Here is a 72089-nt window from a genome sequence, read left to right as displayed (position 1 = left end):
TATCTCCCATATTATATTTATAATGCACATTTTAATGCCTGCATGCAATGCTTTACACTTTTCTCTGTCAAATGTCATATGCCATGTGTCTGCCCAGTTCTGAATGAGTTCTAGATCATTTTGAATGACCTTTGCTGCTGCAACAGTGTTTGCCACGCCTCCTATTTTTGTGTCGTCTGCAAATTTAACAAGTTTGCTTACTATACAAGAATCTAAATCATTAATGTAGATTAGGAATAGCAGAGGACCTAATACTGATCCCTGTGGTACACCACTGGTTACCTCGCTCCATTTTGAGGTTTCTCCTCTAATCAGTACTTTCTGTTTTCTACATGTTAACCACTCTCTAATCCATGTGCATGCATTTCCTTGAATCCCTACTGCGTTCAGTTTGAGAATTAATCTTTTATGCGGGACTTTGTCAAAAGCATTCTTGAAATCTAAATAAACCATGTTATTATTATTATTTATTTCTTAGCAGACGCCCTTATCCAGGGCAACTTACAAGATATCACATTATTTTTACATACAATTGCCCATTTATACAGTTGGGTTTTTATTGGAGCAATCGAGGTAAAGTACCTTGCTCAAGGGTACAGCAGAAGTGTCCCCCACTGGGGATTGAACCCACAACCCACCGGTCAAGAGTCCAGAGCCCTAATCACTACTCCACACTGCTGCCCTTAAGTTTCAAGTACTCTTTCTGTGTGCTCTGTAAAGTGCCTTTTTTCTCAATATTTTTTTTTAATTGACCTACTAAACCATTTTGGCAATTTTGTTTTAGATTTAGATTGGTCTACTTTTGGGATGTAATTGTTTTGCGCCTTTAGTACTACATTTTTAATAAACAGCCATCCTTTTTCCGTGGATGTTTTCTCTATTTTACTCCAATCTACTTCTGTTAGTCTCTGTTTCATACCTTCATAGTTTGCCTTTCTAAAATTGTAAACCTTAGCTTTATTCATTTTCTTTGGGGGTTTTAAAAAGCACTTCAAAGGAAACCATGCTGTGGTCTGAGTTTGCCAATGGTTCTCTGACCTTTGTTTTAGTTATTCTGTCTTCATTATTTGAAAAGACTAAATCAAGGCATGCCTCCCCTCTAGTCGGTGCTTTGACAAATTGTGTTCCGAAGCAGCAATTTCCACCATTTCAATTTCATCTGTTGTGCTCCCCACCGGGTTTTCCCAGTTTAAATCCCCCATTAATATGGCTTCTCCTTTGCTGCGTGCATTTCTAATGTCATTGTATAACAGATTTTTTTGCTCAGTGCTTGAATTTGGTGGTCTACAGCATGCCCCTATTATGCCTTTTAATTTATTGTCTATTATTCTGACCCATATTGATTCTGTGTTTATTTTTTCTTCCAGATTTAACACCTGGGCATCAGGACTATTTCTTATGTGTAGCGCTACCACTCCACCTCTTCTGTCCTGCCTGTCTTTCCTATTCAATGTACACCCACTGATATTATATTTGTCTCCCTCACTCTCAGATAATGAAGTTTCTGTAACACCTATCACATCGTAGTTACTTTAGTGCAGTAGATTCAAGTTCTAATATTTTGTTTTTGAGACTTCTAGCATTTAGATAAATACATTTAATGGCTGTCTTACCTGAGTTGTTGCCCCTCTTTTGATGTGGTCTCCCTTCTGTTTTTTGTTGATTTCTCCCCCCTTCCTTTCTAGTTTAAATACCAAGCTGTGACAGGATGGACACAGTGGTGACGTCAGGTCAGAGTGCAGGAAAAAAAACACTAAACAGGTAGGTACTGCAGGCGAAAGGCGCAGCGCACGCCATTTATTTTCAACAAAAATAAAATAAATATTTAAACACAAAAACACTGCTCACGGAGCAAAATAAATAGTTAAACCAAAACAAAATCATGAACACAAAACAACTAAACAATCCAGGTCAGACTGGGCAATCGCTTTCACTGAACCTGTTTTTTTTTTGTTTGATTTTCTTAAACTGCTCTCGCTTTCGCTCTGTTCTCTCCTCTGAACACCCACCCCGAGTGCAGAGAGCTGCAGGCTTATATGCAGGTGACCATCTCCTGATTTAGCAACAAATTAATCACTTAATTCGCAAGATGGCCACCTTCTGCACAAGGTTTTTAATTATTCCTGGCAGAGGATGAGCTGCCGACCTCGCCTCTGCCAGACCACGTTTAACAAAACAACGCACAGCTACGCCATCATAACTACAATAAATAAATCATAATACAAACAAATACAAAATAATAATAATACAACACAACAAATGCAAAACAATAAACTGCACAGGGGCAGAGGGGTAGACCCTGTTCTAAAAATAAATAAGCAATATAAATGTACAGGGCTCCTCGCCCTGTTACACAAGTCTTTAAAAAATCTTACCAAGGGAAAAGCCTCTGGTTCATAGGTGAGACCCAGCCTAGTTTTATGTACATATGACAATGGTGTGTCAAAGGGGAACACTCTACAAAAAATGTGCCACATGTATTGTATAGTACAATTAGACAACTCTCCTCTAATGCTCCTGAGTCAACCTAATAGGTCAGACTTAGAATTATTGTTGGAGATACAAACTTCAAAGAGTGCATGCATGACCAAATTGAAATGTTTTTTTAAGTTAATGCCCCCTCTGCCAGCATATGGGAGACCTTTAAAGCTAATGTTTGTAGCTTGTGCTTGTCATATATGCCTCTGTTAAAAATTAATTTGTTAATAAATTAGATGCTTTGGAAAAGAAAGTCTCTGCCCTGCAGAAAGAGCACTCTCACTCCGATGAGCAGGGCCGGCCTTAAGTCAAGGCAAGCGAGGCGACCGTCTAGGGTCCCCACCCTTTAGGGGGCCCCGCGCTCAAACGGACTGCCATGAGATTTAATGTGTTCAGTTCTCAGGGGTGCAGGTTTGGCGCTATGGTGCTGATTCTAGTGCTAGGGTTCCTTATATAGCACCACAACATTAAATTCTAGCAGCACTAGACATGTTTACATTTTTTTAATTGTTTTTTTTAATTGTTTTTATTGATTGGCAGCCATAGAGTACGATAGTTTCTCATTGGGTTTGGGCTACTCACGTGACCCATGCACACTCATACACACACACAGGAGAGAAGGTTTGTATCGTATGGGGAAAGTGATAGCAAACATGTCACAGCGCCGTTTTAGGTTTCTTAATGTAGCAATTTTGGTGTTAAGAGAAAATATACACTTGTAGTCGGGCATTACAATATTTTTCAATATTTTTTCAATAGGCCTACTGAGGCATGGTCATTTCAGAAAACATTAATATGTGATATGTTTGAAGTAGACTGGAATTCTGAGTGCTTTGAAGTAGTGAATTATATAAAATGACAGTCAAACAAACTAAAATGAGTATTTATTAACATTTTAATATTATTAATATTATTTACCATATCTTAACGTTGGCATGTGTAGGTGCATGTGATTACATGATGCACCTCTATACTAACTTTAAGATGCGTTTGCTACTGTAGCATTAATTTGATGTTCTGAACCCTGCACTTAGTCATCACCGTCTAGGAACCAGCACAGCATACAGCCAGCCCCACCATCTTAAATACACAGCATGCCACCAACTCTCTATGTGGAACCAGGCACACATTCTACGAATCCATCAGAATTGTTATAAGACCTTTGAAAACAATTAGCCCCACATCTTTTGGAACTTTTAAACGTTGCCTTTGGCACAGGAAGGCTGTCTGATTCTTTTCAATGTAGCTTGTTTCACTGTACTTCTTGAGGAAAGACAAAGATCAGCTGCCAGACTCTCCGTCTGTGTTAAGCTGCCAGCTGGGTTTTGTTTACAGGGGAACATAGCTGAAGCTTGGTCATCTTGGATTCTTAAACAGCTGCTGGCCATGTGATAAGCACACTTGAGGGACACTTCTATTTTAACTTTGTACCACTGCATATTCAACCCAGGTCAGACTTTGTTAATTATTTATATAAGAAAGGACAGGGATTTGTGCAGGGATTTTAACCATTTGAATTTTGAGCTCTTTTTCCCCAGTGTTTTCTTTTTGTATTTCTCATTACACAGATGTGTGTGTTACCCCGTAGCCTACCATCACTGGTAGTGTCAGGTGATTTCTTTTTGTGCACTGCCGAGAATAAAACTGGGCACCTGAATGGTGTTTGCAAAACCAACCTGACTGTATCAGCCCTGTCTTTTAGCGGTTGTACCCACACCCCCTATCACACCATTATTCCTACTTTATATGACTCTCCTTATGCTCAAAGTTTTAAGAACAATATCCTCTCTAAGCCATTTAGACTAGCATGAGGGACTAGACAGGGTTTTCCTTTACCACTGAGCCCCTGGACGAACTGTTTTTTGGTCTGCTGTTATGTAAATTGTCAGACTGTATCACAGTGCTTTGTTTTGCAATAATTGACAGCGATTTTCTTTATATAATATACATGCAGTACCATACTTGGGTGTTTTAGACAGACTGGAAGAGGCAGTCAGAGCCAATGCAGGGATTCAGTGTATTCAGGTGGGATGCATAGATAGTAAGAACATAAGAAAGTTTGCAAACGAGAGGAGGCCATTCAGCCCATCTTGCTCGTTTGGTTGTTAGTAGCTTATTGATCCCAGAATCTCATCAAGCAGCTTCTTAAAGGATCCCAGGGTGTCAGCTTCAACAACATTACTGGGGAGTTGGTTCCAGACCCTCACGATTCTCTGTGTAAAAAGTGCTTCCTATTTTCTGTTCTGAATGCCCCTTTATCTAATCTCCATTTGTGACCCCTGGTCCTTGTTTCTTTTTTCAGGTCGAAAAAGTCCCCTGGGTCGACATTGTCAATAACTTTTGGAATTTTGAATGCTTGAATCAGATCGCCGCATAGTCTTCTTTGTTCAAGACTGAATAGATTCAATTCTTTAAGCCTGTCTGCATATGACATGCCATTTAAACAAAGAATAATTCTGGTCGCTCTTCTTTGCACTCTATCTAGAGCAGCAATATCCTTTTTGTAGTGAGATGACGAGAACTAAACACAATATTCTAGATGAGCTTGATTTAAATTCAACACTTTTCAGAACTGGGCAGACACATGGCAAATTACATTTAATAGAGAAAAGTTTATAGTATTGCATGCAGGCAATAAAAATGTGCATTATAAATATCATATGGGAGATAGTGAAATTGAAGAAGGGAACTATGAAAAAGACTTAGGAGTTTATGTTGACTCAGAAATGTATTCATCAAGACAATGTGGGGAAGCTATAAAAAAGGCCAACAAGATGCTTGGATATATTGTGAGAAGTGTTGAATTTAAATCAAGGGAAGTAATGTTAAAACTTTACAATGCATTAGTAAGACCTCACCTAGAATATTGTGTTCTGTTCTGGTCACCTCGTTACAAAAAGGATATTGCTGCTCTAGAAAGAGTGCAAAGAAGAGCGACCAGAATTATCCCCGGTTTAAAAGGCATGTCGTATGCAGACAGGCTAAAATAATTGAATCTATTCAGTCTTGAACAAAGAAGACTATGCAGTGATTTGATTCAAGCATTCAAAATTCTAAAAGGTATAGACAATGTCGACCCAGGGGACTTTTTCGACCTGAAAAAAACAAGGACCAGGGATCACAAATGGAGATTAGATAAAGGGGCATTCAGAACAGAAAATAGGAGGCACGTTTTTACACAGAGAATTGTGAGGGTCTGGAACCAACCCTGTAATGTTGTTGAAGCTGACACCCTGGGATCCTTCAAGAAGCTGCTTGATGAGATTCTGGGATCAATAAGCTACTAACAACCAAATGAGCAAGATGGGCTGAATGGCCTCCTCTCGTTTGTAAACTTTCTTATGTTCTTATGTTAACTGCAGCAACTGCTTGTTTTGTTTAATAAAACCTGTATGCCTGATCAACATCAAACCCTCTGTGTGTCTCTTTCTCTTCTCTCAGTGGTTACCCACAGTAACAGAACACTCCTGTTACAGACACATCAATATATGAATAATTTAGTATACATGGACAGCAGTGTGGAGTAGTGGTTAGGGCTCTGGACTCTTGACCGGAGGGTCGTGGGTTCAATCCCAGGTGGGGGACACTGCTGCTGTACCCTTGAGCAAGGTACTTTACCTAGATTGCTCCAGTAAAAACCCAACTGCATAAATGAGTAATTGTATGTAAACATAATGTGGTATCTTGTAACAATTGTAAGTCACCCTGGATAAGGGCATCTGCTAATAAATAAATAATAATATATATTTAATATTAATATAATGCAAATTAATGTGCTTCCTGTAATTATTAGTTTCAGGTACTACTCATTTCTGTCTCTAACACAAAATTAATACATTGGTATAATAATTGTGTAAAAAGTTCTAGAATGTATTTCGTTTTTGTTGATGTCTGTACAAAGGCACAAAGGTCATTTTGCTTGTTTTAAGTTTACTGTTTCAATTTAGAATGAAAAGTTGAACTGTAAGTAGACAGAAACCTCAGTGTGATAACATTATTAAATAATACAAGCTATGGTGAATTACAAACTTAAACCATTTTCCTGTCTTTTGGATACAGCAATGTAGTGCATCATCCTCTTCCTCCTCCTCCTCGATCTGTGATTTAATACTGTATACAAATTTGTCAGCCAGGGTCTTTTAAATTACTTGCCATGTATGTTCACTTCACATTGGCCAGTTTTCCAGGTTTGGATCAACATTACGGATCAGTGGAGCCTTTTCTATATAGTCTATTATTTGTTTGCGACTGTAAGTCGCCCTGGATAAGGGCGTCTGCTAAGAAATAAATAATAATAATAATAATAATAACAGTCTACGTGCAGACACACTGACGTATCTGACATTGTTAATTTATAATGCCCCGACGTTAATAAAGCAACTACAATGTAATATAACAACTCCCATTGAGATATGATATTTCCACATGTCTGATGGACCCGTGAACATATTGCATCGGATATGACAAGCTCTACTGTATGAAATATGTTGACTTGTGCTTTAAGTCAGCCTAATTATAAAGCTTACACCTGGGTTGCACAATGCTGATTTATCTCAAATTGGTCCTTTCCTCATGACCGCCACCCTGGGCTTCTTTGGAGGAAAATATTTTCAAAATATATTTAATAATAAACAAATAAAAATAGTAACTTACGTGTCAACCAAACAGTCCTTAAGCATCTAGAGCAGGGGTGGCCACCCTGGTCCTGGAGAGCCACAATCCAGCAGGTGTTACAGGTAATCTTAAAGCATGCATTTCTTAAGAATGCAAGTTGTTGATCAATTTAGCAAGTTCATTTGTTCATTTAAACCAGGAGTGGTCAGCTCTGTTCCAGAAGAGCTGCAGGGGGTTCAGGTTTGCATTCCAAATTATCTCTAAATTACTTAATTGAACAAATCTTTAGAAATTGATGATTAAGGGTTACTTATAAACCCTGCTGGATTGTGGCTCACCAGGACCAGGGTTGGCCACCTCTGATCTAGAACACAGTACACAGACATGGGGGAGAGCCCAGTCATATCCCCACTTGGGATAATCATGGTATAAAACATTACCAGGGTGTTTTAAACAAAGACAATTTAATGCAGAATGAATGTGTCTTTTTGTTTTTAGATTTAGCTATTTTGTTTGGACTATGCAGGGTGGTAAACTAAAACAAATAACCCTAACAGAAATGCGGTTACTTCTCCTGGAATAACTACTATTTCTGGAGTATATTACATACCAGCAATAATACTTTCTCCAGTGATTTGAGTCAGAGATGGGTCTCTGATTTAGAATTTCACAAGGAAATTAAATATGGAGAATTGGAGACGGATATTTGATGTTAATCTGGTGGTCTAATCACGGCTGTAATTTTTTCACAGTAAAAATAGCTTATTTAACTGCATTTCACAGTGTAAAAATAGGTATTTCAAGATATTTCATGATTCAAAGTAATGTTTATTAAAGCAGAATAAAGCATTGTCACATTAAAAACTGATCATTTTCTGAGTATTTTGTTTATGTCCTCCTCTTAAGATGTTATTTTTTCACCATCAGTGATTTACCAAACAAAATAAAACATAAATAAATGTAAAAATAGCAAGACACATGAAATGGATAGAGCAGTCTTTAGCAGAAACATATTTCCAATCTTTGATACAGCCGGTGTCTTTAAAGAAATTGTGCAGGTCTATACAGTGTATGTTCAATCATTTACAGGAAAGAAGCAAACCAAACCAGCTGCCAGGTTCCTAAATGCAGTGTAACAGGGAGTGCCTCAATAAGGCACACATTTGCTGTATTTATTTTGAAGAGATAAAAAAAAACATGCATATTTACACTATACTTCCAGAAATGTGAATTTTCAGAGGGAACTACATATGACATGGAAATAGGTGCATTTCACAGAAATCATGAAATCCATGATTACTGTGAGAAAAATACAGCCTTAAGTATAATTCATCCCAAGCTCTCCTAATCCATTTTAAATCATATCTCCTTTTCTGGATCATTTGAGGAGCCTCTATCCACAATTGTATTGTCTAACTTGTGCCCTTCGCATCGCCATACTTGACCAGCTCCGGTATTTTCAGATTAGGTAGTACACATATGAATATATACTGAGCTGATGCTGTTGTACATATGTATCGTACAAGCAGGGTGGACAGTGCTGTTGAATTACTGTAGATGGAAATTGATTTCAACACCTTGATCAGCACACCCTTTAAAATCTTTAAACCAGGACATTTTGAGCCTCGCTGTGCACTTGCTCATTTTGTGCCTCGCTGTGCACTTGCTCATTTTGATCCTCGCTGTGCACTTGCTCATTTTGAGCCTCGCTGTGCACTTGCTCATTTTGAGCCTCCGCTGTGCACTTGCTCATTTTGAGCCTCGCTGTGCACTTGCTCATTTTGAGCCTCGCTGTGCACTTGCTCATTTTGATCCTCGCTGTGCACTTGCTCATTTTGATCCTCGCTGTGCACTTGCTCATTTTGAGCCTCGCTGTGCACTTGCTCATTTTGAGCCTCGCTGTGCACTTGCTCATTTTGAGCCTCGCTGTGCACTTGCTCATTTTGATCCTCGCTGTGCACTTGCTCATTTTGAGCCTCGCTGTGCACTTGCTCATTTTGAGCCTCGCTGTGCACTTGCTCATTTTGATCCTCGCTGTGCACTTGCTCATTTTGAGCCTCGCTGTGCACCTGCTCATTTTGATCCAGGCTGTGCACTTGCTCATTTTGATCCTCGCTGTGCACTTGCTCATTTTGATCCTCGCTGTGCACTTGCTCATTTTGATCCAGGCTGTGCACTTGCTCATTTTGAGCCTCGCTGTGCACTTGCTCATTTTTATCCTCGCTGTGCACTTGCTCATTTTGAGCCTCGCTGTGCACTTGCTCATTTTGAGCCTCGCTGTGCACTTGCTCATTTTGAGCCTCACTGTGCACTTGCTCATTTTGAGCCTCGCTGTGCACTTGCTCATTTTGAGCCTCGCTGTGCACTTGCTCATTTTGATCCTCGCTGTGCACTTGCTCATTTTGAGCCTCGCTGTGCACTTGCTCATTTTGAGCCTCACTGTGCACTTGCTCATTTTGATCCAGGCTGTGCACTTGCTCATTTTGAGCCTCGCTGTGCACTTGCTCATTTTGAGCCTCGCTGTGCACTTGCTCATTTTGATCCAGGCTGTGCACTTGCTCATTTTGAGCCTCGCTGTGCACTTGCTCATTTTGATCCTCGCTGTGCACTTGCTCATTTTGATCCAGGCTGTGCACTTGCTCATTTTGAGCCTCGCTGTGCACTTGCTCATTTTGAGCCTCGCTGTGCACTTGCTCATTTTGAGCCTCACTGTGCACTTGCTCATTTTGAGCCTCGCTGTGCACTTGCTCATTTTGAGCCTCGCTGTGCACTTGCTCATTTTGATCCTCGCTGTGCACTTGCTCATTTTGAGCCTCGCTGTGCACTTGCTCATTTTGAGCCTCACTGTGCACTTGCTCATTTTGATCCAGGCTGTGCACTTGCTCATTTTGAGCCTCGCTGTGCACTTGCTCATTTTGAGCCTCGCTGTGCACTTGCTCATCTTGCTTGGAGGGCTTTGCTAGTTATTCTCAGCTCTGAGATGGGAATGGAGCAGCAGGGATAGGAGGACAGTGATTGCAGTTGTACAGTCAGTGATCTGTGCACTGGACCAGTCCATGAAACAGTGCAGAGAGTGTAAATGTCCTTCAGTGATCCCACCTGATCATGTCTAACCATGGAACCAATTTAAAAGTCCTGTTTGATAACTGTATGGAAATTATATGATATTTGTAGTGCGTACACTACAAAATAAAAGAATAATGTATATAAGGAAACACATTTCTAGGAATTTTGACAGATCAATGTGTATATAAAAATAAGTTATGTTAAGTTGTGGTTGAATGAATGAGTGTTTACAGCCTGCCCTTGTGAATACTAGTGCCTTTGCACTGAGAAACAGCAGTAATTATACAAACATCAACTTGCAATACCAGTTTTTTCCTTTCCAGAAAAAATATATAAATGCTGCATTAACGTAAATAAAAGTAAAGTAAATAACTTTGGAATGTTTCCAAAAACACATTTTGAAAATGTATTCAACTGCAATATTTCTTTTTAGTCAACAGATTAGTCTCTGAAGCCAAAGTTAAATGTACTATTTTTCACTTCGGTGTGGGGTGCTATCCCAGCACAACACTCTCCATGTCAGGCTTTATTGCTTAATTATAATGATAGTAGGACTGCCTGCTCTACTTACTTCTGTAAGGATTCTTCTAAGTACACATTCGGTAAGTGCAGTGATAGACCCAACATGCATTTTTGTATTTTTAAAATCCACTAAAACTTAATTTTAGATATACGATTCGTAGTTTTAGAAGAAATAAAATTAGATAATGCACAATACAGAAGAATAAAGGAAAATAAATGATGCCTGAAGGTTTAAATACAAATAAGTGAATAGTTACCATGACAGCAAAAGCCTATACATACCTCTACTGTTTGTTTTCAAACACACTTTCCCTTGACAAGGGAATGTTTAACAATACCGAAACATTGGGAAGTTGGCTCTTTTGAGCAAAACCTTCTTTGTGTGAACATTTATCACGAAAGCATTTTAATTTAATAAAACTGTTCAGAATTTGAAAAGGATGCATGTACAACACTATTAAAGTTAAACTATGATACTGGCTCTTTAAAGAAACACATTTGGATGGTGTCAGCTAACTCCTCTTAAATTCTTCTTCTACCGCTGCAAGTTTAATGATATTATAAATCATGAACATCCACAGACCAGACTAGCTAAACAAGGGTCTTTATCCAGTGTCAATGCTATTTCCATTTCTTTTTTTTAATGGGTGGGGGATCAGTAATTAGTCATGGCAGTAATTGCTTAGGGTACAGACCAAATGTAGAAATGTTATTTTGTCTCATAACTACAGCTGTTGTTTTGATTTGTTGTGCAGCAATATCCTTTTTGTAACGAGGTGACCAGAATGGAACACAATATTCTAGGTGAGGTCTTACTAATGCATTGTAAAGTTTTAACATTACTTCCCTTGATTTAAATTCAACACTTCTCACAATATATCCCAGCATCTTGTTGGTCTTTTTTTATAGCTTCCCCACGTTGTCTAGATGAATACATTTCTGAGTCAGCATAAACTCCTAGGTCTTTTTCATAGTTCCCTTCTTCAATTTCAGTATCTCCCATATGATATTTATAATGCACATTTTTATTGCCTGCGTGCATTATTATTATTATTATTTATTTCTTAGCAGACACCCTTATCCAGGGCGACTTACAATCGTAAGCAAATACATTTCAAGTGTTACAATACAAGTAATACAATAAGAGCAAGAAATACAATAACTTTTGTTCAAGCAAAGTACAAGTGTGACAAACCACAATTCAATAATACAGCAGATAATAGTGATAGTTACATCAGGATATGATTAAATAGTGATAGTTACATCAGGATATGATTAAATACAAAGTACTACAGGTTAAACACTTGGCAGATTACAGTATTCTGAAGTACAGGATTAAATGCAGTAAAATAGGGGCAGATAAGAGCAAAATAAAGCACATTTACATGAAGGGTGATAGTGTCCCAGGATACAAACAGAGGAGTTCTACAGGTGCTGTTTGAAGAGGTGAGTCTTAAGGAGGTGCCGGAATGTGGTCAGGGACTGGGCAGTCCTGACATCTGTAGGAAGGTCATTCCACCACTGCGGAGCAAGGGTGGAGAAGGAGCGGGCTCTGGAGGCAGGGGAGCGTAGAGGAGGTAGAGCCAGTCTAGTGCAGGCGGAGCGGAGAGGTCGAGTGGGGGTGTAGGGAGAGATGAGGGTCTGGAGGTAGCTGGGTGCAGTCTGGTCAAGGCATCTGTAGGCTAGTACAAGAGTCTTGAACTGGATGCGAGCGGTGATCGGGAGCCAGTGGAGCGAGCGGAGTAGTGGAGTAGCGTGGGCGAAGCGAGGCAGAGAGAGCGGGCAGCAGAGTTCTGGATGAGCTGGAGCGGACGGGTGGCGGACGCAGGGAGGCCAGCCAGGAGGGAGTTGCAGTAGTCTAGGCGGGAGAGTACCAGGGCCTGGACCAGGAGCTGGGTAGCATAGTTGGTGAGGAAGGGTTGGATTCTTCGGATGTTGCTCAGGAAGAATCGGCAAGTGCGTGCCAGAGTGGAGATGTGCTGGGAATAAGAGAGGCAGGGGTCCAGGGTGACTCCAAGGTTCTTAGCTGAGGAAGAGGGAGAGAGTGTGGTAGATTCCAGAGGAACAGAGATAGAGAGATCAGAGGAGGGGGAGGAGGAGGGAAAGAAAAGGAGGTCAGATTTAGAGTGGTTGAGTTTGAGGTGATGCGAGTGCATCCAGGAGGAAATAGCAGACAGACAGGTAGAGATACGGGAGGAGATGGTGGAGTCAGAGGTGGGGAAGGAGAGGAAAATCTGAGCATCATCAGTATAGAAATGGTATGAGAAACCATAGGATGCGATGAGGGGGCCCAGGGAGCGGGTGTAGAGAGAGAACAGGAGAGGACCCAAGACTGACCCTTGGGGGACTCCAGTTAAGAGAGGGTGAGGTGTGGAGGTTGCTCCATGCCAGGTTACCTGGTAAGTGCGGTTGGAGAGGTAGGAGGAGAACCAGGCCATAGCAGTGCCAGAGATCCCCAGGTCAGCAAGAGATGATAGTAGAATAGAGTGATCAACAGTGTCAAAGGCAGCAGAGAGGTCGAGGAGAATTAGGACAGAGGAGAGAGAGGCAGCTCGGGCACACTTAAGTGAGTTGGTGACAGACAGGAGGGCGGTTTCAGTGGAGTGGGCATGTGTCTGCCCAGTTCTGAATGCTGTCTAGATCATTTTAAATGACCTTTGCTGATGCAACAGTGTTTGCCACTCCTCCTATTTTTGTGTCATCTGCAAATTTAAGGAGTTTGCTTACTATACCAGAATCTAAATCATTAATGTAGATTAGGAATAGCAGAGGACCTAATACTGATCCCTGTGGTACACCACTGGTTACCTCGCTCCATTTTGAGGTTCCTCCTCTAATCAGTACTTTCTGTTTTCTACATGTTAACCACTCCCTAATCCATGTGCATGCATTTCCTTGAATCCCACCTGCGTTCAGTTTCAGAATTAATCTTTTGTGCAGGATTTTGTCAAAAGCTTTCTGGAAATCTAAATAAACCATGTAGTATGCTTTGCAATTATCCATTGTCGATGTTGCATCCACAAAAAAATCAAGCAGGTTAGTTAGACACAGTCTTCTTTTCCTAAAACCATGCTGACTGTCTCCAAGGAAATTGTTACCATATAGGCCATTTTCTATTTTTGATCTTATTATAGTTTCCATAAGTTTACATATAATAGAAGTCAGGCTTATTGGTCTGTAGTTACTGGTTTGGTTTTGTCTCCCTTTTTGTGGATCGGTATTACGTTTGCAATTTTCCAGTCTGTCGGTACAACCCCTGTGTTAAGAGACTGTTGCATGATCTTGGTTAGCGGTTTGTAAAGAGCTTCTTTCATTTCTTTGAGTACGTTTGGGAGGATCTCATCCGGCCCAGGGGATTTGTTTATTTTAAGGGCTCCTAGTCCCTTTAACACTTCTGCCTCTGTTATGCTAAAGTTATTTAAAACTGGATAGGAACAGGACGACATGTGGGACATGTTGTCCGTATCCTCCTTTGTAAAAACTTGTGAAAAGTAATCATTTAATATATTTGCTTTTTTTTCTTCATCTATTATTTTGCCATTTGTGTCTCTTAGACATTTAACCTCCTCTTTGAATGTTCTCTTGCTGTTATAATTTTGGAAAAGCATTTTGGAATTGGTTTTAGCTCCCTTAGCAATGTTGACTTCTATCTCTCTCTTGGCCTTTCTAAATTTCTTTCTGACTTGCGTTTGCAGTTCCAAGTACCTCTTTCTATGTACTTTGTTTTTAATCCCTTTTAAACCCTCTGTAAAGTGTCTTTTGTCGCTGAATATTTATTTTAATTGATCTATTAAACCATTTTTGCCATTTTGTTTTGATTTAGATTTGTCTACTTTTGGGATGTAATTGTTTTGCGACTCTAGTACTACATTTTAAAACAACAGCCATCCTTTTTCTGTGATTTCACTTTTTCTCTATCTCACTCCAATCTACTTCTGTTAGCCTCTATTTCATACCTTCATAGTTTGCTTTTCTAAAATTGTAAACCTTAGCTTTAGTCATTACTTTTTGGGTTTTAAAAATCACTTCAAATGAGACCATGTTGTGGTCTGAGTTTGCCAATGGCTCTCTGACCTCTGTTTTAGTTATTCATTATTTGAAAAGACTAAATCAAGGCATGTCTCCCCTCTAGTCGGTGCCTTGACAAATTGTGTCATTGGTCATTTCCACCATTTCAGTTTCGTCCGTCGTGCTCCCCACCGGGTTCTCCCATTTTATATGGGGGAAGTTGAAATCCCCCATTAGTATGGCTTCTCCTTTGCTACATGCATTTCTAATGTCATTGTATAACAGATTATTTTGCTCGGCGTCTGAATTAGGCGGTCTATAGCATGCTGCTATTATTATGCCCTTTGAATTTTTGTCCATTATTCTGACCCATAATAGTTTTCTTTGTCCAGATTTAACACCTGGGCTTCAAGACTATTTCTTATGTATAGCGCTACCCCTCCGCCTCTTCTGTCCTGCCTGTCTTTCCTATACAGTGTATACCCACTAATATTATATTCGTCTCCATCACTCTCAGACAACCACGTTTCTGTAACACCTATCACATCGTAGTTACTTGTTAGTGCAGTAGCTTCAAGTTCTAACATTTTGTTTCTGAGACTTCTAGCATTTAGATAAATACATTTTAATGGCTGTCTTACCTGAGTGATTGCCCATCCCCCTAGAACCGCCAAAGCAGTCATTTTGACTGCCTACAATACATGTTTTTATTTAAGCTAGCCACAGCACTCCGGCAGAAACATTTAGATCAGAAAAATCCAAAGCAGCAGGCTGATGCAGCTCAGCCTGGATTCTGTGCTGCACTGAGTGACACACACAAGAGAAAACATATGTTACTTTCGTTTTAAATTAAAAAAAATAATTTCGTTTTTACAGTTTTGTATGTATATATATATATATATATATATATATATATATCTGTTTACACACTAGTTTCTTTTGAAATGTTTATTTTATTTTTTCATTTCTGAAGTAATGCTTTATATGTTGCAAGTTAAAAATAAACCCTTTTATGTTTAATTGTTCATTTAAATACAGTGTTTCGGCTGTGCAGATGTTTGATGTAACGCTTGAATAAAACTTTAGAATTGTAGCCGATAGTTTGTCTTACATTTTAATACTGATGTTGTTTCAAATGTAACCGTCATAATGACTGCTGGTGGCGGTTTTAGGTATGAGTATAACCGCGGTGGTTCTAGTGTTGATGGGATGAACCATATACACCGTATATTAAAAATATATTGAAAATATATATTTTTTCCATATGGGAGACTTCTTGATCCAAACTTTGTCTTTGAAAATATTTAATATCCTCAATTGCAGATGAACCCCTTTGCAGCCGCCATCAGCCATTTTGCGCTTACGTCCCTTCTTAGCTGTGTAACGGCAGCATTCAATCATTAAACTAAACCATTAAGTTCATATAGAGAGAGTGGAGCCCTTGTGAACCTGCCAGACTTGCCTCTGTTTACTTACACAGCTTGATTGATAGGCTGTTCGCTTTGAAGGGGTGAGGTGACATCTATGACAAAAAAAGCTTGCCTGTAAAGGGGTTAATGTAAAGAAAGATAGTACTATATAGTATGAGGTAATTAAGATTATTCACAAAAAAAGGATTAGTAACATTTGATCCTAGTACCTCAGTGATAACTGGCCAGTTAAATGTTACAACAATAAAGGACTCGTGTCTGTATGTTATTTCTAATTAAATCTGACTGTTTTTACCTAATGCACTTTGTAAGATGAGGTGAATACGATTGCGACCTTAGTTGTTAATTTCACAACAGTAATATGTCCTGTCTTAAAAGGATCTGCTTCTGAGGCAGTAAATAGAACACACAGTATGAAATAATAACTTAACTGGAACTGTTTCAACAAGTACTGGATTATCATCATAGTCTTTAGCCAACTGCTGGTGACATGTGACAATTGATATCTTTAGTGATTTCATAGGAAAATTCATAACCTTATACAGCAGCCAGTTTTGCTGGGCTGCCAAAATGTTCTTTATAAAAGTAGACGCAGTGAGCCTTCACCATCACTGATAGGCTTGTCAAGCAGTGGTAAGTTGCTTTGTTTGTATTATGTTCAAGTTGTTCTACTTTGATGTCAGTCTTAGAATAAGAAGCATAACTAAGAAGGATGTATTTGTGTGTGTGTGTGTGTGTGTGTGTGTGTGTGTGTGTGTCACTGTGTCATTTAGAATGCTAAATGGTTTAGACAAGAAAGCTAAGCATTTACATACAGGTTCAATACTCAGTAAAACATGTCCTTGGTGTTTCAGAAACCCAAGGTAAAACATGTTTACAAAAGTATTATTTTTTAGAATGCACACAATAAATGGTAGAATCATGATTAATATATTTACAAATGATTACACATCATTATAATATTAATAATAAAAGGTAGTCCATGTTGAAATTACCCTTACAGTGGGATAAATAGCAAACTGAAGTATTTTATATTTGTGAAGCAATGGTAGAGATTGAAGAAACTCACAAAAGATGAGGTAAGTAATGAAACTTTGTTACATATTTGCAAGAAATCTGTTAATTAAATCTGTTGCATATTAAGAGAAAAGTAAGCCTAAAATGCAGTTGCTCTGGTTTGAAACTGGTCTATATGAATCTGAAACAGTACTGTACGATAATTAGAGATGCAACAATTACTCAACGCATTACCGATCATCAGTCCTTAAACTTCCCGAGCTTCAAGTACATATTGGTAATCAATGCATCAAATTCCGGTCCGGTTTGAAGTCTCCTGTTGCCAGTTTGCATTAAAACAGTGATAATGTAGTTATATGCCAGTGTGGTACGTAGCCATCATCCGGGCATTGCTGAACTCTCTGCCTCTGGATTTGCATTGGACAAGTCACCAGGTAAAATATTTTATTTACATTTCCCTGATTTTAAAATAAAAGCTAAACCATTTAAAAAAATGAAAGAATCTGACAAGACGCTTGGTAATTTGGGGGGCTAAGGAAAAGGAGAATTGAAAAGCGAAGTTTAGCAACCTATTGGATGGTAAATGCTTTTGACATAAAATGTTAACAGCAATGTTAATTACATAGCATATTTCAAATCGAAATGACTTCTGTTAAAAATAATTATTAATGTGTGCAAGGGACATATGGCGAGGAAGTATGCACATTATTTCCAGTTTTTAATTGAATTCAAGTATAGCAGAGCCTCAGCGTTGGTGGTTGGAGGTTGTTTGCAGGGGTGGAAAGTAACAAAGTAGAAATACTTTGTTACACTACTTAAGTGTAAGTTTACTTAGGTACTTTATTTTTGGGATACTTGTGCTTTTACTCAAGTACGTTTGTTTAGAAAATAGTGTACTTTTTACTGCACTACATTTCCCAGAAGCACCTTGTTACTCGTTCTTTCAGCACACTGACTCGTGCGCTGGCCAGGATTCTGATTGGGTAAAGCAGAGCCGCATGCGCAGTGTTTGCTCGCTTTGATGAAGACATTGTATGTTGATGCCCAACCAGAAACCATTTTGATTTTTAAAATAACCACTCAACAAACACAACGTTAGCTGCGGAGGATGCATTGGTAATTTAGAAGAGTAATAGGAATCTACAAGCAGTTTCAAAACAGGATTTCACATTTTTAACATTTGATGCTAGAATTGTTTCATGAATAGTGTTTTATTTATGGATACAGGTTGTGACTAAAATTTTAATTCCTGATTTGAGATTTAAATTAAGCATTTGAGCCCAAAGGAGCAGGCTTAATCGTGTGGTAATGCCCGCTTCGTGCAGTTACATGCCCGAGCCAAAGGCGAGAAGACTTCTGAGGTCTCAAATTAAAACATGTTAAACAAAAGAATATGTTAAAAAATAAATAAATAAATAAATACGTTTTTCTAATAGTTTTATCCTGATTTTATGAAGAACTAGTTTGTGTTGCTAAGAGTTGCTATGAGTAATGCAGTTTTCTCAGAAACATCAGTGGTCTGTTCAGGCTCTTTAGTTTAATGCAAGCGGTGGACCCTGTAGACTACTTCCAGTTGCAGTGAGAATAACTATTTAATACAGCACCGTATTTAATTAAAATATTCTACTTACATGCAGCTGTTCGTACTTGTGAAGCTATAAAAAAGGCTAACAAGATGCTTGGATATATTGTGAGAATATATCATATATTGTGAGAAGTGTTGAATTTAAATCAAGGGAAGTAATGTTAAAACGCTACAATGCATTAGTAAGACCTCACCTAGAATATTGTGTTCAGTTCTGGTCACCTCGTTACAAAAAGGATATTGCTGCTCTAGAAAGAGTGCAAAGAAGAGCAACCAGAATTATCCCGGGTTTAAAAGGCATGTCGTATGCAGACAGGCTAAAAGAATTGAATCTATTCAGTCTTGAACAAAGAAGACTACGCGGTGATCTGATTCAAACATTCAAAATCCTGAAAGGTATAGACAATGTCAACCCGGGGGACTTCTTTGACTTGAAAAAAGAAAAAAGGAGCAGGGGTCATAAATGGAGATTAGATAAAGGGGCATTCAGAACAGAAAATAGGAGGCACTTTTTTACACAGAGAATTGTGAGGGTCTGGAACCAACTCCCCAGTAATGTTGTTGAAGCTGACACCCTGGGATCCTTCAAGAAGCTGCTTGATGAGATTCTGGGATCAATAAGCTACTAACAACCAAACGAGCAAGATGGGCTGAATGGCCTCCTCTCGTTTTGTAAACTTTCTTATGTTCTTTCTTATGTTCCTATGTTCTTATGATTTGAGTGAATATTTGTACAGCCAACTAAATATTAATATTTACTGTTAGGCTACTTTTTAAAAATGTGTTATTGGTTATTGAAGTTCATTCAAAGTGCTGTCAGAAAACAGTGTTGCTGGTGATCCGTTGAAATAAAGTTATTGAATGTCAGTCGGCATCCATTTGTTTTACAACTTGTGAATAAAAACAGAGTAGTAATATTAACACTATTTTCAATTGAGTTAAAAAAAGAAAAAAAAAACTATTTGCTATTGTAAATTTAATTAGATACAGTGAAGACAGCTGGGAAGTAGACATTGACAGACTGCGTTCAGGGTGTGTGTACAATAAGAACGGAGATGTTCCTCCATCAAGCAGGAAAATGCAAATAATATCAGAAGTGAACACACACTGCAGGTCTGCAGGACGGGGTTTTTTTCAGGTGGATTTCCACGGGTAGAATTTAAGGGCGGACACTTTTTACTTCTGATACTTGAGTACTTTTAAGATACTTTCATACTTTTACTCAAGCAGTTTTCTAGAAGGATACTTTGACTTTTACTTAATTACACCCCCCCCCCCCCAAGTAACACGTTTGAATACTTTTTCCACCCCATGATTGTTTGCAAGTCTGAAATGTCCTTAACTCAGCTTTTTTAGTTATTGGATCTTCTGTTTGTTCTTGATTTTGAAACAATGAAATGTTGATAAATGTGCATGTAATAATGGATTCAGAAATTAGGTTACCAATTGCACCACTAAAGATATTACAGACAAGCTAAATATGTAGGATCCATGTTAAATCTTTGATGCATGGGACCACTAAGCACTTAAAAACTGTTTAAAAACTGTAGGCAAAAAATAAATGTACTTAAGTGTAAGGCTCCACAGCTAAACGTGTAAATGCCTCTGTATCGTTTACAGTAATAAATGTTTAGAAAACCCATAAACTATAAGCTAACATTCAGCAGCTGACAAGTCTGTGTTACTATCACTACTATATTTTTGTATTATGTTACTGCTGCTAGCAACAACTCTAGATGTTTTGGCTCTAGATGTTTTGTTTTTTATAATACTTGCATGCCAGCACCGGTATTAGGTTCCTGTTTATAAATCTAAAGCAGTTTTATTGCCAAAATAAGATTATTTTTATTCTTGGTTTGCTTGTGTAAGTTACCTGTAGATTTGCAGAATGATTGATAAAAAGGGAAACTTAACTGGCAGTTAGTGTGAGCTTAAGATCTGGCTTTATGTTTGATGGCCATTTGAAAGGCATTGCTTTATTAATTTAATATAGTGGTATTTTAAGAGGTCTGGCCCATCGTTTAAACAGCGTCCTAAAGAACCCAGATCTCTCCAAACACAATCCCAGCTATCAATAAAACCCAGATTCTCGGAGGCACACCAATCTGCTAGCCAGTTATTGAGATAAAGCAGTTGACTAAAAGCTTCACATCCCCTCCGGACGACAGGTAGAGGTCCTGAAACAATAACATTCTTGCCTAATTGTTTTATTTTATGACAAAGTAATTTAAAATGGATCTTGAGAGTCAGATTCTCTGAGTCTAATGTCATTAGTGCCTACATGGACAATTACAGTGGACGCTTGTTTATGGTTTTCAACAACATTTTCCATGTGGGCAGAAATATCAAGAACTCTAGCACCTTGGAAACACTGAACAGATTTTTTCTGATTGTATTTAAATACTGTGCTAACATTTCTAACAATAGAGTAGCCAACTAAGAGCACTTTGTCAGTGGTATCATGTTTGTTTTGATGAATGAGAGCATTCAGTCTATTTGTAATAGCATGTTTCGGAGACAGAGACGAAGGTACCCTGGCCTTAGCTCCCCTTCTGACAACTATCCAGCGATCTCCACCAGCTGGGGGTGAGGAGCAGACACCTTGTTCAGGTCCCCCCCTGGGTGTAGATGGGCAAACAAGCGGTGAAATAGGTGCCCCTAAATCCATCACACTGTCTGCAGAAGCAGAGACCCCTCCTGCCTCCGCTAGTGCCATTAGCAGGCCCTGTTGTTGTAATACTGTTAAAGCTGTAATCCATCATTTGCTCAGACTCATTAATGTCTCTAAGGGCAGACATGTGTTTTTCCAGTGAGAATATTTTATCTCTCAACTCTTGATTTACCAAATAAAAACCCACTCACAAACTCAATACAGCTAATGACTATGAACATATTGCATGATATACATTGCATAGCTTTCATGCCCTTATCAACAGAGGCCATAGTTGATACTTAGAGCAATATTTAAATGTCACTGTGACAGGGGATGGATATGGACTGGCCGTCAGGTGCATGTGGGAGCTTGTAGGGGGTCCGTACACCGGTGTATTCCCACGCTGTCAGGCAATGTCTTATTGACAGGAGTCAGCTGTGAACGAATCGGTTGACGCTCTGTCATTGGCTGGGGTATGGGACTATACGGGGTGAATGTCTAAATAAAAGGGCACTGTTTTGTATCGTCTCTGGCTCATACAAGAAGTATAGTGGAGCGTAACTTCACGGCAGAATCCTGATACTTTGAAGCGAAACTGGAAACTCAAGTCGGGGAGACAGTGCGGCAACTCCAGTGTGAGACACACAGACCCGGTGGTGCAAGCAAGCCACGCACCGGTTATTTCATTTTCACTATCTTAGATAGTGAGCTTAGTGGGACTGAGCTGTCCCACAGTGTGTAAGAGAAGGTATAGAGCAGTGCCTGTTTCTTGGGGCTTCCACTGATAGAGGGAGCAACGAGCCGCGGTTAAAAACCTGCACACTTTATTTGGTAGTTTTTCCTTAAAGTGTTTTGTTTTCCTTTTGTTGTACTTTTTTGGTTTACACACCTGCGTTTTACACACCTGTGTGTGTGATTTATGAAGGGGTACAAAGTCCTGCATAAAAGATTAATTCTCAAACTGAACGCAGTAGGGATTCAAGGAAATGCACACACATGGATTAGGGAGTGGTTAACAGGTAGAAAACAGGAAGTAGTGATTAGAGGAGAAACCTCAAAATGGAGCGAGGTAACCAGTGGTGTACCACAGGGATCAGTATTAGGTCCTCTGCTATTCCTAATCTACATTAATGATTTAGATTCTTGTATAGTAAGCAAACTCATTAAATTTGCAGACGACACAAAAATAGGAGGAGTGGCAAACACTGTTGCAGCAGCAAAGGTCATTCAAAATGATCTAGACAGCATTCAGAACTGGGCAGACACATGGCAAATGACATTTAATAGAGAAAAGTGTATAGTATTGCATGCGGGCAATAAAAATGTGCATTATAAATATCATATGGGAGATAGTGAAATTGAAGAAGGGAACTATGAAAAAGACCTAGGAGTTTATGTTGACTCAGAAATGTCTTCATCTAGACAATGTGGGGAAGCTATAAAAAAGGCCAACAAGATGCTTGGATATATTGTGAGAAGTGTTGAATTTAAATCAAGGGAAGTAATGTTAAAACTTTACAATGCATTAGTAAGACCTTATCTAGAATATTGTGTTCAGTTCTGGTCACCTCGTTACAAAAAGGATATTGCTGCTCTAGAAAGAGTGCAAAGAAGAGCAACCAGAATTATCCTGGGTTTAAAAGGCATGTCGTATGCAGATAGGCTAAAAGAATTGAATCAATTCAGTCTTGAACAAAGAAGACTACGTGGTGATCTGATTCAAACATTCAAAATCCTAAAGGTATAGATAATGTCGACCCAGAGGACTTCTTTGACCTGAAAAAAGAAACAAGGACCAGGGGTCACAAATGGAGATTAGATAAAGGGGCATTCAGAACAGAAAATAGGAGGCACTTTTTTTACACAGAGAATTGTGAGGGTCTGAGATAAGCTGCTTGATGAGTAACCTTTCTTATGTTCTTATGTTCTCATTGCTGGTAGAGTGCCACCGAACTGTCACAGAAGCACCTGCCAACTGAGCGAGGAATAATAAATCTGTTTCATATTCAAACTTTGTGTCTGCGTTGTGTTTTCCCGCACCCTTCCAGTCACCAATATCCTTAAAATAAATAAATACAAATTAAAAATAAATAAATAAATAACAAGTCAATAGTGTGATAAGAAACATGCTGGAGAGCAGGCCTCAGATAAGTATAGAGCCTCTGTTGGTGAGGAAACTTGCTGCCGTGAGTGGATTGCTGGCCTCTGTAAACACAGAGCCTCCTGCTGGTCTGGGGTCTGTTGCTGCAGTGCGTGGATGGCAGGCCTCTGAAACACAGAGCCTCCTGCTGGTCTGGAGTCTGTTGCTGCAGTGAGTGGATTGCAGGCCTCTGAAACACAGAGCCTCCTGCTGGTCTGGAGTCTGTTGCTGCAGTGAGTGGATTGCTGGCCTCTGTAAACACAGAGCCTCCTGCTGGTCTGGAATCTGTTGCTGCAGTGAGTGGATTGCAGGCCTCCGTAAACACAGAGCCTCCTGCTGGTCTGGGGTCTGTTGCTGCAGTGCGTGGATGGCAGGCCTCTGAAACACAGAGCCTCCTGCTGGTCTGGAGTCTGTTGCTGCAGTGAGTGGATTGCAGGCCTCCGTAAACACAGAGCCTCCTGCTGGTCTGGAATCTGTTGCTGCAGTGAGTGGATTGCAGGCCTCTGTAAACACAGCCTCCTGCTGGTCTGGGGTCTGTGGCTGCAGTGCGTGGATGGCAGGCCTCTGAAACACAGAGCCTCCTGCTGGTCTGGAATCTGTTGCTGCAGTGAGTGGATTGCAGGCCTCCGTAAACACAGAGCCTCCTGCTGGTCTGGAATCTGTTGCTGTCGTGAGTGGATTGCAGGCCTCTGTAAACACAGAGCCTCCTGCTGGTCTGGGGTCTGTTGCTGCAGTGAGTGGATTGCTGGCCTCTGTAAACACAGAGCCTCCTGCTGGTCTGGAATCTGTTGCTGTCGTGAGTGGATTGCAGGCCTCCGTAAACACAGAGCCTCCTGCTGGTCTGGAATCTGTTGCTGTCGTGAGTGGATTGCAGGCCTCTGTAAACACAGAGCCTCCTGCTGTTCTAGAATGGCCCAAATAACTATGTAAACAGAAATTACAAATCATTCCACTCAACTAACAGTTTCAGATGTTCTATTTTAAATCACAGCAGGATCTTTTGTTAAAGACGTTTAAAAAAAAAAAAAAAAAAAGGGTATGAGCAGGGTTAACTTTCACCAAAATACCCCTCTAATATAGTTTGCAATAGTGTTGACAACCACCCTGTTGGTTCTTAACTGGCAGATAATGACCCTGAGAGCCCCGTCTGCCAGTCATGGACCTCCACGTCAGTCACTAACGCTTAAGCACAGGCCAATCAGTCACTGCCTCAAATTAAGCATGGCTCTCACTGTTAAACTCAGAACGGTTTAGTAATCCTTTACCCGGACAGGTGAATTGAACTGAATCAACTCAAGATAAAAAATAATAATAATAAGTTGACTTTTTCTTTTTTTTTTCTTACAGTGCTGTGGACAATTAAAACCACCATCTTCCTGCACTTGTTGTCAAGGGAGGTAAGGATTATTTGTAACAGCGAGAGAAGTTCATTTTGTATCTGATGATAGGAATTGAAGAATTACAGTTTTCATGAAGCCCTAGCGATGGGCGAATTGATACCAAAAAAAGGGTGGGGTTTTCTGCACCTGCCCTTTTGTGTTTCCAGGGCATGAGTACACAATTCCACTCACAGGAATCGTCTCATGACTTGACTTGGATCTACACATGTAACTGCATGTAAGCTAGGCAGGGATCTGTGAGCAAGCAAGCGTCTTAACCACACTGTGAAAGAGCCAAGCTCATTTTTTATTTGTGGTTATAGAGTTTTAACCTCATCTCACCTCACGGCAGGGGACAGGATCCATAACTTCAGTGCATCACATATCAACACCCATGAACACACATTGCTAGCTCATTCCATTATGCTGACAGCTGGGTCCCGTCAGCATAATGGAATGTTTTAGAGGGAGCAGTTCAGGCTCTATACCGATGCTATAGTTGGCCTCTCTTTTTATTATTATTATTATTATTTATTTATTTCTTAGCAGACACCCTTATCCAGGGCGACTTACAATTGTTACAAGATATCACATTATTTTTACATACAATTTCATTATTTTTTACATACAATTACCCATTTATACAGTTGGGTTTTTACTGGAGCAATCTAGGTAAAGTACCTTGCTCAAGGGTACAGCAGCAGTGTCCCCCACCTGGGATTGAACCCACAACCCTCCGGTCAAGAGTCCAGAGCCTTCACCACTACTCCACACTACTTTAATCTGCAGAGATGCCCAGGGCTAATTTTCTGAATTGTGTTGTCATGCTGAGATCAAGTTGGGAGCACCACATCATTATCTAGAATTATAAGTCCAGTGAAAACCATTACTGTCAATGTTAGACCAAAGTTTTTAACCAAGATTATTTCAATTTATTTCTATATAGCGCCTTTTGCAACAGGTTGCCATAGAGTGCTTTACAAAGGCAAAAACAATACATATTACTGAACAACAGTAAGCATTTAAAAGAAAGAACAGAATCAAAGCAAAACAGAATATATAAGCTGTATTATAAAAATATGATTTTAATCTAGATAAATAATAATAATAATAATAAAATAAAAAAACAGTGGGAACAATATTTTATTTATTTATTTCTTAGCAGACGCCCTTATCCAGGGCGACTTACAATTGTTACAAGATATCACATTATACATTATTTCACATTATACAGATGTCACATTATTTTACATACAATTACCCATTTATACAGTTGGGTTTTTACTGGAGCAATCTAGGTAAAGTACCTTGCTCAAGGGTACAGCAGCAGTGTCCCCCACTGGGGATTGAACCCACAACCCTCTGGTCAAGTGTCCAGAGCCCTAACCACTATTCCACACTGCTGCCCATGAGGGCAAGAGGATATCGGCTCATCTGGATGAAAATGCCAGGCTCTAGAAATGGGTCTTTAGTCTAGACTTGAACACATTGACTGAAGGGGCATCTCTAATTGTGATGGGCAAGGTTCCATAAATTAAAGTTGTTCCATAAATTAGCATGACTGCCACTGAATGTACTAGGTACGTCCTCTTTGAGTAATGCCAAACGAAAGGATTTTCTACTCTATTTTAAATGCAATTATTTCCCTTCAATGAATGTTGATTGTTTTATTTAACTTGCAGAGGGACTGGTAATTGTTCAGGGGATTCACCCATATGCTCCACTCAATTCAATTACAATCATTCTCTCCTGTCAGTTAACTAGCATTGCACTGCTTGCTTCTGCGGGGGCGGGGAAAATGGTTTTGAGGGATTAAAAATCATATGTAACATAATGCCACCATCAAGCAGAGTAAATAACATTATGTGTATTATTTCTATAATTGTTTATTTTGTGAATTCCTGTTCAGTCACTGGTTTCGCCTGCTTTTTTACAGTTTGTATTGGTTGAACTGGCTGCCAGTGCTGTGTCTACCAAATTAGATTCACAAATTACTTTACCAATCAAAATAAACAATGAGAGTAAAAGTAAGAATAATCAGGAATGTAGTTACTTCTTTTAAAAAGGAAAAATAAGTTCAAATAAAACACATTTTAATTCAACACAGTAAGGGATTTTTAGCCATAATACTACTACTATAATACTGACTTTGCTTTGTTTACATAGACAAATTCAGGGAGCAATAGCCTGAATGGACAGGAGATAATGACAGTGACTAACTTCATGAAATTGTGTACACAGGTGAATCACTTTCACAATTATAGTCACTTTGTATGATAATAAAGAGAAACCAATTGGCTTTTAGACCTTAAAGGACACAATTATATATTGGGAGGCAGACAAGGGGTTAACTTATTACACCATGTAGCTGCTGTTCTCTGGGTTTTCATATTACATTTATATATCCAGATATAATAATGACCAACATGTTCAGTTAACTGTCTTCATTATTTATTCCCACAGTAAACCGTCATCATGAGTTCGGACGCAGAGATGGAGATATATGGGAAGGCGGCCATCTACCTCCGGAAGCCCGAGAAGGAAAGAATTGAGGCGCAAAGCAAACCCTTTGATGCAAAAACTGCCTGCTACGTAGTAGAACCCAAAGAGCTCTACGTAAAAGGTGTTATCCAGAGTAAAGAAGGTGGCAAAGTCACTGTAAAAACTGATGAAGGACAAGTAAGTCACATTACAGTAAAAACAGCATCTTCTATGGCTTACATTTCTGTTATTTCCTGCTGCATTGTATATAAAAGGGTAACCTGCTCTTTCCCATTACTTGGGTATCCTGATGTGAAACACATTTAAATGGTTTAACATTGTAAGAACCATCTGTTCACCTGCACTTTCCCTCCTTACATAGACAGTTACACCAATTGCAGTGTTAATATGTACCATGTATTAAACCCTTTCCTTTCAAAAAATGCAGGAAAAGTCATGTTTGTCAGATTTTTTAAGTTTGTCCTTTTTTGCTTTTCAGACCGTCACTGTTAAGGATGACCAAGTCTTCCCTATGAACCCTCCCAAGTATGATAAAATTGAGGACATGGCCATGATGACCCACCTCAGTGAACCAACTGTGCTGTATAACCTCAAAGAGCGTTATGCTGCATGGATGATCTACGTAAGAGTGTTCATACAAAATAAATAAATACAATCAAAAGACTATTTACTTATGAATGAACTGTATGTAATATTCCATTGTACAATTTCAGACTTACTCTGGGCTGTTTTGCGCTACTGTGAATCCATACAAGTGGCTTCCAGTGTACGACCAGTCCGTAGTTGTTGCATACAGAGGCAAGAAGCGTATGGAGGCTCCACCACACATCTTCTCTGTCTCTGACAATGCCTATCAGTTCATGCTTACTGGTAAGTATTTAAAAAATTAGCTATGTGTTCCTTCCACCTATTCTCATATCTCATTCCTCTCCCACATATCCAACAACTGATTTCTCACCTTGATTACTTCTGTACACAAGCTGCACTACAAGTAAAGGGTTGCCCTGCTGACTATGCCAAATACTGTAGCCAGAAGTCACATTTAATTTAATTTCCCATGTTTTCAAAATCCCTTTGGATTTCATGTACCACTGCATACATGACAATCCCTCCCCCCAGCTATGTCATCTCATACAATTCTTCCATCTTCTGTGGGTCATGAATATAGATTAGAATAACTAGAGGTCATAATTTTGTATTATTTCTTGTTTTTGTCAATTCACAATAGCAACCACATTTGCTTGGCACCGTTTCTCCAGTCTGCTTCCCTACATTCTTAAGCCCTTGTATTGGAGTCGAAAGTAAATTCTCTATTTTAATCATAATCCAAAAATGTAGCTGGCTTCTGAGGCCTCTTCCCCTGTCAATTATATATTTTGGGGGGCGGAGGGGTAGGATATTCTGAAAATGTGTACCCTTTTTATTGTTAAGGTGAAAAAGCTTAAAGTTGAATTAAACCTGAAGGAGGGGTATTACACTGGGGTGGTTCAGCTGAGCAGCAGCCTCTCCCAAGCGTCAAATGGAAATCAGTTGCTTAAGCAATAGTGCCCGTTGATGAAGACTCTACCATGTGGTCGTTGACTGTGACTGGAGTTATGGTGGTACTGAATGTTTTCTAATATAAGTAAAACTATGTAATAATGTAAACTAATATTTAAATGTAAAATTCATTATCTTTACAGATCATGAAAACCAGTCAATCCTGATCACGTAAGTATGGATACAATTACAAACATTATACAAAAATAAACCTCTAAAGAAATATCAGCTCAACACATTTTTCTCTTGTATTCAGTGGAGAATCTGGTGCAGGAAAGACTGTGAACACCAAACGTGTCATCCAGTACTTTGCGACAATCGCAGTAGCTGGTGATAAGAAGAAAGAGGCGGCTCCTGGAAAAATCCAGGTTGGAAACTACTGTCATTGACATCAAATAGTACGGAACATTCAACTGGTTCCAGTTCCATTAACTAACTCTAGGATTGTGTCTTATATAGGGAACTCTGGAGGATCAGATTATTTCAGCTAACCCTCTGCTGGAAGCTTTTGGTAATGCCAAAACTGTGAGAAATGACAACTCGTCTCGCTTTGTAAGTGACAACGTTTTTGTTTCCATTATTTTACTGCATGTTTAGACTTTCTTAAACCATTAACAGTGTATTAGCATATCTATGTGATTTCATTTTATTTTCATTAAGGGTAAATTTATCAGAATTCACTTCGGAGCAACAGGAAAACTGGCTTCCGCTGATATTGAGACCTGTAAGTTAATTCTTTCTCCTGTCATATCTCTTTTACATATGTGCCTTATTTTAGACATTTAAAATTCTGACTGCAATACTTATTCATCACAGACTTGCTGGAAAAGTCCAGAGTAACATTTCAGTTGTCAGCTGAAAGGAGCTACCATATCTTCTATCAGATCATGACCAACCACAAGCCAGAGCTCATTGGTAGGTGAAACTAAACCATTCTGTTAACTGGCTGATTGATCTGTCTGTCTTGAAATATTCTTTTATTTGTTGCTGTTCTTCCTTCTAGAAGTGCTTTTCATTACCACTATGCTTATTGTTTGATTCACTTATTTGTATAGTAATCTATAGGAGTAATACATTTAACCTTTATTGTCAAAGTTGCTTTAGGCCAACATTCTATATTCTTTTACTTTTTATTTTATATTAATTACTCAAAGATTGGTTGCTAACTTATGGTAAGATGTAGTTGTTGAGAGACACAGGACACATTGCTAATATATATATATATATATATATATATATATATATATATATATATATATATATATATATATTTTTAAATACTTTAAGCACTTATAAAAAGTCAGAAACATTCAAAACCATTACATAACTGATTAAAACAATCGTGTAATTGATTAAATGTTATTATTAGAAAAGACAATTTAGTCTGGACTTTGTAATAAAATCCAAGTCATTGTGAAAGAACGTATTATATACTCCTGTCGAGTGCTGAAACACTAATGAAAGTCATTCTACACATCATATATTATTATTATTATTATTATTATTATTATTATTATTATTATTATTATTATTATTATTATTATTATTTATTTATTTATTTTATTAGCAGTTGTCACAGAATATACACATTGAATCACAGTACAGTGTGATATAGCTACGCTACTTTTTTCTTGTCTGCCTGTCCTCAGAATCAGCTCAGCAAGTTTGTACTGTTCTTTGTAATTCAATCTTGAGAACGTTGCAAACCCAGGTGTATGTCCTTGCCTTCTGTGTTTTATCCACAAAAGAAGGACGAACAGGCATACAAGGGCACACAGATTCACTAAGAATGAGATCGACATCGTTGACATGGAATTTGACTTTATGTACAATGTACAGTTTCGTCTTGACACGTTTGTATGCAAACAAACAGCTCAAACAAATATGTTTTTAGTCTGGTTTTAAAAACAGATAGAGTCTCGGCTTCCCTCACATGTGTTGGCAACTCATTTCAAAGTTTGGGGGCTCAGCAGGATTGCTCTCCCCCAAGGTCCCCTTCCCCGCATTGTTGTTTTCCCCATCATCTCACTTGCAGTTTTTTTGCTTTATGTCCTTCACAGCCACATTTAAAACATTGTATTAATTCAGACGAACAATGTATTCACTCTCAGCCACTCGAAACTTTAATATACAGTATTCAGATCTCTGTTAATATCGTTCAACAGCATATAGAGCTGTCTTCTGAATGAAACGACATGTTTCAATTCAGGAGATTTACAGCCTAGAGGGATAATTGAAATTTTGGACATGATCTGTCCATGTCTGCTAAACTCTCTGACAATGAGCCCATTCCTCAGAAACGGCAGGATATTTGAAATTGTTAAAAGCAGAAAAACAGAAAACATAACCCCATCCATCACGAAGTCCTCTTGATCTAGCCTCTGCACCACATCATCATCATTCATAAACACGACGACAGCCTTATTCATTTGTGATGCTGACTTGATATTTGCACATCCTACAGCTTTACCCAGTTCAACAATGCATTTTTCAACAGAGACATGGGGATCTTCTATAATCTTTATTGTGTATCTCCAAGTACGATTTTTCATAAAAGAGTGTGTCTGTGCCGGGCAGGTTTCCCTGAAACACGGCCATAGCGGCCACGTCTGCTTACAAAAGTCAGCCTAAAACATATAAACACCCATTCATTAAAAAAACACTACACTAGAGAAAAAAATCAGTACTCGCAGCACCTTGTCCCTGCTCACTCACTACACCGTGCTCAAACTCTCCCAGCTACTCTTGCGTCAGACAGCATTAACAGATTAGTAGATAGATAGATAGATAGATAGATAGATAGATAGATAGATAGATAGATAGATAGATAGATAGATGTAAAATGTAGTGTGTTGCCTGAAATCAGGATTAGTAAATATAGGGCTAAATATGAATGTTTCTTATTTCTTCCAGAAATGCTTCTCATTACCACCAACCCCTATGATTACCCTATGATCAGTCAAGGGCAGATCACCGTCGCCAGTATTGACGACAAAGAGGAGTTGGACGCCACAGATGTAAGTTCTGCTGATTAATCTACATTTTATGATTTAATTACCTTTTCAAGCAACTAATGGAGTGTCATTTTCATTATCCAGTCTGCCATAGACATTCTTGGGTTCACAAATGAACAGAAAATGAGCATTTACAAACTAACTGGTGCGGTGATGCACTACGGTAACATGAAGTTCAAGCAGAAGCAACGTGAGGAGCAGGCTGAACCAGATGGCACTGAAGGTAACGTTACAAGCACGGGCAATATGTGTGCTTTAAATCATAATTAAAAGCACTTAGTATTCTTATCATATCTATCTTAATTCCTTTTAATTTCCATATAGCAGTAAACAGACTATGCATTATTATGTCAATAATACTGACCTCTTATGGTCTGCTCATAACTGTGTGTTTCTGCTTTATTCATGTGCCACTTATGGTACGATTAATCTGTTATATATTTGAACTATACCATACATTTTTAGATGCAAATCAGTTTAGGCTGGACCCCCACTACATTAAGAAATACTGAAATAAACATAATAAATGTAGTCCCAACCTTTCCATCTCAAAGCCTTTTTCACTGCTTTCAAGATTTCGACTAGATGAAGAAGAAATTGAAAAACAATTATATTCTAAATGTTTGTCACTGATTTTACTAAAGTCTCTTCTAATATTTCTAAATTCAGCACTATTAATTGTTTAATAGAGACAATAAAACCGCATTACATTACACTAGTGCATCCCATACCACAAAGATCCTAAGTACAAAAAATATAACATCTTGTGTTTGGTTTCAGTGGCTGATAAAGTCAGCTATCTGTTGGGACTGAACTCAGCCGACTTGCTGAAAGCCTTGTGCTTCCCGAGAGTGAAAGTGGGGAATGAGTATGTGACCAAGGGGCAGACTGTCCCCCAGGTAATGTGTTTACACCATTACTCCATTGCACTGAATTCAACTTAATAAAACATAAGTTTAACACTGCCTCAAATTTTATCTTATTAGGTCAATAATGCTGTTGGCGCTCTGTCTAAATCTGTCTATGAGAAACTGTTCTTGTGGATGGTTGTCCTTATCAACCAGATGCTGGATACAAAGCAGGCAAGACAATTCTACATTGGAGTCCTGGATATTGCAGGATTTGAGATCTTTGATGTAAGTTTAATTTATCATATTGCTTATATATGTTTTACTACCTGTCACATGTTTTATTATTGCTACTGATGATATTCATATATTTCATACATGTATTTAGTTCAATAGCTTGGAGCAGCTGTGCATCAACTTCACCAATGAAAAACTGCAACAGTTCTTCAACCATCACATGTTTGTACTGGAACAAGAAGAGTACAAGAAAGAAGGGATTATTTGGGAGTTCATTGACTTTGGTATGGATTTGGCTGCTTGCATTGAGCTTATTGAAAAGGTTTGTAAAAAACATAATCATCTTTGCACCATCCTTGGCCTCTCGCTATTCTATTTCTAACATTTACATCTTAATTTCCACTAGCCTATGGGAATATTCTCCATCCTTGAAGAGGAGTGCATGTTCCCCAAGGCCTCAGACACTTCTTTCAAGAACAAGCTGTACGACCAGCACCTTGGCAAGAGCAGCGCCTTCCAAAAACCTAAACCAGTCAAAGGCAAAGCTGAGGCCAGCTTCTCCCTGATGCACTATGCCGGCACTGTGGACTACAGTGTCAACGGCTGGCTGGAGAAGAACAAGGACCCACTGAACGACACTGTAGTGGGGCTGTACCAGAAATCATCCATGAAACTCCTGGCCCACCTCTATGCTGCTTTTCCAGCTGGCGGTGCTGGTAAAATGCCATACCTCTATTCACCTTGAAATCACATTATTTGTAATTAATTTCATTACAGCACTACTTTCACTTATTATATTGTATGTGCAGTGTAGGGCTTTGAGTGGTTTTCTTTTTTTGACAGTGGCTGAATACTACATAAAAATATTGATTTTCTTAATATCTAAATTAGTTTCAACTGCATTTTAGAAAAACAACATATTAAAGATTGTTTTAGAACCATTTGTATTTTATCAGTCTGAAGTTTATTCTTTGTATTTAAAGATGAGGCTGCTGCTGCAAAGGGGGGTGGAAAGAAGAAGAAGGGTGGCTCCTTTCAAACAGTGTCAGCTCTTTTCAGGGTATGTGTTTTTTCTTTATCTTCAGTTTATGGTCAGTTTATTCCTGTTGCTCCCACCGTTTAAAAAAGTCGGTGCTATTTTGTAAATTAGAAGAGCTAAATGTATCATATATTTGTCATTCCACAGGAGAACTTAAACAAACTGATGACTAACTTAAGAAGTACCCATCCACACTTTGTGCGTTGCTTAATTCCCAACGAGTCGAAGACTCCAGGTGATTATAATATGATCATGTATGTCTGTGACAGGTATCATGATTTTAAAATAAGTTTGTGACACATTTCTAATTGTAATTTTAGGTTTAATGGAAAACTTCTTGGTCATCCACCAGCTGAGATGCAATGGTGTGCTAGAAGGTATCAGAATTTGCAGAAAGGGATTCCCAAGCAGAATCTTGTATGGTGACTTCAAGCAAAGGTATCAACACCTCTGAGTGTTCCCTCTCTTACATTTCTCTGTGCAGCTATCAAAAGTGTATAATGACATGTTCTATTTTTGACATAGATACAAAGTGTTAAATGCAAGTGTTATACCTGAGGGTCAGTTCATGGACAACAAGAAAGCATCAGAGAAGCTTTTGGCCTCAATTGAAGTAAATCATGAGGAGTATAAATTTGGGCATACCAAGGTTAGTATACATAAATATATCTTTACAATTAGCATCACCTTGAAAATGCTATTGTATAGTAACAATTCATTTAAAGGCCCATGTAAACCACATTACACTAATGAAAATCAATAATTTTCAAGATAGAGACTCTTTGTTTATTGCTATAAGATTAATGAACTCCGTTCTCCTAATTTAATGTTGTGCCATGTTGACAAAACCATATTTTACCTTGGAACTCTTGAATACAGGTGTTCTTTAAAGCTGGTCTGCTGGGTGTACTTGAGGAGATGCGAGATGAAAAATTGGCCAAACTCATCACTAGTACTCAGGCTCTCTGTCGTGGGTTTCTGATGAGAACAGAATTCCAAAAGATGATGGAAAGGAGGTGAATGAAGAAATACAGAGGAATTGCAAAAACATCTGAACTGCTTGATATATTTGAGTTATGAGCAAATTGTTAAACATTTAGAACAGTTCTGAATCCCACACTACTTCAACCCCCCAGATCTATGTATCTGTGTAATGTGACTGTTAACAGGGCTTAACAGGTATTAATATATAGTCATGATTACACCACCCCTTGTTCTTAATAGAGTCAAAAATCAGTTTAACTAACGGTTCCTCAAGCTAGTTTTTTTTATTATTACTTGGCAGTGGTCTTGTTCTCAACAGCTCAGCTTAAGAAGTAGGTATATGGTGCATTGTATTATTCAGACTGCATGCAGTATTTAGTCAGCATGTGCACTTACATAACATAATTATAGAAGTAGTCTAGAACTGAAGTTATTACCTTGTTCTTGTATTATAGGGAGTCCATTTTCACCATCCAGTACAACATTCGTTCATTCATGAATGTGAAACACTGGCCGTGGATGAAGCTCTACTTCAAGATCAAGCCACTCCTGAAGAGTGCTGAATCTGAAAAGGAAATGGCCAACATGAAGGAAGAATTTGAAAAGTGCAAAGAAAATCTGGCCAAAGCAGAAGCAAAGCGAAAGGAGCTTGAGGAGAAAATGGTTTCTGTGATGCAGGAAAAGAATGACCTGCTGCTTCAAGTCCAGTCTGTATGAATCTGTTTTGTACTATGTCTTTTTTGTCCTCATACATTATGTTAATTTCAATATTTAATTTAGTCACAGCCTAGAGAAATTAATAATGTACTAGATTAAAAAGTACCTTCTCTTGGACCAAATAAGTACAATTTAATGTTATTGAAGCTGACACCCTGGGATCCTTCAAGAAGCTGCTTGATGAGATTCTGGGATCAATAAGCTACTAACAACCAAACAAGCAAGATGGGCTGAATGGCCTCCTCTCGTTTGTAAACTTTCTTATGTTCTCATGTTCTTAATTCATGGACAGGAGTCTGTAATCATATAAAAAAGTAACAAGACACAACGGGCCCCACCATACAGTATTGATTATTCAATTAGGTGAAGTCAAGTTATATTTGAACTTGCTGTATTACCTATTTTATATTTTTTCTCTTTCTCTTAAAGTAATTCAAATTAACACAATAATGTCATAAATATTAGCAATTTTGCACTTCCATTAGCAAAATAGGCCGCAAATGTGCAGTTTTGAAAGAAATGTGTTATTGCACACAGCTGTGTGCAATAACACAATAGCTCATTCTAAAACATTAAGTAGGAAGCTCTCAGTTTCTAAGCCTTATTCTCAGGTTGTCTGTTTGCACTTCCTAGGTCATCTCACCTCAATAGTGTTTTCTGGGTTAAAGTAAGTTATTGGCTGAAAGCACGTCAGTCAATAGGGGCAGCAGTTGATTGGTTATTTACAGGAAAGAAGCCAGTGAAGGGGTAAGAAAACACAATTAAACTGTTAGACAGTGAATCCCGATCTCTTAAAAAATGCTCTCTGTGGATTTAATAAAGTTATCATGTTACAGTTGCCTACTTTTAAATGGGTGGCAATGTTTGCATCACCATGATCCCATTATTAGTGCCATGCAGTGGCTCAGTATTTAAATCACAGAAATGAAGATTCATTTTTGGAAGTGGGGAATGGTCCCATTTTAACTATAGTATCTCAGGAGATTGCTGTAAAAAAATAACTTCCCAGTTACTAATCCTTTCAAGTATTGTCAATATTGTGCAAACGTGCTGCACTAAAACAGGTTATGCATTCAAATCTATATTTGTTGATAACAATACTTTTACTTAATGTCTTAAAAGGAAAGTGAAAATCTCTCTGATGCTGAAGAAAGATGTGAAGGGCTTATCAAAAGCAAAATCCAGCTTGAGGCTAAAGTTAAAGAGATTACTGAGAGATTGGAAGATGAGGAGGAAATGAATTCTGAGCTGACTGCCAAGAAAAGAAAACTGGAAGATGAGTGCAGTGAGCTCAAGAAAGACATTGATGACCTAGAGCTTACATTGGCCAAAGTTGAGAAGGAGAAGCATGCCACAGAAAATAAGGTTAGGATTTTAACAAATGACATACAATTATTTATTAAAAAACTGGACAGCAAATACATCCATTTGTTTGGTTTCTAACCCTTTCATATAGGTTAAAAACCTTACTGAAGAAATGGCTGCTCAGGATGAAAGCATTGCAAAATTAACCAAGGAAAAGAAAGCCCTCCAAGAGGCACACCAACAGACCCTTGATGACCTGCAAGCAGAGGAGGACAAAGTCAACACTCTGACCAAAGCAAAGTCTAAGCTGGAACAACAAGTGGACGATGTGAGTGAAGCCGACGATACAGAGACTCAATGGGGTTTAATTTAATCAAATATATTAATATAATATAATTTGCTATTCCTTTTATTTAGCTTGAAGGTTCATTGGAGCAAGAAAAGAAACTCCGTATGGACCTTGAGAGAGCCAAGAGAAAGCTTGAGGGAGATCTGAAACTAGCCCAGGAATCCATAATGGATCTAGAAAACGACAAGCAGCAATCAGATGAGAAGATAAAGAAGTAAGATTGTATTTTTTTAAATGTATATCCTAAAGAAACTTTGGATATTTAACAAAAGAACAACCATGTAAAAATGCGCCGTATATTTTCTTTGAACTTTACAGGAAGGACTTTGAAACAAGTCAACTGCTGAGCAAAATTGAAGATGAACAAGCTTTGGGTGCTCAACTTCAAAAGAAGATTAAGGAGCTACAGGTATTGTGCGGAAATCCAAATCTTTTAATTCACAGATGAGAAATGATTATAAATGTTTAATTCCATCTGCTCAATTTTTCATTTTCTAGGCCCGCATTGAAGAACTTGAAGAAGAAATCGAGGCCGAACGAGCATCTCGGGCAAAGATTGAAAAGCAGAGAGCTGATCTTTCCAGGGAACTTGAAGAGATCAGTGAAAGGCTTGAGGAAGCTGGCGGTGCAACTTCAGCTCAGATTGAAATGAACAAGAAACGTGAAGCTGAGTTTCAGAAGCTCAGACGAGACCTGGAGGAGTCCACTCTGCAGCATGAAGCTACTGCCGCTGCTCTTCGCAAAAAGCAAGCCGACAGCGTGGCGGAACTGGGAGAACAGATTGACAACCTCCAGCGTGTGAAACAGAAGCTTGAGAAAGAGAAAAGTGAATATAAAATGGAGCTTGATGACCTCTCCAGCAACATGGAATCTGTAGCCAAATCCAAGGTAAACAGCACAAGTTTGTGCTCTAATATACAATAAAAAATTGAGTTATTGTACACTAATCTTTTTCAACTTTTAATTAAAGGCAAACCTGGAAAAGATGTGTCGTTCTCTGGAGGACCAATATAGTGAAATTAAGACGAAGAACGATGAGAATATCCGTCAGATCAATGACATCAGTGCTCAAAGAGCCCGTCTCCTGACAGAGAATGGTATGCTTTTACTGCAGTTGCTGCATGATGTTATTGTACATGTTGTAAAAGGAAGGACTGTTTTTAAATAGCAATGAATATTTTTGCTTTAGGTGAATTCTCTCGCCAAATGGATGAGAAAGAATCTTTAATTTCTCAGCTCACAAGAGGAAAACAGGCTTTCACTCAGCAAATTGAGGAGCTCAAGAGGCACATGGAGGAAGAAACAAAAGTAATACATGTCTCCTTCCTTTTTATATACTGTGTTTTTGTCTTGTACTGTTTTTTAAATTGAATTTGTAATATTCCCATCATTCTTTAAAGGCCAAGACTGCCCTGGCTCATGGTGTGCAATCTGCCCGCCATGACTGTGACCTGCTTCGTGAGCAATATGAGGAGGAGCAGGAAGCCAAGGCTGAGCTGCAGCGTGCAATGTCAAAGGCTAACAGTGAGGTGGCTCAGTGGAGATCAAAATACGAAACTGATGCTATCCAGCGCACGGAGGAGCTTGAGGAAGCAAAGTAAATAGTCATAGTTAACTTACAACTTTATATTCATTTAAATTATTTCATTCTTTAACCTTTTCTGTACTTGAACACTTTTCCCAGGAAAAAGCTAGCACAGCGCCTTCAAGATGCTGAGGAACACATTGAGGCTGTGAACTCAAAGTGTGCCTCTCTGGAAAAAACAAAACTGAGACTCCAGGGTGAAGTGGAAGATCTGATGATTGATGTAGAAAGAGCAAATGCACAAGCTGCTGCTCTCGACAAGAAGCAGAGAAACTTTGACAAGGTACCCAAAAGATGTTTATTACAAAGGCAGCTATAGAGGGATAAGATATTGTCTGCTGTTGATCATCTTCTTGAGCTATGCCATCAAAGATCTGTGATTCTCATGCATCTGCTTCTTTACCCTGTTGTGGTAAATTAGTTCTGGCGTCTATCGCCTGTATGCTGATACTGAACTACATTAAGAGGCTTGGTTTCCAAGACAGAAATCTGTGAGCGCAGTCTGCATGTCCTCTTTTGCCCTGGAGCTAGCATTCTTACCTGCGTCTTTCAATTTGTATTTGTAAATCTCATAAAATTACAAAGACGATCAAATGGTTTAGGGGAGTTTTTCACAAATACATAATGTACATAATGACAGCTGGAGGATTGATTGTTCTCAAGCATATGTTAATGAGTTGATTCATGTTTTTTACAGACATGAATGATCTTAATGTCCAGTAAAACACACAATGGGATATCTCTTAAATCAAAAAATGATCCCCTTGTATGTATGTTTGAAAGACTCTCACACCAATCACTTCACTCTGTAGTTGTGATTGAATAGTTTTCCCTTTAGTATAATTCTGTACCTGTTTGGCTGGGTTTCCACTCAATTTAGGAAGTGCATGTCTAAAACATTGTATGACTTAAAGGATGGCTAAACTGCCTTCTCATGCTAAAAAGCTGTACAATTGGCCGAAAACATTTGCTTGGAAACATGTCCTAAAGCCATACCTTATTCTCACGAGACTCCAGCAGTGAAAATCCCATTTGGGACATAACCTCGCGCAACTTTGAACTATAACTAAAGGCCGTACCAAGCAATCCTTTATTATCTGAGATCTGTTGGAAGTAGCCCTGGCAAGCTTCTTTGACCAAATAAGAAAAAATAAGCATACAATACAAGGTGGTTTGAGACCTCGTGATTCAGTATTTTGTTTTTGTGTGTCACCATTTATTCAAATTATTGTCATTTCACTCATAAAATGATGTTTTATAGTTTAGTTGCTTTATAAGCAAGGTTATAAAAACATACTGCTGCTTTTTTGTGTGAACTAAATAACTTCACGAAAGTAGACCCCCATCACAACACAAGAAATGACATTCTAAATTCCTTTTTGAGTAAACAGTACTTCTGTTTTCACCAGAACATCTGCTTTTTTCCTATTGTTCCTAGTTGAGTAGCGAAAAAGATTTTAAAAGGTAAAATAAACTCATTTGCCTTTCACAAAATGAAAAGTCAACTGTTATGGAGTCCCAGTTATATACAGACATGTCATTTACTAAAGATATACGATTTTCAGGTAGTTTCAGTTTTTGATTTTTAAAAAGTGAAAAAAAATGTCCGCCTCAAATCAAAGATTTTTTTTTTTGACAAAAGAATATTAGACCCTTGCAAAAAAGGATAATTTGTTGTGAGACCAATTCAATTTTCGAGATCAAATATCTAACTACATGAGCTGTACTGAGCATGCTCAGAACCAAAATTTAAAATCCCTATAACTCAGGAACAGATTAATATTTTTTCACCAAACCAGAAAATGCACTATTTTGGGTCAGGCCTCTTGTACCGTAAAATTGTGAAACAAAAATTCCAAACCATTTTTGGAGCTAGAGACCGACAAATAAAAACAGCAAAAAACACAGATTTTTTTCTTCACTATCTGGATCTCGGAATCCGCATATCCGAGCAGAAAGAAATGGTCCACATCAAGAGATTTAACCAAAGGGGCCACACATCCAAATTTTTGTGCAAATCCATTGAACGGGGTCAGAGTTATTAAAGTACAGAAATTGGGGTTTAACATTAAACATCCAACTCAACCCTAACTATAGTGGTGTTACTGCGCCACTATAATTATAGTATAGATATTGACCCGAGGGAAGACTATTGTTACAGACAGGGGCTATAATGCCCGAAGCCACAGGTACCCTGGAGGTAACAATAGATTTCCCGAGGGGCATTTAATTTTCCACTATGGCTGAGTCTGCAGTACATATTTAATATATGAATCACTCAAGAAAATAAGTGAGGCAAGGTTTTGATGTATATTCATGACACATATTCATTCAGGTTCTAGCTGACTGGAAGCAGAAATTTGAAGAAAGCCAGGCAGAGCTGGAGGCTGCACAGAAAGAGGCTCGCTCTCTCAGCACTGAGCTTTTCAAGATGAAGAACTCTTATGAAGAAGCTTTGGACCACCTTGAAACCCTTAAACGGGAGAACAAGAATTTACAGCGTAAGCCCCCTTGCATTGCATGCCGTAGGGTATTTACCTTGACGTTACTAATAAAAATAGGAAGGTCACTACCCCAGCAAGTAAAATCAGAGACACCCCTCAATGAAAGAGAAGGATACAAACAGACTGCTCCCTGGCTAGGTAGATGAGGCAGGGAGCATTATGTGTAAGGCTGTATTTTGTCACGGTCACTACAGATTTTACGATTCCAGTGAAATGTAGGAAATGTTGTGTAATATTTACTTCCATGTGAAAATACCCATTTTTGAAAAATAATGTAAAAACTTAAAAATATATATATACTATGAAATGCTGGATAAGCTCCTAACTATAAATATTTTTACTGAATTTGGTTTAAAGTATGATATTCCATATAAGCAAAGCATGTGTAGGCTTTTACGGCATGTAATTCTTTATAAACCACAAGTCCTGAGTTTAACAGTGCAAACAACATGCTTTAAACAGAACATGTATGCTCAAGGACAACTGAGTCCCATTTACTATTATAGTGTGCTCTTGTGTTACACTGCTTTGATGTGCTCAGAACCTGCAATCAATCTGATATTATATATGAAAACTACCCAGTTAAATCTTGGATTCTGATATTAACAACATTCTTCATCTTCTTCATCTTGTAGAGGAGATCTCTGATCTGACTGAGCAGATTGGTGAGGGTGGCAAAATTATTCATGAACTGGAGAAGTCGAAGAAGCAGATTGAAACTGAAAAGTCAGAAATCCAAACCGCCTTGGAGGAAGCAGAGGTAATTCTTTAAAAACACACACCTTCTCATCTCCATTGTTTTTAATATGGGTGTGCAAACACTCGTATTTTCTGAGAGATTACCTTTAAGAAATGTGCAATTGTTAGGTATTAATTAAATTGAATATAATCTGTAACTTACTCAACACCGGCTGCCCTTTACATGTGTCAATCAGTAACCGTCAGTGTGATTTAATATATATCGTGCTCAAACCTATTCATATTGTATAAGTTATTATTTGTCTTACCTTTGTTTTATCTTTTTGATATGAAATCATTTTGATTTCAGCTTTTCCTCAGGAATGTGTCATACCTGCATTGCATTGTGGGGTTGTAGTCCTAGGCAAGATGTAATCTCTGATTAAACTCGATGAAGAAATACATATCCCTGTTTTCACAGCTCTAGCTCTTCAGTTAGGGCTACAGAAAGATCATGTTTACGTGACGAATCAGTTATTTGCTATTCTTGCAACATATTTTCATTGTCTCTTTACTGCCATGTAAAAACACAACCGGAATACAGTAGAATAAGAAATATTTGACAAAGCTGTGTAAAATAAATCACAGTTTGAAACTTAAAAATAAATCATCATCAGGAACAGATAACTTGTTAAGTGTTTGTTGTCATTTTCAATCATATGCTCACTGTTATCACATCTATTATCATGTGCTACTGTTGAGAAAATATTTTTCAAGTGATCAGCACTGTTGCAAAACATAAAAATATATCCATGCAATCGCATTAGCATAGGAGCAGGTTCATGTAATTACAATTCTTTTGAATTAAATATTGTTTAATTGGTATAATTGGAGACGACTTCAGTATGATCTCAAGTTTTTAGGTACAATATTGCAAAACATTTTCGTAACTTTAGAAATTAAAATGCTTTGGTTATAACAAAAGCTAGGCTAGTTGAATCAATGTATTTCCTTCAGTTGGAGGAATGTAAACACACAGACATGTTTTAACAGCTTTTACATTGTATGTTTTTTTAAAAGGCCACGTTGGAGCATGAGGAGTCAAAGATTCTTCGCGTCCAGCTTGAGCTGAACCAGGTGAAGTCTGAGATTGACAGAAAGATCGCCGAGAAAGACGAGGAGCTTGAACAGCTGAAGAGAAACAGTCAGAGAGTGATCGACTCTATGCAGAGCACTCTCGACTCTGAAATTAGGAGCCGCAATGACGCCCTGAGAGTGAAGAAGAAGATGGAGGGAGATCTGAATGAAATGGAAATTCAGCTGAGTCACGCCAACCGCCAAGCAGCTGAAGCTCAGAAACAACTGAGGAACGTCCAAGGTCAACTCAAGGTGCGGACTGTTTCTGTCATTGCAGCTATTAAAGAACACTTCCATTGTCTTAAAAATGTTCCTAATGATTTTACTGATTTCTGTGTTTTGTCCAGGATGCCCAACTGCACCTTGACGATGCTCTCCGAGGACAGGAAGACATGAAGGAACAGCTCGCCATGGTGGAACGCAGGAACACCCTGATGCAGGCTGAAATTGAAGAGATGAGGGCTGTCCTGGAACAGACAGAGAGAGGCCGCAAAGTGGCTGAACAGGAGCTCCTTGATGCCAGTGAGCGTGTGCAGCTGCTGCACTCCCAGGTTGGAAGATTTGTTTCCCACCTAATTTATAATTTCTTGTTCTTTTTTATATTAATCAGTTGTCATCAACTTACAACCTTTACCTTGACAGAATACCAGTCTTATCAACACCAAGAAGAAGCTTGAGTCTGACATTACCCAGCTGCAAGGTGAGGTGGAGGATGCCACCCAGGAAGCAAGAAATGCAGAAGAAAAAGCCAAGAAATCTATTACCGATGTGAGTCGCAGTGTCTGTCCGTATGTCTGCCTGCTTGACTTCTGCTTAGCCAGAATATAATCTTTTTTCACTTACTTCTTTGTCTACCTCACCAAATGTGACAAAGCCACCAGTTTAAGGTATACATTTCTGATTCTGGCTGTGGCCACTTTTACTAACTAATATAGTGTTCAGGATCAGAGCTCCACCATCAAGCTATTGCGTTTAGCTCCAGTGGCTAAATCCCTTACAATCCCCCACTCCTACTGCTGCTACAGTTCTAAATCACTTCATTCCATTCATATATTTTATTCAAATATCAGGCTGCCATGATGGCAGAGGAGCTCAAGAAGGAACAGGACACCAGCTCTCACCTGGAGAGAATGAAGAAGAACATGGAGCAGACAGTGAAGGACCTGACCCACCGTCTGGATGAGGCTGAGCAGCTGGCCATGAAGGGTGGAAAGAAACAGCTCCAGAAACTGGAGACCAGGGTGAGCTGAACATACAGACTAATAATTCCCTTGTACAAGAAACTGAACTGGGTTTAATAGTTGCAATAATTTCCAGGTGCGCGAGCTGGAAAATGAGCTTGAAGCTGAACAAAGACGTAGTGCTGAGTCAGTTAAAGGAGTCCGGAAATATGAAAGAAGGGCCAAGGAGCTCACCTACCAGGTAATACAACAGTTTCTGTGGATTTTCTCCTCTCAGGTTTCTGGTAGCATTGATAAATTACTTGAGCTAGTGCATTGATAGAATTACAGCCTTATATTGCACAGTTGGGTGTACATTATTCCTAATAATAATAATAATAATAATAATAATAATAATAATAATAATAATAATAATTTGCCTGCAGGCTGAAGAAGACAGGAAGAATATCGCCAGACTCCAGGATCTGGTTGATAAGCTGCAAATGAAAGTGAAGGCTTACAAGAGGCAGGCTGAGGAAGCTGTAAGTGATGTTTTTTTATATATCGCTTTTTTTTTGGACAAGAATATATTTTGTTTTTGTACTAAGAAGCTTTATTTCAATTAAAAAGTCCCTCAAGAAGTTTCATGTATTTGCCTTTTAGGAGGAACAAGTCAACACCCACCTGTCTAGGTACAGGAAGGTGCAGCACGAGCTTGAGGAGAGTGAGGAGCGCGCTGATATCGCTGAATCCCAGGTCAACAAGCTGAGGACTAAAAGCCGTGATCTGGGAAAGGTAAGTTAAGAAGTGAAGTCACGGTGGTAGGGATGTCACACACAGTTTCCGGACTACATTCTCACTACGCCACCATTGTATATCATGTGAGATATCTAAACAATAATTTTTTTCCAATTAGAAAACGATTCAGTATCATCAGTCAATCAGCTTCCAGCTATAGCAGGCACAATTGGTCCAAAACTGATTTTATTATCCAACAAAACTAGCAAATCAATACTTTGTCACTGTCAGCTCGACCGGAGCGCAGACACAGCATCTTTCAACCAGGGTTGCCAGCTAAACTAGCGGAATTAGGCTTTCCCATGCAGGCAGTCACTTACCATTTTCCTTCGTCGCTTTTAACACACAGCAGTCAATTTGACCATTTGCAGTTTTGAAATTGAATTTACTCTGCCTGTCTGGCAGAAACGGGGCTGTGCGTTTATGAATTTTCCTAAATAGATGGCACTGAAACATTCAGTCATGTGGCTTGATCATGTGTTTTAAAATGTATTGGATCTCGCAGCCATCAACTCTTTTATTCTTCACAAGGCATGCATGACCAACAAGATAACAAGGAGAAATTTTATATGCAGCTAGCCGAAGAACTAGCCAGAAACATTTTGAACAGTAGAAGAGTGCAAAGCAGGTGCCCACAGCTGAAGGTAGCGACCCCAGTGCCAGCCGCAAGTGACGACAATGCCAGGGTGCAAATGCATTAGTAACAAGACTCTTGATAGGCAAGATGGGACAAATAATATGACAATGAACGTGCTGCACATATTGCCTTTATTAAAGTATGCCAGATGCCCAGAGGGTAAATGAGTTTTGGGACTGTTTCTAATCGATTTCCACATCTGTATAACTTGGCAAAGCTTTGCCTTACACTTCCAACCAATTCAGTGGATGCAGAACACGCAGACTCAGTGTATGGGTAACTCCACACACCAGACAGAGAATGTCGGCAGCAACTGCAGGGGGATATCTGCATGCTTGCCTTTAACAAATGACAGCACTGTTTTAATAAGGAAGCAAGTACCACTATGTTTAGGCTTTGTAGTGCTCTGAAATACTGACTACATAGGTTTATTTAATGTTTAACAGGTCCATGAAATGTCCCGCAAGATCATGTGTAAATGAGGCCACACCTCTAAATCTCTGCCGCAAACTGCCAGTGTGCAGAGCCCCATAAAGGCTACTGAAACATGCCTGCTGAATCACATGCTGGACACTTTGTGATAATATTGGGAACTCTTTACACTGTCTAAGCAATCCTAACTGGACTGCATGAGCATAGAGCTTGCAGCCATTGCTGGGGCCCCATGTGTTAGATTAATGATTTTGACATCCAAAATATTATTTGGTTTGTTTGCTAAATTACTGGATTGTGTATAAATCAGATAGCTGTATCAAGCAAGGTGCTGTGTTATATGTTCCAGCATGTATTAAATTATTGGTCAAACACTAATATTATTTGTGTTTTTGCTCAGTATTTAATGGTGCATTTACTTTTGTTTCAATAGGTTAAAGAAGAGTAGAAGAGCAGCAGAAGAGTCAAGCTGAAGAGTAGATAAGAGATTCATACAATATGAATTTCATTGTGAAGTAGTTCCTGTATAAGCGCTGGTAGTTCTGAAAATAAAAATAGTTTGCAAGCATCTTCTCTAAGGCTCTGTGGTGGATTTTTTCTCTTTTCTCAATGCTACGGTTGGTCCCATTGAAAAGCTCCCTGGTACCTCGCAAGGTTGCTGATCAGTAAGAGATGCGTCAGCTACATTTTGTGAACAATCTCCAGTTAAACAATATTGTGAGCACATTGAGAACACCAGGACTCAAGCACAGCTGTAAGGTAAGCAATGGGATCTTTTCCACTTAACCAACTCAGCACACAGGAACAAGGAATTGATAAACTGAGGTATGTTTTACCTGTCTCAGGTACCTTTCACAGCCAGACTACAGTCACCAGAATGCATTGGGGTGTGAGTTGAAAATACCGAACTGTCCTAGTGTACATGTAGTCATATGGTAACCATATACAGTGAAAAATATAACATTTGCCAACTTGTGGTTCTAGTTTTATTTACAAGGTTAAAAAAAATGCATATTAAATGAACATTAGAGACGTCGCTAGTTAAAATCGCAAATAACTAATATTTTATTCTAAGATCACAAGGTTGAAAGACTAGGTGGTCACTAAGTAAATCTATTCTAACCATTCTAACCACAAGTATTACAGAGCCCCTATTAAAGACTAATTATATAATGAGGAAAAATAGTTTCAGATGAACTTCAGCAAACACTAGCTACAAATCAAATAAGCGCACATCTTTAATTAGCAAGAAGCTATTTAATTACAATACAACTATAATATATATATTGTAAACGGACTCACCCACTCGGGTTCGTTGCCCCTTTAAAAACACGACCCAGGACACTCAAATTGGATTTTCAGCGCGGTTGCGCAATTTTTTTAATAACACACAAAATAAACACCTAGCTCTTCTTGGAGCACTAACTCAACTTTCAGGAACCCTTCCTAACACGGGACAGCTAAGCTGTTTTCCCGTCTTCACAAAACCCAGGTTTAACACCGCACTTACTTTTCTCTCTTCCTTTGGCTACTCTGAGACAGCACCCCTCTCTGCCTCCTTCCATTCAGCAGCCTCGAGCAGACTGCTTGCTCTCCTTTTAAACTCCCGCACCTGGACCTAATTTTTAATAACGCCCAGGTGCGGATGATAATTAATAATAAAACAATTAAACTAAACAATTAACAAACTAAATGAAACAATAAAGCAATCAATACGGTGCATTCTCACATGTTTTTTTTTCTTTTTACTTTGCAGGGAGGTTTTAACCCCCTCCCTGCCGTCTCTCACAACCCGCTATATTACATTTCCCCCCCCTTGTCTTTCCAAGACACAGGCCACGAGACGGCCACCTCCTCCCCTAAACCACAACCACCCACCCTCGAGTCCATAAATGTCAATTTTCGCCCTCTTCCACGGGCGAACTCGAGGGTGGATCGGTCCACCTCCTGGGTCAGCCCGGTAGGGGACGCGCACCGGCGACGAGGGACCCCACCGGTTTGTCAGGGGCGACCGGCACGACAACCGGGGCACTGGAGGCTGCAGTAGCGGGCAGAGGTCTGCAGCTGGGACCCAGTGCAGCGACGTCCGGTCAGCAAGGGGGAGCGAAGTGGCGACCAGGGGGAGCGTATGCGACGTCTGGGAGCAGCATAGCGACGTCTTAATGTCCGGGAGGAGCGGAGCAGGGGACCAGGTGGAGAACTGTGCCCGATCCTGCCGACTCCTGGGCTCCAGGTCAAGTGAAGGGAGGTCCAGGCTAACCAACAGGGTGTCCAGGAGCAAGGGGTGAGGGACTGGACGCAGTGACGCCGGACTGGACCGTAGGGGTGGTGGTCGGGGCTGTGGTGGAGGTACGCTTGTCACCTCCTCCCTAGGCTCCGGAAGCGGCAGCTCCTCCCCTCTGGGCTCTGGCAGCGGCAGCTCCTCCCCTCTGGGCTCTGGCAGCGGCAGCTCCTCCCCTCTGGGCTCTGGCAGCGGCAGCTCCTCCCCTCTGGGCTCTGGCAGCGGCAGCTCCTCCCCTCTGGGCTCTGGCAGCGGCAGCTCCTCCCTTTCTGGCTCGGGAGACTGCGGAGCTGCGCTAGCCTGCTCCCATTTCTGGAGCAACAGCTCCAACTCTGTTGGCTCCCTTCTCTTCACTGGGGCCAACCCCATCTCTCTCTCCCATCTCCCAAGTTGCTCTCTCTGAGCAACAGCATTCCTGGTTATCTGCTCAATCATCTGCAGTAAATCCATTTCTGGGTCTTAGGGGCGCCCACACTCTCTGACACCAAATGTAAAAGGTTTACCCTCGCTCGGGTTCGTTGCCCCTTTAAAAATACGACCCAGGACACTCAAATTGGATTTTCAGCGCGGTTGCGCAATTTTTTTAATAACACACAAAAGTAAAACAAAGTACACAAAATAAACACTTAGCTCTTCTTGGAGCACTAACTCAACTTTCAGGAACCCTTCCTAACACGGGACAGCTAAGCTGTTTTCCCGTCTTCACAAAACCCAGGTTTAACACCGCACTTACTTTTCTCTCTTCCTTTGGATACTCTGAGACAGCACCCCTCTCTGCCTCCTTCCATTCAGCAGCCTCGAGCAGACTGCTTGCTCTCCTTTTAAACTCCCGCACCTGGACCTAATTTTTAATAACGCCCAGGTGCGGATGATAATTAATAATAAAACAATTAAACTAAACAATTAACAAACTAAATGAAACAATAAAGCAATCAATACGGTGCATTCTCACATGTTTTTCTTTCTTTTTACTTTGCAGGGAGGTTTTAACCCCCTCCCTGCCGTCTCTCACAACCCGCTATATTACAATATATATATATATATATATATATATAGTCACCTCCAAAATTATTGGCACCCTTGATAAAGATGAGCAAAAAAGGCTGTATAAAATAAACAACACAGGTAATGAGCTATATTTTATGCTCAAATATATGGGAAAACCAGAATTATTGGAACCCCTAAAGATTATTATAAATAAAATCAAACAAAATTAAATCTGCATTAACATTCTTCTTCTTTAAGTTCATCTCAGTCTTAAGGAACTGTATTGTGGCCTTCCATGGCTTCCTGTTTCACTGGGGTATAAAAATGAGGTAACACACATATGAAATCCATTTGTCATCCATCACCATGGGGAAAGGCAAATAACTCACAAATGAAAAGAAACAAATGGTTGTTGGCCTTCATAAATCAGGCAATGGGTAGAAAACAATAGCTAAAAAACTTAACACTATTAGGGCAATAATTAAGAAGTTCAAAACCACTGGAACAGTGGTAAACTTGCCTGGTAGAGGATGCAAGTGTATCTTGCCCCCACGCACAGTGAGGCAGATGGTTTGGGAGGCAAAGGGAAATTCAAGGGCCACAATTGGAGAATTACAGAACTTGGTTGCATCTTGGGGTCACCAAGTCTCCAAATCTACAATTAGATGCCACCTCCATGCCAATAGGCTATTTGGAAGGGTTGCCAGAAAAAAAGCCTTTATTGAAGCAACCAACAAACATAAGCGCCTGGAGTTTGTTGAAACGGCATTGGCACTTCGACTGGAACCGGGTGCTATAGTCAGATGAGACGGAAATAGAGCTCTTTGGCCACGCACCCCAGCGGTGGGTTTGGTGTCGAAAGAAGGATTCGTGTGCAGAAAAGAACCTCATACCTACTGTAAAATATGGTAGTGGATCTTTGATGTTATGGGGCTGTTTTGCTTCCACTGGTCCTGGGGCCCTTGTTAAGGTCAACAACATCATGAACTCTACCCAGTACCAGGACATTTTAACCAAAAACCTGGTTGCCTCTGCGAGGAGGCTGAAACTTGATTGCAAGTGGATCTTCCAGCAAGACAATGACCCCAAGCACACATCAAAATCCACAAAGAAATGGTTAATTGACCACAAAATCAACATTTTGCAATGGCTATCTCAGGCTCCGGACTTGAACCCCATTGAAAACCTGTGGCTTCAATTGAAGAGGCCAGTCCATAAGCGCAGACCGAAGGATATCAAGGATCTGGAAAGATTCTGTATGGAGGAATGGTCTAAGATCCCTCCCAATGTGTTCTCAAATCACATTAAACATTATAGAAAAAGACTCAGTGCCGTTATCCTTGCAAGGGGAGGGCGCACAAAATACTGAAATCAAGGGAGCCAATAATTGTGACACTTCATTTTTTTGGAAATAAATTTATAATTTGAGAAATGTGTAATTTTGGTTGATTCCATTGAATCATTAATAAAGTCAAATATATTCCACATATTGGAAAATTACAATATAGCTCAGTACTGGTATTATCTATTTTATACAGTCTTTCTTGCTCATCTTTATCAGGGGTGCCAATAATTCTGGAGGTGACTGTATATACTATTTTTCAAATCTTAACTACATCTACATCAACACTTTTTTTTTTTTAATTAATAAAAAAATGCATTGATTAAATAAAAAAAAAAAGTATAGATCTACCCCAGCAGAAATATGGGACAATGCTTTTTACCATCGATGTATCATTTTCCAAAACAGCCGATGCATAGATGCCCTTAGAAGTCACTAAAACTAAAAGTAGTAAAACATTTAGAACTTCTGATAATATTGTAGTGGCGGGTGCAGGAGGACTGAATTTGCTTGTGGTTGTATTGCATTCCAGAACGGTTAACTTGCGGGTCTTGACTACTTGCACCATGTGGCAGGATGCTGGGTCTTGGCGATGAATCAGGCAGTCTACCCAGGGGTCACCAGGTGCTGTTCACGTGACCCCCATGCAGCTATACAGGACTCTGATTGGGTGAGGAATGTTATAGTCGTTACAATGTTGTTAGTTACATAATTGTAACTTTGTGTTTTCTGTGTCTGGGTCTTAGGGGGAATAAAAGAGGGTGCATCATATGTGTGTGTGTGTGGATTCAGAGAGTGGAGAATCATGTGCTGTGAGCTGTGTTATTTGTTGTGAACCCTCTGCTTCAAATAAAGAGCCTGACGACTATTCAACCGTGCTCTGTTGTCAAGACTGCCTTCTTTTTTTCCGATAGCAATTTCATTCAGTGCTATAATATACTGAATAGCTGCTAAATTATTGACAACTATTACATCAATTAAATGACAGATTATGAATAATTATTTTAATTCACAGAGCAGGAACCAGGGCTGTGAGAGGAAGGGAGTGTTTTGCAACTAAGGATTGGAGGCTCGGCCTCTAGAGCAGGGGAGAGAGAGAGAAAAGGACGGGTCGGACTCCAATCGAGAGAGCCTTCCTTATGGAGTCGAGTCTGGCCCTATCGGCCTCTGGGCCCCTGAAAACAGAGTCCTCTGACTTCTCAGAGAGTCATTATAGGCTCGGCCTGCGCGACTGGGTTCCAGTTAGCAACCGGGTTCGACCCTCAGAGGACGGAACGGCTCATATGAAGCCTGATGTAAGGAACAAAAGAGAATCTGAAAGAACACAAGTTACGGGACTCGAGCACTAAGCGTATGAGGGCCACGTCCCAGGAGGATAAAGGAGGAAGTAAAACAAAGCCTTCTTTCATGAGACAAGATAAAGCACATGAGCTGTGAAAGAATAGTGTGGCCGGTGGTCCCTTCTGACTGCATGAAGAACCTAGGAGGCTGTGTGGTCCAGTGGTTAAAGAAACGGGCTTATAACCAGGAGGTCCCTGGTTCAAATCCCACCTCCACCACTGACTCATTGTGTGAACCTGAGCAAGTCACTTAACCTCCTTGTGCTCCGTCTTTCAGGTGAGACGTAGTTGTAAGTGACTCTGCAGCTGATGCATAGTTCACACAGCCTAGTCTCTGTAAGTCGTCTTGGATAAAGGCGTCTGCTAAATAAATAAATAATAATAATAATAATAACCTGTGGAGTTATGGGAACTCTAGTTCATGGAAGTGGGAATCACTATCCCCCAAAAAAGATGGCTCCCCGCTGAACCCGCACCTGTGAAAACCTGTCTACTAACAACCTAAGGAGCAAGATGGGCCGAATTGCCTCCTCTTGCTTGCAAACGTTCTTAAGACAAACAAATACCGCATGCCAATGTATAACATAAAAGCAAGGAGACAAACATTGACAAACAAAATAAGTAAACAATTAAATGGAGAGGAAAAAACCCTCTGTTAGGAGGAAAACCTCTGGTGGTCCTGGCAGAGAGGGCGCCCCCACTCTGGGCGTGCTAGCTATAGACTGATGTGCTGCAGTGATATCGGATGGCAGTGATCGGATGTAGGAGTTGACTGCTGAAGAGGACCAATGCCTCATGGTCTTGATCAGGCGATGGCTGAGGTGGGCTCTGACTGCTGAAAAGGCTGCACCAATCCTAAAGGAGTGTGTGGTGTGGAATTGGAGAGAAAGACCTGCTCTGATGACAAGAGCGGTGAGGTGAGAAGAGAACCAGTGTCTGGCAATGATGCTTTTGGAGCAATTATAGGAAGTCTGGAAGGACATGCAGGGGGGTTCTTGGTGATTCCTCGGAGAGTCAGACGATGGCTGCATTATTGTAGATGCTTGGAAGATGGCGAGCTTGAATAATGACATTGTGGAAAACTGATATCCAAACAATTGAAGATGAGTTGCTGGAACTTCATTCGTTAATTGTTCCAGTGTTGCAGCAAGGTGTACCACTGATGTCTAGAGAGATGAGATGCCGACCACCCTATGTGTTAGTTAATACAGGATCGATCAGCGGTTTGCTACTATCATGTCTGCTTGGAATGCAAAAGATGAACTCACATTCAGAGATTTGCATTTCACAACTCCAGTCATTCTCCTAATAGTGGAACTCCTTAACTCATAATCAAGACAGATTTCCAGTCTTGTACCACGTCTCTCACCATATATTAATGCTTGTAGTATTTGAGAGGATGAATGGACATATTAGATTTAGCATTAGCCTTGACTGTGGAAATGGTTACCTTGGAGGAAAGCTGGAGAGTTGGAAGCTCTGGAGGAGGGTTTTTTGCTTCTGAAAGATATTTTTATGTGAGAATCCAGGTTTTTGTAGTTGAGGCGAGAGCGAGAAGGCACAATATGAATGTTCTGCCTTGGGAATAATGCAAATTGCGAAATTGAAGTGGCCGAAGGGAGATAACGGGTTGCGTTTAGAGATTGATTTTGATAGTTGGAAGTTGTTAATGCGTTCCAGGATTGTCAAGTGGGAGGCTGGCTTCGGAGATTCCGAGGAATTCTAGTCGGGCCGATGGTTTATCTTGAGAGTGGGACGCCTACTGAAGAAAACAGGGATCACAGATTGAAGATTGCTTGAGCGGGGGGGGGGGGGGGGGGGGGGTTGGGGTCTGAAGGTTGGGATATAGGGAGAAAGTTGTCTTCCCCGCAGATCTCGAACAGGTGGTAGAGGGAGGGCTGAATAGGCATGATTTAGAAGCGTATAAAATATCCGCTTTTGCGAGCCAGGCACCGTGGTCTGCTGCTTTAATGAATTTAATAGCGTCGGAAGCTGTAATGTAACGAAGGGAGAAATAGGGCGTTGAGACTGGAGTGGAAATGCCTCTTGGGGCGGAAAAATCGATGATAAGGGCTTTCCCCGAAATTTGGGTTAGAAGAAAGCAGAACAAAGATTTTTGCATATGAATGTGACAGAGGGAGATTACGAAGGGGGCCAACCAAGGCTTTTAAAGTAGGGCGAGTTTGTCACTGTGCGACACTGTAGAGCATATGTGTTTCTGTGACTGTGGGTTGGTGCAGAACGTATATGTGTCTGTGACTGCTTAGCGTATGTGTGTCAGTAACCGCGAGGGGGTGCGTCTCGTGTGTGGAACTTGGCTTTCTTCTATTACTTGCCTTTGGATCAATGGGGAGATGGCGTGACGTCGGATGGCGGCTGCTGATTGGGAGCCTGAAGCAGATGCTGTAACCAGGTTATACTCTGGAATGCTAATAGATGGGGGCGGGGCCGGAGCTGCCTGGGCTGGGGCGAGCAATGGAGCCGCTGAAACAGAAGACGTAATGAATGAGGGGCGGAGATTGGCACATGATTCAGTAGCATTGAAAACTGGAAGTGTACAGGACGGGAAAGTCCGGTAAAATAGCAGTATGAAGCCTGTTTCAAAAAATTTTACTTGACAGAAACAACAACTCAGCCATTTCTTAGTACTTGCAAGCAGTCCAAATTAGAACTGAATTTGAAAATGTGCCTATTCGAAAAATAAAATTATATGAGCTTGGAAAATAGCTTTGAGAATCTAGCCCTCAATGTTGCACAAATATCAAAAGTAGAAACCATATGTGGTGGCTGGACTTGATTTCTGACTACAGGCGCTTGCTGTGGACCATTGAGGGAGGCTGATGCCCAGTTGTAGGTCGGAATGTCAGCTGTGGGGACTGGAAGTGCTTAACCTGGAAAGACAGCGGTCATGATTGGAGTGGCGAACACTTGGCTTGAAGTTGAGATTTAAGATTATACTCAGTTAGACCTAAGATGGTAAATATACATGGAAAATACCAATTATTGAGGTAGGTCTAACTAAAAAGTATTTTTACAAGTGAGCACATTGTCACAGTAGGCAGTATCCAAGATCTGAAGCAAACCAAGACAATAGTATAGTTTTTGAGGCAGTAATTTCTGCAAGTAGTATTCTCAGAGCAGAGAATGTTTTTGACTTTTTCAGACCAAAATCTTAGCATGTGCAGACCACCATCAGGCTTGTGGGGAAATTAACCAGAACTGGACAAGCACTGACTGACCAAATGGATGCCTTTTGTTTATAATGTTTTATGTTTTATGTCTTAAATTCTGCTAAACACTTTCAAAGCTAAATACACTTTTTATTGTGCAAACCAGATAGAATGTCATAAAATATTCTAAAATGTTGTCGCACATCCAGTTGTAGATCAGTGTCAAATGAACATTTCATGGCCAATATTTACACACAGAACATCTATGGCAGTGGAAAGCTGAGCCCCATGAAATGTACGTTTACTGCCAATCTGAGGTCATAAAAACCATAAAACATGCCGTTGAACTTTCAATTAACTCTTGACTCAGCACTGGTACTATTACAGCTTACTATTTTAAAATATAATTACTATTTTTTTGACTGTGGATTGAAGTTCAGTACATTTGGTTTTATTTTATATGCCGTTTAGCATCACTAGGATAGCATTTTATCAATGCATTTGAACTAAAAAAGTTACAATTATGCAATTCAATTCAGTCTCGATTAAATACGTTTTCTCATAGCAACTTATATGGCTCTAAAAATGTTCTAAATTAATAAATAGTAGCCTCTAAAGTGTTAGTTTTACAAGAGAAAATAAGGTATTATTATTATTATTATTATTATTATTATTATTATTATTATTATTATTATTATAAACCTCACAGATTGTCTCAGCCAATCAGGAATAAGGCCAGTGTCACTCTTGCTTGATTATTCTATGGGTCAAAAGGCGTCGAATTCCATGGACAAACTGAAGACTTCTGACAACTGAATTGTTTTGGTGTTTAGAATTGTCAATTTTTTACCAGACATTTTATTTTAATTTGAAGTTCATATTACAGTGACACTATGTTCTTTTTCTAGAATGTTGATGTCATCATGCTTTCGTTTTATAGATTTTGGAAATGCGCTCCAGGTGGAATGCCTAGAGGGGGTGTGCCAATGTCAATTTGGTTTGATTAACGTCGTGCATGGGTCAAAATGCATCCAATTCAAGAGTCACACTGAGAAATCATTATTTACTGAGACACATATATACTTCCTTATCTTCTGTAATCCCATTGCCAATATCCCATAAAGAAATGCATATCTCACTACATTAAAACAAATAACAAATAACGTAAGGGCCAATGAAACTCGGTAACAAAAATGAGAATCAGGGAAAGGGAACAGAGCTACATCAGAGCTTCCCCGCGAATCTTACAACATAACATACTTCTGAGTAATGTCAAAGCAGGTTAATCTGTTTATACTGTCATTTGTTTTATAAATATACATTGCAAATATAATTATATAGTCGAGGTATGCACACCTCCAGACTGTCATTGATAAACCACTGAAATCTCACCAGCTGCAGTACCTGAATTCTGTGTTGTGCAATCAATACAACCTTTGTTTAAGGTCCTTGAGATCATAGCATTAAATCCCGCTGTTGAAAAGTACTTTATTACCAATAAGATACTTCTTACAGTAGCTATTATAACCTCTCTGAAATGTAAAGTTAAGAATCATCTATCTTTGAAATGTAAAATCAAGAATCATCTTTTACTAGACATATTTTGTTTTCACATGAAATTCATGTTACAGTGAAGCTATTGATAGTGATGATCGCATTGCTGAGTGGGGGTCGGGTAATCGCGTAAAACACATATTAATAGAACGTATTTAAAAAGTGGAATACCTTGTGAGAGCCTAATGGCACAACTTTACCACAACACATTAACACACGTGCTGTGAGGGAATCTCAATGGAAACTTTTAACAAATATTTACATTTAGCCATCCTTTACACAAGCACATAAGATAATTCAGTTCTTCAATATTACATATTAGCAGGGGTGAACCTTTTGTGTAAATAACGTTTGTAGACATCACATCCTTACATGGCCGATCCCTTTATTCTGAGTTGGCAGTTTTTGTATATCATTATGTGAAGTTTTTTGGACATGTTTTGAAGGGTTATAACTCAGATATGATGAATGGGTAAACCAAGGTAAATAAAAAACAAAATGAAAACTAAAAAAAAGTGATATCAGTTCAAAAACATTTTACATATACAAAAAAAGTCACGTTGTAATAAAGGGACCTGCCATATAAAGATGTGTTATATACTATGATTGAAAAATTCCTCCATTAAAACATCCTCATTGAATAATGAACTGCGAGCCATCGTCCAATTGTGAAACTCAATGACAAACGCTTCTACGTTGTGTGTCAGGTTTGCAACACATACACAGAAATTCTGAAGACCGACAGGACAATAATAATAATTGTATATTCAAATTTACACTTTGGACTAAATTACATCCAGAAATTACAAAGTACGAGGTGTAGACCTATGTATTTAATATATATATATATATATATATATATATATATATATATATATATATATATATATATATATATTTCATACAAATCTATATTTTTTTTAAGCACAGTTCCAATATAAATCCCAAATAATCTGTATATTACAAAAGGCTAGAAGTATGTATTAGAAAAAGAATGAACGATTATGAACTGAAAAATCAATGAAGGTAAATATTTCTAAATACTGCAGTGGCAAATGGGGTGATATGGGAATAAAGAGCAACTTTTTACAAGCCATTAGTTTTCTTAAAGGTAATACCAAGTGCTGCTGATTTGCAAGCCTCTTTTGCCTCCCACTCTTTCTTCACTGCTCATTGGCTGACGGTATTTCTTTCTTCACTGCTCATTGGCTGACGGTATTTCTTTCTTCACTGCTCATTGGCTGACGGTATTTCTTTCTTCACTGCTCACTGGCTGACGGTATTTCTTTCTTCACTGCTCATTGGCTGACGGTATTTCTTTCTTCACTGCTCATTGGCTGACGGTATTTTTTTCTTCACTGCTCACTGGCTGACGGTATTTCTTTCTTCACTGCTCATTGGCTGACGGTATTCTGCTCAACCTCCCTTGGATCCGGGAGGGCACATAACCTCTAAAGAATAAATCACTTTTATCAATAGCTTTGGAAGCATATTCACCACTGAATACCGTAATATTTGGATATAACTGCGTACCGGTGTAAAACGCACTCTGATGCATTCCACGCACTTTTTGTCATTCCTATAATTAGTTTGTTGTATTACACGCTCTTATGGATGACGTGCACTGTTTTAGATTCCAGTATTGGTTCTTAACCCTACATCTGTCTGCATACTTCACATAGCAACAAGCAGTAGGATTCTAAATCTGCAGAAGTTAGGCGGACCAGCCAACCCCTCGCAGAGGCCTGTGAGCTCCACCGCCAGCCTGTCGCAGACCAGCGACCCAGCAGACCATCAGTCCAGCAGCAGTAAGCGCCGCATTTGTGAGGGGGTTAGCCCGGAACAACAGGGTCAGCTGCGGGAGCTGTTGCTGGAGTTTTAACACTGCTTCACAACAAAGCCAGAGGGAGTGGGCTGGACTTACCTGGTGCAGCATGACATTGACACAGGGGACACGGCACCAATCAAGCTGCGGCCCTGTTGCCTGCACCAGGCCCAGTAAGACACATCGATGAGGTACAAGCTGTGGCATTAACGGTCAGGAAAAGGCCCGCCATATTTTACTGTTATAACCATCTTAATGGTTTTAACAGCAATAACATTAAGATTTATAACTTTTATTTAATTTTTTCTGTATGTCCTGCGGTGCTCGCCCCGTGCTGCTGCAGCGGTTCTTCGACAGTACAATTCCACCTGTGAACAGCGATGGGAACTATTTTTTCTTAACAAACAAACCAAAAATTAAATCAAAATACAGTTTCGTTTTTAATTTATTTAAGACGGAAAATATTTACGACCGTTCTGTTTCATCTGTTTTTTTCAAAAAGAAAAGTTAGTTTAAAATAGGTAAATATAACAAACTGATTCTATAACTAACAATATCATTAAACAAATGCATTTATTCTTAAAAGAAAGGAATTCAATTAGTAATTGAAATATTTTAATTATTTATTTTGTAAAATTAATAGTTTTTTTTTTTGGTTTGTTTTTTAAGTTTACTTATTTCAAGTTGAATTGCAGGTTTCCTGTGAAACCCTCAATGGTTCAATGTTGAATGTGCTTTTGCAGGTTTGCTGCTGATTTTCAACTATTGACGGCTGGTGAATGTCAATAATTGCAGGAGTTAAGACATTAGAAAGATGTGAAGACCATTCTCGTTTGTTGGATAGAGATGGAGTCTATAATGTTTTATAGAGGACTCGTTTCTGTGACCTGTTACAGCCATTATTTCATGGGCTGCTTGTGGTTCTGACAGTTATACTAGATGTTCTTTTGGGGGGATTGATACCTTACTGTACTCTATCGGTGATGGCTGTGTGGACATTCTGAGGGCATTATTTTTAAAGACGGAGACAGAGATTAGTGTGCTGATTAATATGCTGTTCTTATCAAAACTCGCTGCAAGTAAAACTCTCCCCATGAACAGGGTGCGCAGATTCCAATATGCTAACTCAACAATGAACTAACTTTCGTTTCAGCTCTGCAGTTTCACTGCTGCAGAGTATATAACAGGGACACTGAGGAAGGGAGGCTCTAATATCTCTGTGGGCAGATAGAAGTGTTCAGGAAAATCTGCAGTCGTGCGTCAGAAATGAGAACGTTTATGCCCAAATTTGCGACGATTTGAAGCAAATGGGCATAAACCGTAGGTAAGGTACACTTAACTCACACAAAAATACAAAATTCTACTAAATTTCTCATCCTTGACCTTTATATATTAATATAAAGAAAAAAGAAATGTGGAAAATAAAAAAAATATATAAATTTATTTACAAAAATATAGTAAAACAAAACACAGCTGTACCGTACATACAAAACACAGCTGTAACAGACACACAACTACGCCTCTCGATGCTCTCGCCCAGCTTCTTTTTTTTAAGCACCTAAACAAAAAACAACTCTAGAAAAAAGACAACTATCCTTAAAATGGGATATCTTTATTGTTGTTACTGTTTAAGACATCACGTTTTATTGATTGGCTTGTGGTGTTATGGCTTTTATAAATAGTATTTGCACAGTTGAAACCTTGGTTGCAATGGGAAATGTTAACTGTATACAATACGTTCCTGTGTTATTATTATTTATTTATTTCTTAGCAGACGCCCTTATCCAGGGCGACTTACAATTGTTACAAGATATCACTTCATTTTTACATACAATTACCCCTTTATACAGTTGGGTTTTTACTGGAGCAATCTAGGTAAAGCACCTTGCTCAAGGGTACAGCAGCAGTGTCCCCCACCTGGGATTGAACCCACAACCCTCTGGTCAAGAGTCCAGAGTCCAGAGCCCTAACCGCTACTCCACACTGCTCCTGTGTGAATATAAAACTTGTATTATTGCATTATCTGGTCTGCCTACCTTTGTGTGTGATCATTTGTGGTACCCTGGAATCCAAAATTACCTGTGTAAAACAAAAAACAATAAAATACAAAGGTCAATAAATTATAACATTAGTTTATAGATTTACCATTTCAAAGGTTGACAAGTGGGTTCTAAAGGCTTTATTGGGAGAGCACACGATATGAGGATGGAGTGCAGCTGTTTAATCTTGTGTACAAGTCCAACCCACATTTCTCTCTCGCTCACACTTCCTGTATCACATACATAAATGTCATACATTGTACGTATCTGGGTACAAATATTATCTGCAGAAAGACATTGTAAGTGCAAAATCTGTTTTCCCTGCAGGGGATGAAAATTGAAAGTGCAGCCTGGAATAACAGAGACAGGACCCCCCCCCCCAATCAAATCGCACCCTGATTCTGTAAGCATATTGATTGAATTTAAGTGTGATGGCTTTACCACAGAGTCATAGGCGTTATAGTAATGGGCTATAATAAACCAGCATACTGCTACACGAGAACTTTGTGTTTGTTTTTTGGAGGGCTGGTGGCTGGCCTGAATGCCAACCTCAATTGTTTTGCTGATATAAATCTAAGAGACATTTTAAATTAGCAGTGTTTTTTCATCAGAAACTATTTTTAAATCCTGCCACACTAATAATGTTAAGGAAGAACATTATTTGATTCATTCTACACTGTATCTAATTGTATAATGCTTTGGTGTGGGTGATGCAATAACACTGTATTGAGCTTATTTATCAGTTTAAAAACAAACAGTAGTGTAATAAAGGTGTGTCCCTGTGACGGGGTACTGCCCCGTCTTCATGATCATGGTTGGGACTGGCAGGGAGGGGGTTAAAATTCCTCCCTGCCAGGGAAACATGTGAGAATGTGGCTGGAGCCCTAATTGACTAATTAGCAATTATTGATTAATTGGGCTCCAGCCACAGGGAATAAAAGCCAGGGGAGAGGCCCTGGCTAGGAGAGAGAGTTGAAGGAGAGTTCTAGAAGCAAGAGTGTGTTTGTATGTGCTGTTTTTCTGTTCCAGTGAAGGCAACGCCCAGCCTGGAAACTTTATTTTGTAAGTTTTTGATTTGTGTTGGTATTTTGTGTTTGAAATCTTTTTGTTTGGCCCTCGTGCTGGTTTATTTTGTATTTTTGTTTATTAAAAACTTTATTTTTGAAATTGATACTGTCTCTGAGTCTCAAACCTCGGTCAATCCTGTCACAGTTGGTGTCAGAGTGGGATAGCGCCACCTGGAGGCTCAGAGCAGTAATTTTTTTTTTTTTTTTCTCTTGAATTTTGGGAGTTTTTTTTGGAAACCTTTATTTTAAATGGGCAAGAAGAGCAGACAGCGGCAAAGGCAGGAGATGCACCTGCCGAAGAAATGTAGGCTGCTGCAACAACAGCCACCCCAGCTGGAGGACCCAGCCAGCCTTTTTCCCTGGTGCTCTTGGTGCGGGAAGGTGGAGGTCCTGTCCAGATGGGCCACCAGCTGACTGGTGTGGGCGCTGTGAGGCGGATGGCCACAGCTGGGCAGGATGCCCCCACAATCTGGACCAGGAGCAGCTGCAAACCCCGTCCTCGGCAGCCACCCCACCACTTCCTACATCACCGCCTTCACCACCATCCCAGGAAATATGGGACTGGTTGATGCACCCTGAGGCGGACCTCTTCCACGACCTCCCCATAGTTATCAACACGCTGTGGCGTCGAGATGGGGGGGAGGTGGGAAAAGTGGGAGGAACAGCATCACCCGGCGTCCTTCGCAGAGCTTGCCCTGATGGTTGTTAACTACCTGGCGGTAGATATGGGAGATGCCCCAGTCATTCCAATAAAGGTGGAGCTGTCTTCCCGAGAGCCAGAGAGGGGTGAGCTGTCGCCCCGAGAGCCAGAGATGGGTGAGTCGCCGTCCCGAGAGCCAGAAGGGGTGAGTTGTCGTCCCGAGAGCCAGAGAGGGGTGAGCTGCCGTCCCAAGAGCCAGAAGGGGAGGAGCTGCCGTCCCGAGAGCCAGAAGGGGAGGAGCTGCCGTCCCGAGAGCCAGAAGGGGAGGAGCCGCCGTCCCGAGAGCCAGAAGGGGAGGAGCCGCCGTCCCGAGAGCCAGAAGGGGAGGAGCCTGAAGGGGAGGAGCCGCCGTCCCGAGAGCCAGAAGGGGAGGAGCCGCCGTCCCGTGAGCCAGAAGGGGAGGAGCCGCTGTCCTGAGAGCCAGAAATATGGGACTGGTTGATGCACCCTGAAGCGGACCTCTTCCACGACCTCCCCATAGTTATCAACACGCTGTGGCGTCGAGATGGGGGGGAGGTGGGAAAAGTGGGAGGAACAGCATCACCCGGCGTCCTTCGCAGAGCTTGCCCTGATGGTTGTTAACTACCTGGCGGTAGATATGGGAGATGCCCCAGTCATTCCAATAAAGGTGGAGCTGTCTTCCCGAGAGCCAGAGAGGGGTGAGCTGTCGCCCCGAGAGCCAGAGAGGGGTGAGTCGCCGTCCCGAGAGCCAGAAGGGGTGAGTTGTCGTCCCGAGAGCCAGAGAGGGGTGAGCTGCCGTCCCAAGAGCCAGAAGGGGAGGAGCTGCCGTCCCGAGAGCCAGAAGGGGAGGAGCTGCCGTCCCGAGAGCCAGAAGGGGAGGAGCCGCCGTCCCGAGAGCCAGAAGGGGAGGAGCCGCCGTCCCGAGAGCCAGAAGGGGAGGAGCCTGAAGGGGAGGAGCCGCCGTCCCGAGAGCCAGAAGGGGAGGAGCCGCCGTCCCGTGAGCCAGAAGGGGAGGAGCCGCTGTCCTGAGAGCCAGAAATATGGGACTGGTTGATGCACCCTGAAGCGGACCTCTTCCACGACCTCCCCATAGTTATCAACACGCTGTGGCGTCGAGATGGGGGGGAGGTGGGAAAAGTGGGAGGAACAGCATCACCCGGCGTCCTTCGCAGAGCTTGCCCTGATGGTTGTTAACTACCTGGCGGTAGATATGGGAGATGCCCCAGTCATTCCAATAAAGAAGGTGGAGCTGTCTTCCCGAGAGCCAGAGAGGGGTGAGCTGTCGCCCCGAGAGCCAGAGAGGGGTGAGCTGTCGCCCCGAGAGCCAGAGAGGGGTGAGTCGCCGTCCCGAGAGCCAGAAGGGGAGGAGCCGCCGTCCCGAGAGCCAGAAGGGGAGGAGCCGCCGTCCCGAGAGCCAGAGAGGGGTGAGTTGTCGTCCCGAGAGCCAGAGAGGGGTGAGCTGCCGTCCCGAGAGCCAGAAGGGGAGGAGCTGCCGTCCCGAGAGCCAGAAGGGGAGGAGCTGCCGTCCCGAGAGCCAGAAGGGGAGGAGCTGCCGTCCCGAGAGCCAGAGAGGGGAGAAGCTGCCGTCGCCCAGAGAGGGGGAGCCCGAACGTCCAGAGCCCGAGAGGGAGGAGCCCGAACGTCCACAGCCCGAGAGGGAGGAGCCCGAACGTCCACAGCCCGAGAGGGAGGAGCCCGAACGTCCACAGCCCGAGAGGAAGGAGCCCGAACGTCCACAGCCCGAGGGGGAGGAGCCCGAGCGGGAGGAGTCGGTGCGTCCACGGCCCGAGCGGGAGGAGTCGGTGCGTCCACGGCCCGAGCGGGAGGAGTCGGTGCGTCCACGGCCCGAGAAGGGGAAGCCCACAGGCCCAGGGCTGAAGGGACCCGCAGGGGAAGAATACAGGCTGTTTCCACCTCCACCGCCAGCAGAGGGGCAACAGTCGGAGCTGTCTATCCCTCCACCGCCAGCAGAGGGGAAACAGTCGGAGCTGTCTATCCCTCCACCGCCAGCAGATGGGGAACAACCAGAGCTGTTTCTCCCTCCACCGCCAGCAGAGGGAGATGAGCTGCTGTTCCCGCCTCCGCCAGCAGAGGGAGACAAGTTGCTGTTCCCGCCTCCGCCAGCAGAGGGAGCCGGGCTGCCGTTCCCGTCTCCGCCAGCAGAGGGAGCCGGGCCGCCGTTCCCGTCTCCGCCAGCAGAGGGAGCCGGGCCGCCGTTCCCGTCTCCGCCACCAGAGGGAGCCGGGCCGCCGTTCCCGTCTCCGCCACCAGAGGGAGCCGGGCCGCCGTTCCCGTCTCCGCCTCCCGAGGGTCCGCTGCTGCTGCCGTCGCCTCCCGAGGGTCCGCTGCTGCTGCCGTCGCCTCCCGAGGGTCCGCTGCTGCTGCCGTCGCCTCCCGAGGGTCCGCTGCTGCTGCCGTCGCCTCCCGAGGGTCCGCTGCTGCTGCCGTCGCCTCCCGAGGGTCCGCTGCTGCTGCCGTCGCCTCCCGAGGGTCCGCTGCTGCTGCCGTCGCTTGGGGTCTTCGGGGATCCTGCTTCGCCTGGGGTCGCTACACTGTGGCCGGAGTCTCACGGAGGGGAGTTGCTGACCATGAAGAGGGGGAGGGAGGTCAGGAGACCAGCTCCCCCAGCTGCACTTTCGCGGCAAGATAGTGTGTGGCCGGAGCCCCGGAAGAGGGAGCTGCTGGCCACGAAGAATTGGGTGGTGCCGGGCGTCCCACCATGGCCACCCCCATGGACACTGTGCTTCCCCCTCTTCCGGGACTGAGGGGGGAGGTGGCCATTTAGGCCATGTTGTGCTTGGCACAAGGGGGGGATATGTGACGGGGTACTGCCCCGTCTTCATGATCATGGTTGGGACTGGCAGGGAGGGGGTTAAAATTCCTCCCTGCCAGGAAAACATGTGAGAATGTGGCTGGAGCCCTAATTGACTAATTAGCAATTATTGATTAATTGGGCTCCAGCCACAGGGGATAAAAGCCAGGGGAGAGGCCCTGGCTAGGAGAGAGAGTTGAAGGAGAGTTCTAGAAGCAAGAGTGTGTTTGTATGTGCTGTTTTTCTGTTCCAGTGAAGGCAACGCCCAGCCTGGAAACTTTATTTTGTAAGTTTTTGATTTGTGTTGGTATTTTGTGTTTGAAATCTTTTTGTTTGGCCCTCGTGCTGGTTTATTTTGTATTTTTGTTTATTAAAAACTTTATTTTTGAAATTTTATACTGTCTCTGAGTCTCAAACCTCGGTCAATCCTGTCACAGTCCCATTCTCTTGACTGCACAAATGCAATTCGGTTTGCCAGTTTTAAACTTTCATTTTGTGTTTTATCGAAAACCAGTTGGATGTTAAACTGCTGAAAGAGTTGAAAAGATCATAACATCAATCCCTGAATATGGGATTGCTGGTAATCCCTAAAATAAAGTGCGTTAAATGAGGAGGAAGGGCTTTTTGTTAGAGACCCCAAACTTTGAATGAGCTACCAGCGCATGTAAAGGAGGCTGAGACTTCATCTGTTTATAAAACAAGACTAAAAACATATTTGTTTGAGCTGGCATTTTTATAATATGTATTTGTAGGTATATGTATATGTATATATGTATGTGTGTGTATGTATGTATATATCTGTTTTAGTTTTTATTGTCGTATCTGTTTGTTTATCTGTATTATTTATTTATTTATTTATATATATATATATATATATATATATATATATATATATATATATATATATATTGTAACCGAGCTGCAACTCACTCGTGTTCGTTGCCCCTTTAAAAACTGACCCAACACACACAGGAATGGATTTTTATGCGCTAACGCGCTATTTTTAATTTCTTTGTGCTTCTTCAAAAGAGCTTGGACAGCACATCTGGAAACCCCTGTCTGCCTTGAAATTTCTGCCTGGGAGAGACCTTGCTGATGCAGTATAACTACCTTGTGTCTTGTTGCTGTGCTCAGTCTTGCCATGGTGTATGGCTTTTGACAGTAAACTGTCTTCAGCCACCTCACCTTGTTAGATGAGTTTGGCTGTTCCTCACCCAGTTTTATTCCTCCTACACAGCTGTTTCTGTTTCAGTTAATGATTGTGTTTCAACCTACATATTGAATTGATGATCATTAGAACCTGTTTGGTATAATTGTTTAATCATACACCTGACTATATACCTACAAAATCCCTGACTTTGTGCAAGTGTACCTAGAAGAATTGATGCTGTTTTGAAGGCAAAGCGTGGTCGCACCAAATATGGATTTGATTTAGATTTTTCTTCTGTTCACTCACTTTGCATTTAGTTAATTGATAAATATATTCTATTAACATGTCTATTTTTGAAAGCATTCTTACTTTACAGCATTTTTTCACACCTGCCTAAAACTTTTGCACAGTACTGTTTATATATATATATACTGATGTTTACATTATATATTTCTTAAAATTTTTTCATCTGACATGTTTGTTTGTTGTTTTGTTTTTATAAATTTGACTATTTATGTCCTGTAAGGTGCTTTGAGACACACCTGTATGAAGGGTTGTCACAAAGACGGCCGGAGTGGGTGGCGTCAGACCAGAATCAGGAATTCAAACAAAGACAGTGGTTGTGATGATGAGCTGAGTGCAATGGCTGCACTCAGCGTTTATTTAACAAATAAAAGGGTTGTAAACAGCACAAAACAGGACACGGCACTGGTAGCCAAAAGAAACATATAAACAAAACGGACTAAACACTTAACAAACGGTGCACGGAGACAAACAAACACGGTGAGTACAAACAACTATTATATTTACTATCTTACTTCACTTTACTTTACTTTACTCCTCTCTCTCTCACCCGTTCTCCTCTTCCGAACACCCAACCCTGAGTGCAAGAAATGTGCGTCTATATATACTATTGTGCTGGGATTCAATTACTAATTAATTATTCACTTGAATCCCAGCACGTGAATTAATTCTGTGCAACCCCGTGCTCACATATTACATTTAACCAGCACGTGAAGTGATTTGTGCTCTCCTCGTGCCTAAATACAAATCTACACTTTTTAAATACACGTGAAACACAGACCCATTTATATCCCGTGTACCAATCTATACACCAACATTTACACACGCACGCATACAACACAACACACAAATGCACACAGGGGCGGGGCGCATTGCCACAAGGGTGCTATATAAATAAACTTTGATTTGATTTGATTTGATTGTGTCCCTACCCAAGATGCATTGTTCAAAACCACACTATCCCAGCAAGATCAGACTCTTTGGAAGAACAAATATGTACAATTAATAAAAAATGTATCAATTAAATATGATCTTTTCTAAAAGTATAAATCAATTTCAGCAGAAACAAAGACCAGAATACAGTAAAACAAAACACAAAGACGCTGTGAAGTCACTACTCACTGAGCAAAGGTCTCCTCTCATGGGCTGCTGGTCTGCTGGAACTCCTCTTGGGAAACATTCTCCCTTCTGCTGTGTACAGTTAGCTTGTAAACCTCAGAGAGAAGCACAGCCCTTGTCGCAGTTAAGCAAATCTTGCCTTCAAGGGTTTGAATGTTTCCATGTAGTTGCAATACTTCAAATTGGGTTTCTTCCAGGCCACTGCAATGTGATGATGCTGGACTTTTGAGAGGTGACTCCAGGCTAAGTAAACCGATATTATTAATATTACTTACTATCTGGCGTCAAGGGCTTAATATTCTGTAATAGGATATAGGTTTCTCCTTAATATACTGCCCTGCATTGGACACTTAACATATTTCCTACAGGGATGTATTTTAAGATTACACTCAATTACACCCAAGATGGATAAATATATATGAGAAATACCAATTAGTGAGCAAGGTACGGCTTAACTAAAAAGATTTTTTATTTAAAAGTGAATGCTCTCTCTCAGATAAGAGATTTGGGGGTCTAAAGACTAACTAATCCCTTGGTCCCAAAGTTCTTAGGTTAAAACACTGAAAGTGCAGCCTGCTTTATATGGCCACCAAAGAAATGTTACCAAAAAAGCATGGGGGGTGTGAACGGGAGAGAAGGAATCTGAGCTGCAACTCTACCTCCCAACCAGGAAGGGCACCAAGTAAGGTTGGTGGTACGCCTTCTCAGGGCTGGGCCTACTCGATGGTAGGACAGAACCGGAAGTCGGACATCTTGGGGAAAGGGTGTAGCTGTAAGACTGCTACGTGACTCTATTGTGATCAGCTGTGGTGTGGGTGCCATTTGGACAGAGTGCAGCGCCACACTGATCACAGGAAGGAGTTTAGCAGCACAAAGGGGGCGCTGTTACCCTAACCCTTACGCTGAATCGTTAAAGTAGCAGGAACGCTGCTGTGTTTTTGTTTTGATTTCTGTGTTGCAGATGAGTACTATCCTGGGAGATGAAGCTATGGAGACAGCACTACCCCTGGAGCACCTACCCCTGCACACGCCCACAACCTGTCCCTGCACTGGAGCACCTGCACTGCATCAGCACTGTATTATACAAGGATAATACACAGCACTTTCGAATGGAAAGTATTATTCATTAAACATTTTTGACTGTATATATACTATAAACTTATTATTATTATTATTATTATTATTATTATTATTATTATTATTATTATTATTATTATTATTATTATTAATAATAATAATAATAATAATAATAATTAGTCATTTAGCAGACCATCTTGCAACTGCAGCTGCAGAGTCACACGTCTCATCTGAAGGATATATACACACGTATATACATACATGTACAGGTTTTCCTACAGAACCATAGCTTCAGCAAATCTGATCCTTATAGTCTACTAAAGGAGCTAAAATACCAGCACTTTAGGTTAATGATATAAAATGATTCCTTCAAAATGTTTTGTACATACATGTTTTAAATATAAAAATGATTCCTTCAAAATGTTCTGTACATACATGTTTTAAATATTGGTAGCAAATCAGGCTACTTTTCTCAATACATATTATTGTTGTTATAATAATAATAATAATAATAATAATAATAATAATAATAATAATAATAATAATAATAATTAATACCTGAATCCAAATCCTGCAGTGACAGTGCAAGGCTCTCACCAGTAGAATGTGGTTATAATGTTCTTGTTGTTATTGATGAACCAGTATATTGGAAGTCCATGAATTGAACACATTTCTCAGTGCTGTCCACTGGGACGTCTGGAACATTGTTATCTAGTACAGGGGTGGTCCACCCTGGTCGTGGAGAGACACAGTCCAGCAGGTTTTATAGGTAACCCTTAATCATCAATTTCTAAAGACTTGGAACAATTGCATTTTGACTAGTTAAGCAGTATTTGTTTCAATTTATGTAGTAATTTGTTCAATTAAATAATTTAGAGATAATTTGGAATGCAAACCTGAACCCCCTGCAGCTCTTCTGGAACAGAGCTGACCACTCCTGGTTTAATTGAACAAATAAACTTGCTAAATTGATCAACAACTTACATTCTTCAGAAATTGATGATTTAAGGGTTACATATAAAACCTGCTGGACTGTGGCTCTCCTGGACCAGGGTTGGCCACCCCTGATCTAGTATATTAGTCTTGCAGTAAGCTGCTTTTAAGAATTGTATTTGTCTTTTTTAACAAATTCATGGAACCAAGTTTTTTCTTTTCTTTTTCATGTTTTCATACTTTAAAACAAATCTTGTCAGTGAATTTGCTCAAGCCTGGTGTTGTCAGTAGATGGCAGCAATAATAGAGTGACGCTAATTTAATACATATTTTAATACAAGCGTGGCTTTTTAGGTGCCCATGATAGATGGTACTTAAGGTAGTGTACAAAGAATTGCAGAACAATCTAGGCCAGGGGTCGGCAATTCAATTTCATGGTGAGCCAAATGACCTGCGGGCCACTTACACCCCCACCCTCAACCCTGAAATGCAACACAACATGTCATTGCATGCAAAACCTGATATACAAGCACTTTGGAATCAATATTGCAAAACACTTCATTTTGTGCTTAGTGGCAAGAAATATATTGTAGTGGCCGGCTATGTGCGGGGGGTTCTGGCGGTCAATGAAGAGACAGACAACAGGGTGCAGCGAAAGCAGTAAAACTGCTTTTTTGATTTTTATAAAAAAAAATTCTCTTTCTCTGCCTACTCATCGCCCATTGGCCCATCGATATCTACTCACATTCATACACACACACACACACGCAAATCGGACATGGAGGCAGGCTGCTATGGAGAGAGATTAGCTGGCGAAGCAGACTCACATAACACACCCACTCACATCAGCACACAACACAGGAAACATTATGTGTACAGAATACAGTTACAAGCAGAATTCAGTCACAAGCAGAATTCAGTTTCAGGAGTTTTTATTACAAGAATGTCAAGTGGTACACAAGTAAGGAGAGTCTTGCAGGCAGATTCTGCAATCACAGTGCTACTGCAAAATACATTTCAGAAAAATAAAGCAGTGTTTCTTCACTTGTTTCACTTGAAATGGTAAATTAGCCCGATCAATACCATTGACCCTCAGCTGTGAGAAAGCAGCTCTGTTTTCTTGCAGCTATGATAATAATAATAATAATAATAATAATAATAATAATAATAATAATAATAATGCTTAATCTAAAAAGCTGCAACATTGCATAGATTGTTGACAATAAGCATTGACACCTTCTATTTATTCCAATATTACTACTCTAAGTATCATGAAATAAAATTTGATTAAATGTTTTAACACCTGTGGGTGGAAACTTCATGGCTCTTGTCTCGTAGCCCAGACTTAAATTGGCTTGAGTTAGGTTGGCACCCGTACAGCAATCCAAACATATTCTTAACTGAAATGCAGGACAGAGTGCCAAGGCATGTAAAATAGGTTGCCTGCCTCAATTACTGTGGAGTGTACAAACAAACCAAGATAATAAATAAAACTTAAATAGAAAAATATAATGAATTCTATGAAACAGCTTGGCATGGTCACAGTGCTAAATCGACGTGAGAATTAAGCTATAACTAGGGCTGTCTCCTGGTCTAAAAATACATAGACTAATCGCATTGTTGCAACAACAAGCCAAGGAAATAAGAACATAAGAACATAAGAAAGTTTACAAACGAGAGGAGGCCATTCAGCCCATCTTGCTCGTTTGGTTGTTAGTAGCTTATTGATCCCAGAATCTCATCAAGTACCTTCTTGAAGGATCCCAGGGTGTCAGCTTCAACAACATTACTGGGGAGTTGGTTCCAGACCCTCACAATTCTCTGTATAAAAAGGTGCCTCTTATTTTCTGTTCTGAATGCCCCTTTATCTCCATTTGTGACCCCTGGTTCTTGTTTCTTTTTTCAGGTCGAAAAAGTCTCCTGGGTCGACATTGTCTATACCTTTTAGAATTTTGAATGCTTAAATCAGATCGCCGTGTAGTCTTCTTTGTTTAAGACTGAATAGATTCAATTATTTTAGCCTGTCTGCATACGACATGCCTTTTAAACCCGAGATAATTCTGGTTGCTCTT

At 40.4% G+C, this 72089-nt stretch overlaps 1 pseudogene; it reads left to right on the top strand.

The window, feature by feature from the left end:
• Window positions 1-27355: 27355 nt before the first annotated feature.
• Window positions 27356-46924, top strand: LOC117407564 (myosin heavy chain, fast skeletal muscle-like; annotated as a pseudogene).
• The last annotated feature ends 25165 nt before the right edge of the window (window positions 46925-72089 follow it).

This window comes from Acipenser ruthenus, chromosome 57 (genome assembly GCF_902713425.1).
Source record: "Acipenser ruthenus chromosome 57, fAciRut3.2 maternal haplotype, whole genome shotgun sequence".
NCBI classification, from domain to species: domain Eukaryota; kingdom Metazoa; phylum Chordata; class Actinopteri; order Acipenseriformes; family Acipenseridae; genus Acipenser; species Acipenser ruthenus.
This window is presented reverse-complemented; position numbering and strand designations above follow the sequence as displayed.